At 47.1% G+C, this 72,089-nt stretch overlaps 1 protein-coding gene and 1 pseudogene across 1 annotated transcript; both read right to left on the bottom strand.

Moving 5' to 3' along the window:
* LOC115460732 overlaps positions 1-27,805 on the bottom strand; it is an 87,254-nt pseudogene extending 59,449 nt beyond the window's left edge.
* Positions 27,806-48,185: 20,380 nt separating this feature from the next.
* On the bottom strand, positions 48,186-63,847 carry LOC115460731 (oocyte zinc finger protein XlCOF6-like; the record flags this gene model as incomplete). Its single annotated transcript, XM_030190489.1, has 3 exons — positions 48,186-48,377; positions 57,286-57,314; positions 61,897-63,847. Coding segments are annotated over 3 exons (2,172 nt in total), but the record flags the coding sequence as incomplete, so codon positions are not given.
* Positions 63,848-72,089: the final 8,242 nt, after the last annotated feature.

Raw genomic sequence — 72,089 nt, 5'->3', positions numbered from 1 at the left:
TGTCCACACTGTATAAACAGCTAAGCTTGATTGCTAAGCATCGTAGTTATGAAGCAGTGGCAAGACGATGGTCTGAGGATTTACAGGTAGAGATCAGCAGTGGAGATATAGTCCAATCACTAAAGGAGATAGTACATGAAGTGGCTAGTGCCAGATATAGGGAGATACAATTTAGAATCATCATGAGAGCGTATTTTTCTCCCATACAGGCTTATTACGCAGGTAGATTGCAAGAAACACATTGCAGTAAATGTAATTTTCAGAGAGCAACACTGTATCACATGTTCTGGGGATGTCTGGTTATACAAAAATTTTGGGGTCCAGTGCTGGAATATTGTGAGGCCTTGCTGCACAGGAAGCTTCGGCTAGAGACTAAAACAGTTGTGCTTGGACTAAGGGGACAAGGGTCAATAATGCGACATAAAGAAAGTCTATTTATCTATAAGGTACTAATTGTTGGGAAGCAATGTATATTACAACATTGGACACAAGATATAGGACCATCCTTCTGGCAATGGAGGAGCTCGCTTCATTCCCTGGTGCGAATGGAAGCACGTGATACATCCAGTAGCCCTAGAAGTAGACAACGGTTTTGGGAAGTCTGGGAACCATATGTACAGGCTCTATCAAGCAGAGCTCGTAGTTTATTGGTGAACACACTCACGGGAAAGGAAGGGAAGGAAAGTTAATGGTATATATGTTTATTGATTAATGGTGATTTGAGAATTATACGGCTCAGATATAGGGGGGGAAGGGGGGTGGGGGGAAGGGGAAGGGTACCTTTAAAACTTTTGATGACACTTTAGATATGATTATGTTAAGAAACAAAATGGACAAAGACTTGGAATAAGTAAATGTTTATTGACTGTATTAAAACAGTTTAAACATAAAATGGCGAAGAACAGTTTTCAATATCTGGGCATACAGCTTCCCCGGGATCTTGCACAAATATATGGGCTAAATTATGTTCCAGTGTTTAGAGAGCTTCGGAAAGGTATGAGCAGCTGGAAAAGTGGATGGCTATCACGGTGGGGCAGAATAGCAGTGGTCTAAATGAATATAGTACCTAGGATGCTGTTCCTCTTCCAAACCCTCCCGGTGGGTATTCCCGCAGGTGAAATAAACAGAATGCAATCAGATATATCAAAGTTCACATGGGGGGGGGGGGGGAACAGGCTAGGATATCGAAAAAGATTATGTGGGGAGGGGTGGAACAGGGAGGGAGAGGATTACCGAACATTACTTGGTATTTTCAGGCAGCGCAATTAAAACAGGAAGAGGAGGAGTCGAAGATAACTCTGAGGTTGTGGGCAGATGAGACGGGGTCGATGAGGGTGTTATCAACTGAGATAGAGAGTGGAGGGAGAGGAGAAGTGGGTTTGGGTGGAAAGATAATAAGCTCAGTCTTGGTCATGTTCAGTTTCAGGTGGCGGTTGGACATCCAGGCAGCAATATCAGATAAGCAGGCCGATATTTTGACCTGGGCTTCCGCAGTGATGTCTGATGTGGAGAAATAAAGCTGGGTATCGTCAGCATAAAGATGATATTGGAAACTATGAGATGAGATCAGCGAGCCCAAGGAAGAGGTGTAGATTGAGAAAAGAAGGGGTCCAAGGAGAGATCCCTGAGGAACTCCAACAGAGAGCGGGATGGGGGTGGAGGAAGATCCATGAGAATGTACTCTGAAGGTACGGTGGAGAGAGATAAGAGGAGAACCAGGAGAGAACAGAGCCCTGGAACCCAAATGAGGACAGTGTGGCAAGAAGTAGGTTGTGATTGGCAGTGTCAAACGCGGCGGATAGGTCAAGGAGGATGGAGTAGTGACCTTTGGATTTGGCAAGGAACAGGTCATTACAGACTTTAGATAGTGCCGTTTCTGTTGAGTGTAGAGGGCGAAAGCCGGATTGAAGCGGATCGAGGATGGCATGAGAGGAGAGAAAATCAAGGCAACGGCTGTGAACGGCGCGTTCAAGTATCTTGGAGAGGAAGGGTAGGAGGGAAATGGGGCGGTAATTGGAGGGACAGGTAGGGTCTAGTGAAGGTATTTTGAGGAGTGGTGTGACTACAGCATGCTTGAAGGTGTCAGGGACAGTTGCAGTGAAGAGAGAGAGAGGTTGAGGATATGACAGATGGGGGGGGGGGGGGGACAGTAGGAGAGATGGTGTTAAGTAAGTTGGTGGGGATGGGGTCTGAAGAACAGGTGGTGCATTTCGAGGAGGAGAGAAGATGGGCAGTTTCCTCTTCGGTGATATCAGGAAAAGAGGAGAAGGAGGCCAACCGGGCGAGGAGTATGGGAGAAAAGATAACCTCCATGGCACAGGGCCGCGACTGAAGCAGAGTCTTCAGGGTAAAGCCAAGGTTCAGTTAGGGCAAGCAGATGGCGAGTACGAGAGATAAAGAGGTGATGGATGTAAGAAAGTTTGTTACAGACAGAGCGGGCATTCCACAGAGTGCAAGAGAAAGGCAGTGAAGGAGGGGGAGGAACAGAAATTAGATTGAAGATATCACGGTGTGACCTGCACAAATAGGATGACAGCTAATGTGGAGGACCAGGATTGGGATTAATGTCCCCAGCGGAGAGCAGGAGAGTACGGAGAAGAGTAGGAGAGGTACGACGACAGCGACGAAAGAGATGGATGAATGGAAGGAAGGAAATGTTGAAGGGTGAGAACTGAGAAAAAGTCACGGAGATCCCTACTAGATATGGGGAGGGAACCGCCCAAGCGAGAAAAGGGGAAGTGAAAAAATGTCGCAGTAAAAAAAAGAAAAGGGACTACGCAGGAGAAATAGAGATAAGATTTAGTATCGAGAACTCCTCTATTAAGGGAAAAGAAGCAAACTTTTTAAACTTCATAACCACATTGTGGAACACGATAAGATCTACCAGGCTGTTTCTTGCAGCATAAAAACAAAAAAAACCTGTCTCTGAGTTTTAACGAAACCGGGCAACAGATTAGATTGCCAAATAAAGCATCTTAATTCTGAAAGTCTAAAAAACAGTTTTAGAAAGCAAAAATAAAACAGCAGTCTATAAATTCAGCCAAAAATTATGCTATGCAGCGAAAATTAAACCCGGAAGTGCAGCTAAAGTGACTACGGGGAACAGAGACGGAATACAGACCGGGACTTCTCAAGTGGAGATTTCTAATATCATGAAAGTTTCAGACGGGGGTTTCCAAAGCAGGCAGGCATAGAAATAAGTGTGGTTTATCAAGTACAAAGCTGTATGACAGGAAGGAAAAGGGGGGGGGGAAGAGTGCCCATAGAGCCTGGCAGTAACAGAAAAATAAGGAAGCAAGACTTACTACGCAGTTTTAAATGTGAAACAGGAAATGCCAACGTACAGCTAGAAAGCTGGCAAAGAATTGTAAGATTTAAACAGAATCAGAGAGCAAAACAATCCCCTGCTGCCCACCTCCTGCTCAGCACAAACCCCAAGAGCCATTCTCCTGCCCTTCTCCACACCTCCAGCTCCAGAAGGGAAGGGGAGAGGGAGAGAGGAAGGAGAATGTAAAGAGATGTCAGGAAGCAGAAAGTGACAGAGGGAGAGGGAGAATGTAAAGCAGAAAGTGAGAGTCTGGTAAAGCAGGAGGAGAATGAGGAAGAACCTGAGGGGCTACAACAGGGAATAAAGAGCCCCAGGAATGGATTGAGCAGTGCCAGGCTCATTTCTTCTTGTGTGTGTGTGGCATTGCCTGGCACTGCATCCCCTGCTGCCCACCTCCTGCCAGTGAGGGGAGGAGAATGAGAAAGAAGAGCCTGAGGGGCTACAACAGGGAATAAAGAGCCCCAGGAATGGATTGAGCAGTGCCAGGCTCATTTCTTCTTGTGTGTGTGTGGCATTGCCTGGCACTGCATCCCCTGCTGCCCACCTCCTGCCAGTGAGGGGAGGAGAATCAGGAAGAAGAGCCTGAGGGGCTACAGCAGGGAATGGATTGAGCAGTGCCAGGCTCATTTCTTCTTGTGTGTGTGTGGCATTGCCTGGCACTGCATCCCCTGCTGCCCACCTCCTGCCAGTGAGGGGAGGAGAATGAGGAAGAAGAGCCTGAGGGGCTACAACAGGGAATAAAGAGCCCCAGGAATGGATTGAGCAGTGCCAGGCTCATTTCTTCTTGTGTGTGTGTGGCATTGCCTGGCACTGCATCCCCTGCTGCCCACCCCCTGCCAGTGAGGGAAGGAGAATGAGGAAGAAGAGCCTGAGGGGCTACAGCAGGGAATGGATTGAGCAGTGCAAGGCTCATTTCTTCTGTGTGTGGCATTGCCTGGCACTGCATCCCCTGCTGCCCACCTCCTGCCAGTGAGGGGAGGAGAATCAGGAAGAAAAGCCTGAGGGGCTACAGCAGGGAATGGATTGAGCAGTGCCAGGCTCATTTCTTCTGTGTGTGGCATTGCCTGGCACTGCATCCCCTGCTGCCCACCTCCTGCCAGTGAGGGGAGGAGAATCAGGAAGAAGAGCAGCAGCTGCTGTGTGAGGGGAGGAGAATGAGGAAGAAGAGTCTGAGGGGCTACAGGAGGGAATGGATTGAGCAGTGCCAGGCTCATTTCTTCTTCTGAGTGTGTGGCATTGCCTGGCACTGAATCCCCTGCTGCCCACCTCCTGCTCAGCACAAACCCCAAGAGCCATTCTCCTGCCCTTCTCCACACCTCCAGCTCCAGAAGGGAAGGGGAGAGGGAGAGAGGAAGGAGAATGTAAAGAGATGTCAGGAAGCAGAAAGTGACAGAGGGAGAGGGAGAATGTAAAGCAGAAAGTGAGAGTCTGGTAAAGCAGGAGGAGCAGCTGCTGAATGAGGGGAGGAGAATGAGGAAGAAGAGCCTGAGGGGCTACAGCAGGGAATGGATTGAGCAGTGCCAGGCTCATTTCTTCTTGTGTGTGTGTGGCATTGCCTGGCACTGCATCCCCTGCTGCCCACCTCCTGCCAGTGAGGGGAGGAGAATGAGGAAGAAGAACCTGAGGGGCTACAACAGGGAATAAAGAGCCCCAGGAATGGATTGAGCAGTGCCAGGCTCATTTCTTCTTGTGTGTGTGTGGCATTGCCTGGCACTGCATCCCCTGCTGCCCACCTCCTGCCAGTGAGGGAAGGAGAATGAGGAAGAAGAGCCTGAGGGGCTACAGCAGGGAATGGATTGAGCAGTGCCAGGCTCATTTCTTCTGTGTGTGGCATTGCCTGGCACTGCATCCCCTGCTGCCCACCTCCTGCCAGTGAGGGGAGGAGAATCAGGAAGAAAAGCCTGAGGGGCTACAGCAGGGAATGGATTGAGCAGTGCCAGGCTCATTTCTTCTTGTGTGTGTGTGGCATTGCCTGGCACTGCATCCCCTGCTGCCCACCTCCTGCCAGTCTCCTACCTGCTCCATCCTCTTGCCCTTCTCCACACCTCCACCTCCAGTCCAGCTCCCTCCTTGCAGCCACTCCAGGGACAGGTCTGGATTATGCTGCACTGCTGGTGGGTCAATGAAGTGCTGGGAAAGAAAGAGAAGAGGGAAGTGAAACTCCGCCCCTTCACTCCACCCCAGGAACATTCTGACCAATCCCTAGGTAGATGGTAGGTGAGGATCAGTTTGAAAGGGGCGGGATCTTGTTGCTTTTCTCTCCCTATTGTTTTGAGTGAACTAAAATGGCGTCATGCTCCGCCCACTGGCTTCAGCTCATATCATGGACATCATAGGTTCTCTTCATCTCCCTTCCAGAACCTCCTTAGGCACATTTCCAGACGGCCCGCCCATGAGACCACAGAGAGGAAGCACCGACTGAGACAAAAACAGGTGCTGCCACCTCTGGCCGGATGTTTCTGCAGCTTTCAGTTCTGAGTGGTGGTGGGCTTAAATGCTACAAAATCTGAACACAAAATACATAAACCCACACATAGCAATAAGGAAAGAATCCTGAATATATAAACAAGTCAATAATAAAGCACAATGAAAGGGAGGGGGGAGAGTAAGTACCAGGCAAGGAGTTCTACCATTTAGTACCTTGGTATGAAAAAGTAGCTGAATATATAGATAAACAAAATCTATGCAATAAGGTAAACCAAATTGTAAACACCAATTAAATAGCATAGGTATAATGTGCTTCAAAGGTACAACACAATGAACAGAACATGAGCCCTCCAGGGACAGGGAAAGACCCAGAGTACCTGAATGCAATATAGTAAATGACGGCAGATAAAGACCTGAACAGTCCATCCAGTCTGCCCCATAAGATAAACTCATTTTACATGGTATGTGATCAGTGGCGATTCTTGTTCGGCTGCCACCCGGCAGTGGCGTACCAAGAGGGGGAGGGCAGTCCGCCCCAGGTGCATGCCGCTGGGGGGTGCCGCGCACCGGTCAGCTTCGTTCATTTCCATGCTCCCTCTGCCCCGGAACAGGTTACTTCCTGTTCCGGGGCAGAGGGAGCATGGAAACAAACGAAGCTGAGCGGCGCGCGGCACCCCCCCCCCACCACCACCAGCGGCGTGCACCCGGGGGGGGTTCTTTCACCGGGAGGGAGTTGCGCTGCACTGGGAGGGGGGGCGCTGCACCCCGGGGGCGGGGCGCATCGGTGATCTGCCCCGGGTGTCAGCCCCCCTAGAAACGCCACGGCCACCCGGGGCAGATCGCCGCTGCGCAAACCCCCAACGGGTGCAGCGGTGTGTCCCCCCCACCCCCCGGTTGCATTCTTACCTGCTGGCAGCATCCGCGCGGCTGTCGGATCCACTGGTTCCCTGCTCCCTCTGCCCTAGAACAGGAAGCAACCTGTTCTAAGGCAGAGGGGGCAGGGAACCAGCGGAGCCGACAGCCACACGGCAGACCGCCCCGTGCTCGGTAAGCCACTGTATGTGATACGAGTTTGATTTCTCCTTGCATTTCTCAGGGCACAGACCGTAAAAGTCTGTCCTGCACTGTTCTTGTACTAAAAGTTCTGAAGCTAACATCGAAGCCCCTTAAAATTTACACTCCAGCCCACCCATCTCTATTCAGTTACAATCAGGGCATAGACCATAGTCTGCCCAGCACCGGTTTTGCTTCCCAATTACCGCCCTCACCTTGACCTACCTACTGAAAAAGGTGTGAGCAAAATCAAAATAAACCCAATAAAACATCTGAGCATCAATTACATAGATTCATTGATGAATAAACAGATAAATATTGATCTAATTTACCCCACTTGCATTTACGTGTAGCAGGAAATTGTAATGAAATATCCTCATATCTCTTAAATAATAAAACTGTGTTCCACCAGATGAAAATGGATAAACTGGAATTATCCTTCCAATGTTGAATGGTCAATTTAAGAGCAATGGAAATTAAAACATCAAATAAAGAAGCAACTTCATCAGAAAGAAAGAGAGTTTGTAAGGGCAATACATTTCCAAACTAAGGGGTCCTTTTACTAAGCTGCGGGACGAGGGGCCCAGCGGTAGCAGCGCGCTAAGCCCGATTACCACCAAGCAAGCCATTTCTGAGGGTCTTCTTTCCCCTCTCCCCCCCCCCGAAATGGTGTGCCCCCCCAGGGTAGAGCTACTGTTGGGCTGGTGGTAGTCCCTGAAGGGTGAACAGAAAGCCCGCACTGGGCTTACCCCGCTCTTAAAAAGGACCCCTAAATGCTTAAAAGATACAGGAAATGAGTTAGAAAGTTGTACGATATCTAATATTTTAGGCCAAATATCCAGCCAAAATGTATAGACATTATTGTACCTTTCTGATAGAGCAAGACCAACATAAATCATTGAGAGATAATTTACTTTTAAAGGATTTAGTAGGAGTCCAATGAGCTCTGTGTTGTAAAAAAAACAGGAGAGGGAGGATCTCGGGCTATTTAACCAGGAGAGAGACCATTCTTTATTTGACAAATGTTCACCAGTATCTTTTTCCCATGCTTTTTGAGAAGAAATACTACATTGTTTTGACAGAGTTTGAAAACATTCACAAAATGAAGAGGCCAAAGGTGCAGGAGTAGAAAACAGATTTAAAAATGGTTGTAATGGAAGGGAATTTGAAACAATTTTAATGTTGAGGTGTAGGAGAGGAAAGGGAATGGGATTTGATATACTGACTTTCTGTGGTTACTCTTTTATAATTGCGAATGCAGGTCAGAACTGTACAGGGTTCTTGACACTTTTCAAGAGCACTGTCTTTATCATAATACAGACTCTGTGAGTTTTGTGAGCAAGGAGGGTGAGTGGAACCCTCCTTTAGATGACTATTTAGATTAATTAAAAAGGTGAGATCCCTAAGGGTGAGCATATCTCGGAATCTGTCTCAGGTTATCCAGTGGGGAGACCCACCTGAAGGTAAAAGGAATCACACGATCCAAGGGTGCTAGTGGGTGAACAAACCAAAATATCCATCCAGCAAAAAGGGATAGTCAGAAACAAGGCCTGGTGGTTTCACCCAGGAGAATCCCCCACAGTGGCTGCTGAAGATGTGGCATCTTTCTTCGGAGTCCTCACAGCCTCCTCCATGGTGCTGTCAAAGTGGTGGAGCAACCTGGTCTGAGGGGTCAAAGATGTCCCTCCCAAAAGCTGGGACTCTCCCTTTGTCCAACGCCGAGCTGGGATCTTATCCTCATTTCCTGCCGGCTACGGAAGCACAAATGAATCCAACTTCTGTTGACCAAGAGGAGTAGAGGTTTCTACTAGCTCATCTCGTACATTCCTGAATCTACATTATCCCAACTGTAAAGGACTAAAATATACACTAACATATGCATCTAATTTCTCCTACATAGCCACGCAAATCTGGAATGAACTACCAAAAACCATAAAAACAACCCACGACATAATAAATTTCTGTAAATTATTGAAGACCAATTTATTCAAGAAAGCTTACCATAATAACACACCCTAATTGTCAATTAACAAGATGTACACTGGACTTTCACAGTATCTAATTCTTTTTTTGTTTTGTTACATTTGTACCCCATGCTTTCCCACTCATGGCAGGCTCAATGCGGCTTACATATTGTGTACAGGTACTTATTTGTACCTGGGGCAATGGAGGGTTAAGTGACTTGCCCAGAGTCACAAGGAGCTGCCTGTGCCTGAAGTGGGAATTGAACTCAGTTCCTCAGGATCAAAAGCCACCACCCTAACCACTAGGCCACTCCTCCACTCCTATTTTGACGTTTAATATTCATGATTGTTTCAAACTAAGTTATCCCGATTTTTATTATAAGACTAGTAAAAAAGCCCCGTTTCTGATGCAAATGAAACGGGGGCTAGCAAGGTTTTCTTCAGAGTGTGCATGTGGGAGTGTGTGTGTCCCTGCCCTCTGCCCTCCCCCTCCCCCCTCCGAGTCCAGTGTTAAGTTTCCTGCTGTTCTCTGTTTGTGTTACAGAGAGAGTGAGGGCATCTCTCTCCCCTCCCCCCTCTGAGTCCTTCACTGTTACAGAGAGAGGGATTTCGTGCTGTGCTGTTTTCCTTCACTCATGGGGAAACTGGATGTCGCTGGCGCTTCACACTTCCGGCTGGAGGCTTCATTAGAACGTTGGTGGTGCCTTTTATATATAGAGATGAACTTTCCTTCCTGAATACTTACTCCATTCTGTCTGCTCTACCTTAACTATGTATTTCTTTTCTTCCAGAACTGGTAACCACCATTACGGAAATATGTAAGCCACATTGAGCCTGCAAATAGGTGGGAAAATGTGGGATACAAATGTTGTAAATAAGTAAATAAAAGGTCACCTAACCCTTACACTTAGAAGGCATGAAAGAGAGAGGAACAAGGTAAGCACAGAGCAGATTCTCAGGTGTCTTCTCAATCAGCCATTTTGCCCCCCCCCCCCCCCCCCCCCCATTGTAATGTTTTGACCTTTGCAGCTGCTCCTTTTTCGCCCTTTTTCTCATTTTATCATAGTCTCCTTTTTGAGTTAAATGCTAACATATTGGATTTCCTGCGTGTACTTACTCCAGAGCTTATATCAAATCTGATCATGTTATGATCGCTGTTATCAAGTGGAGCCAGCACCATTACTTCCTGCATGAGATCATGCGCACCACTCAGGACCAGGTCTAGAATTGTTCCCTCCTCTTGTTGGTTCCTGAACCAGCTGCTCCATAAAGCAGTGCTTGACTTCATCAAGGAATTTTACCTCTCTAGCATTCCCTGATGATACATTTACCCAGACAGAACAACATATCATGACAATACCCATAGCAAATCAGCAATTATACAATTATCAGGTAGTGCTATTAGGAGTCCGACAAAATGAATCTAAACGAGCCCAGGTCTTCAAGACAGATTGAACACAACGGTGCTTATGGGCTAGAATAGTTTCATATTTCCTAATCACACACACGTTACTCCACCATTCATTATAATTGAGATGTACATTATTTTTCCAGTTTGAAACAAGTGTAAAGCAACAGCTAACAAAATATTAAACAATTTCTTATCGGATTCTAAGAGAGAGCGGTTAGGAGAAGAGGCCCTTAAAACCACAACATCATAAGAAATCACGGTTGACGCAGGCAACTGAAAAATAAGGCGCAACTTAGCCCAAATGAGTCGCCAGTATGCTCTTACGTTCTTACAGTAAAAAAACCATATGGGAAAGGGATCCATCTGATTCTTGACAGGACCTGCATTTGTAATCAAGACTCTTAGTAATCCTGGCCACTCTAGCAGGTGTCCAATAGGCCCTGTGAAAAAGAAAATAGGAGGATTGGGAAATTGCTGCCGATTTAGTTGGACGCATTGAATGGACCCAAAAGGTGTACCAGTCAAAATCAGACGCATCAATCAGACGAGATCCCTTTCCCAAGACAGCCGTAATGGAGCAGCAGCAGCATCAACACACGAATCCTGAAGTTTTTTTATAAAGGACAGATGCTTTCTTCTTACCAGTTACAATACTAACACAGAGGGCAACAAAATCTGAAGGAGTAGAGACCTGAAAGGTCGAGAGAAAGGCAGAGATATCCTTCCACACGGGAGAGGCCAGCAAAGAAACATCGTATAGTGCAGCCAAAGCATCCGGTGACAACAACGTACCTGCAATATAAAGGTGTGATAACAGCCATATACCTTTACCAGACCATTCACCTTTTTGGGACTGCAGGTGAACAGACTGCAAGCTAGAGTTATACAAGAGGGAGACATCCTCCAGGGAGGCAGCGCTAACTCCAAGACCAGCCCTAAACGGATATTAGAGGCAGAGGCCTTCAACAACCACAAGTGCTTGGTATATGGATACAAATCTGCAGAGGGTAAAAGATATAAGGGGCAAGGGTGCACCAAGGCAGCCTCAAAAATCAGTCACCTAGGCGTCAGATGAGAGAAATCCCTTTGGAACCACATTAAAGACTGTGATAGGCGAAAAGCCATGTGATAATTTTTTAAATCAGGGACATTAAGACCTCCCGAATGAGTCGGCATCTTAAGCTTCTTCAGTGCATTGCGAGGTGGTTTTTGTCTCCAAAGAAACTTAAGTAACAAGGAGTCAATCTTGGCGTAGAAAGAATTTGGGTAAGAGAAGGGAGTCATACTAAATATATAATTCAACTTCGGAGCCAGAACCATCTTGATAGCCCCAATCCGTCCCCACCACGTCAAATAAAGCGGAGACCATAAACCCAGGAGTGAAGGGGTTAAATTCAAAATTTGATTCTGAATAAGAGACATGGTCTGATCCACCGACCTGGAATATCAAACTCCCAAATATTTAAGTTTAGAAGGTTCCCAGGCAAATGGATATTGAGATATCTGAGATCTATACACCAGGGAATTTAACGGCATGATGGCTGATTTAGACCAATTTATTTTATAGCCAGACAGAGAGGAGAAGGAATTGATTACATCCAAAATAATTGGCAGGGAGTTTGGGGTGGTATAGAGTAAAATAGCATCAGCATAAATAGAAAGTTTGAATACCTCTCCTCCCACAGACACCCCAGAGATATTGGAATGAGCCCGGATAGCCAGAGCCAATGGCTCTAAGGCAATATTAAAAAGGAGAGGAGACAATGGACAGCCTTGTTTAGTACCATTCACTGAGATTGAAGCCATCGGATCAGTATATAAAACTTTGACCATTTTAATAAAAGATGGACCAAAATTAAACCAAGCCAAAGTGTGAAACAAGTAATCCCATTCAATTCTGTCAAAGGCTTTCTTAGCGTCAAGTGAGACCGCTATAAACGGCTCACTTGAGCCCTCAACATGTGCAAGGACATTCCAAAAGAGTCTAGAGTTATCGCTAGCCAACCTGCCTATCGTAAACCCATTTTGATCTCTATGGATGATATCCGGCACAATATGTTGAAGGCGCAAGGCCAAGATTTTGGCATAGATTTTGTTATCAATGTTAATCAAAGAAATAGGCCTATAATTCTCAACTTTAGACGGGTCCCTATCTGGCTTGGGTATAACAATGATCTTAGATTGATAGAAAGAGCCAGTTTGACCTTCATAATGTAAGAGCGAATTATAGATAATATGTAACTTGGGCACCAGAAGATCTGCAAACATCCGGTAAAATTCCACAGGGAGACCATCATTACCTGGTGATTTACCTTTAGAGAGGGAATGAATAGCCTCCAATATTTCCTGTTGGGAGAAGGGTTGTTCCAAAGCGTGCTGTTGAGACCCATCAAGTAGAGGCCTATCAAGATGGTTCCCAAAGTCCCCAAAGGATCCTGATGAAAAATGTACCTCAGAGTCATATAATTTGTGGTAGTACGATTGGAATTGCTGGGCAATATCTTCATCCGAGGTATATATGACCTGTGCGCAGTCAACTATTTGCGAGACCCTAATCCTATTTCTCTTAGTTTTAAGGTATTGCGCAAGAAGATGGCTGGCCTTATTACTCTTAGCGTAGAATGTCGACTTATGAGCATGAATTAATTCCAGCGCATCTTTAGAAAGAGTGGTATTAAAATAGTACCTCAAATTCTGCAAGCACAAAAGAGTCGTTGAATCATTATCAACGACAAACTGGTCTTCCAATAGCTTAAGTTGAGCAGTTTTAACCTCCAGGTCTCGTCTACGCTGACGAGCGTGCATGGCAGAATAACTAATTATATGCCCTCTAATTGTAGCTTTAAAAGCATCCCACCACAAGAGTGCTTTACCCTCCTCCAATGGGTTAAAATGAAAAAATTCATCCATCTTGGATTTAATAAATTGAACAAAGCGATCATCCTGCAGCAGCAGAGAATTAAATCTCCAAGGTGGTGCACTCCGACTAGGCAACACCGCAGTTAAACTAAGACACATTGGCGAGTGATCTGAGAAAACCTTACTCAGTATTTCTGAATTACAAATATGTGGCAATAAATTCGAGATTAAAAAGTAGTCAATCCTTGAGGAAGTGACGTCACGCGGCTGAATGGCCGCTTAATCCCTGAGCTCCGTGCCTCCTTACCCTCTCAAAGGTGCCATCCGAATCAGAAAACCTCTTCAAACACGCGGACGGAGCTATAAGTGATTGGCGAACGTCCTAGGCAAACCGCCATGAGCAAGAAAAGTGGAGCGCAGCAACGCGAACACGACCGACCAGCCACGAGGCAAGCGGAGCGGGGCCTTGCGCGACCTCCATCCCCCAAAGCACGCTGCCCGTCGGAGTCCGGATCAGCTTCCTCGAGGGAGGATGGTGCTGGATGTATGGAACCGGCCCCTATGCAAGCTCTCCCCGCAGATCTGGCGCGCTGCCTGGAGACCATTCGAGCCGAAATTAGAATATCCAAAGAAGAGATCCTAGAGCACGTGGATGCTCTGAGTGTGGATCTGCGAGAGCTAGGAGGCCGAGTGGAAGTCCTGGAGGAGAAGGCAGACGAACAGGGGGAAAAAAACGAGGAGGTTGATAAACAACTTGCCAAGTTAAGGGAACAGTCGGAGGAATTCCAATATAAATTAGATGATCTAGAGAATCGAGGGCGCAGACACAATCTAAGATTTAGAGGAGTCCCTGAAAATGGCGACCGAGAAGCAGTCCCGGAGGTGGTGCGTTCCATATGTGCCCAGTTGATGGGAGAAGACTTTGACTCCACTGCAATGGGCATCGACAGGGCTCATAGAGCGCTGGGGAAAGCGCGAGATAATAAACCCCGGGACATAGTAGTGCGTTTCTCCTCATATAACTGCAAGGACCAGATATGGCAGAAAGCTAGAAAGAATCCCGATGTGGAATTCGCGCAGAGCTATGAGACCGGTAATAGAGATTTTGAAGAGAGAGAAGATTCTCTACAGGTGGACATTCCCGTTTGCACTTTGTTTTGAGCTTAAAGGTGCACAGCACAGATGTCGAGGAGTGGGAGAGGCCTGGAAAGTCTTGTACGATGCTGGATTGGCTTCTACAGCTACCCTGCCAGTGGAAGTGGCATCCTCCACAAAAGCAAGGCTTCAGAGGTGGAAGAGGGTAGAGAAAGCACCCAGGAAGCTCAAGACTTGAGCAACAGAGGTGAGATCAAGGAACCTGTGCGTGGAACCAGAAGCTGAGGGACCTCGAGAGGAGGTGATGAGAAGAGAGACATTTGGGGGAGAGGTGAAAAATAAAGGATGGTACAAGTTAAATATTGATATGTTTGAGAATGCATGAGGGAGGGGGAGGGGGCGGGAGGGGGGATCGCAGGGAGTGTTTAGTTGTGTTGTGTTAAGCTCCTGTTTAAAAGTGGGTATGTTTGGCCGGTGGGGTTGCTTCCTTGTAACTCCCAATTGGTGCCATATGGGACCAGTTGGTGGATATTGGATTGTGGGTCAGGGAGGGTATGGGAGGGGGGTGGGAGGGAGTTGTGGGGGGAGAGGTAAGGGACTGAGAAGAACCAGAAAGTTCAGGAGGCAAGCGGGTTGGAAGAGGGGGGGTGTAAGGCAGGATAGGCGTCCTCCATCTGCAGTGGGGTGCACTTACAGAATAATCAATGGCGGGATTTAAATTGGTTACTTATAACATTAAGGGGCTGAACTCCCCTTACAAGAGGCATGCGCTGTTTCGTGAACTGCAGTTGATGAAACCTCAAATGGTCTTTTTGCAAGAAACACACCTAATGCAAAAACATGAAGGCCTGTTGTCCTCCAAACAGTACCCGCTGGTGGTGTGTGCCTCTGATGTAAAGGGGGCTAAAAAACGGGGGGTGGCGGTGCTATTTCATAAAGATGTGCAGGTGCAGATTGTACGTTCTAGAAAGGACAGGGAAGGAAGATTTCTCTTACTGCAAGTTGTGCTGGAGCAGGAGGAGTATACCTTGGCAAGTGTATATGCACCAAATGAGAGGCAGGAGGAATATTTCCTCCGTCTCCGAAAAGAGATGCAGGGCTTTGCCAAGGGTAAGGTAATAATGGCGGGAGACTTTAACGCCACCATGCAGCCTGGATTAGATCGTTCTACTCCTCCTGCCCCGCTGGATTGTAAAATCTCACAGGCCTTAAAAGATAGTGTGGAGGAGCTGGGCCTGTATGATGCTTGGAGACTGGCACACCCCAGGGGGAGAGATTACACATTTTATTCCCAGGTCCATCTGTCCTACTCTAGGCTTGACTACATCTTTTTGGACAAGGCGCTGTCTGGGGGGGGGGGGGAGAGTCCTCTATAGGGCACATTAGCATATCTGACCATGCCCCGACCTGGTCTACTCTCCCGTCCCTAAGAGAGGAACCGAGAGAAAAAAGATGGACGCTTAATAACATTTTGCTACAGGACCCGGACTTAGTAGCTGGGTTTCGTCCAGTTCTGAAAGAATACTTTGATATGAACTTAGACTCGGGACCCTCTCTGGGAACGGTGTGGGACGCCTTTAAGGCGGTCTCGAGAGGCTATTTTATACAGGGAGCAAGTCGGAGGGCGAGGGCACACAAAGCTCGATTAGCCCAATGTATGGACAAACTTGGGGCATTGGAGACTAAGTATAAGGCCACAGGTTCTTGGTCGGACCTGCGGAGACTGCAGGCGGTTAGACTGGAGCTTAGCTCGTTGCATGAAGACAGCTTGCAATTTGCGCATGCAAGGATGAAGCAGGTTTGTTATGAACACACTAATAAACCTGGTAGGCTACTAGCAGTCAAGTTAAGACAATTGAGATCCTCTCGTCACATTTTGAGAACCCGAGATGGCAAGGGGCAGGTGGTGCACAGCTCAGCAAAGATCAGACAGTGCTTTGCCCAATACTACGAGAACCTATACAGGGAGGACGCCACTGTGCAGACTGAGAAAATTGACGCCTATCTGGGAGCTAGGGGGCTGGCGGTTTTGACCGAACCACAGAGGGCGGAGCTTGAATGTCCGGTGCGGGTGGATGAGGTTATTGGGGCTATTAAAACTTTACCCACAGGGAAGGTGCCTGGCTTGGATGGATTCACCAACGAATTTTTTAAGGTATACGCGGTAGAGCTGGCCCCCTATCTGACAATGATTGTTAACTCAGTGAGAGAGGGTGTGCCCCTACCTAAGACTATGATGGAGGCGTGGGTGGCTGTAATTCCTAAGCCAGGTAAAGATGTTACGTTGTGTGCCTCATATCGGCCCATCTCCATATTAAATGCTGATGTGAAAATTTTAGCCAAGGTCCTGGCAAACCGATTGGGGGATGTGCTTCCTGGTCTGATCCACCCGGATCAAGTAGGGTTTGTAGCCAAAAGACAGGCAGCGGACAATATAAGGAGAACAGTGGACCTTCTTTATGCAGCCCAGATGAAGGATAGACCAATAGTACTGCTTGGATTAGATGCAGAAAAGGCATTTGATAGGGTCCACTGGGGGTACTTGGACAAGGTCCTACACAGAGTAGGGATAGGACAGTTTTACAGAACGTGGATTAGGGCCTTGTATTCTGAACCACAAGCATGTGTGCGCATCAATGGAGGGAACTCCGAATCATTTCGGCTGGGTCGAGGAACCAGGCAGGGCTGCCCACTATCCCCCCTCTTGTTTGCTCTGGCAATGGAACCATTGGCGGATGCCATTCGAGCTAGTGAAAACATTGCTGGAGTACAGGTGGGAGGGAGGGAATATAAAATTGCCTTATTTGCAGACGATGTTCTCTTGACCTTAACCAAGCCATTAATTTCCTTGCCTAATTTAATGCAGGTGATAGAGGAGTATGCGACAATATCTGGGTACAAGCTGAACGCCAACAAGTCCACAGGATTGGCTGTGGGGGTTCCTTCTAGAGTGATGGACACCTTGAAGGCGTCTTTTGTCTTTAAATGGGAGGCTAGAGCGTTAGGATACTTAGGAGTGCAGCTGCCTGGTAACCTGTCAGAGTTGTTCACCAGTAATTATCCGCCACTTAAGCGAGCTGTACAGAGGGACCTGGACGGATGGATGTCTATGGGACTGTCCTGGTTCGGGCGGATTGCTGCAGTAAAAATGAATATTTTGCCTAGACTTCTTTATCTGTTCCAGGTCCTACCCATGCAATTGTCCAGATCATTTTTATCAGGTCTACAGGAGGCGATTAATCGCTTTATCTGGAATCAGAAGAGGCCACGCTTGCCCAGGGCCCTGCTATATAAGTGTAAGCGGTTGGGAGGGCTGGGGGTACCCAACTTGTTCTGGTACTACGGTGCAGCTCAGGCCAGGGCGGCAGTAGCCTGGTTTAAAAGGGAGGATCACCACGTATGGGTTGACATTGAGCAAGCGTTGGTGGGTTCTCGGAGACTGGGACAGTTAATATGGGTTGGGGGTAGGTACAGAGGGCAAGTAGACAGATTTCCGCCCACAGTGAAGGCTACTTTCCACTATTGGGACCTTATGTTTTCAGACAAGCAACCACTGGTTTCGGGTTTGGCTCCGATAGTGGACAACCCTTTGTTTGAACCAGGGATAGGGAGTGTCACTTTTCGCAGATGGGCGGAGTCCGGATTAGACTCATTGGGGCAGCTGCATGTGGGAGAGACTATTGTGCCCTTTGAGACACTGATGAACGACTATGGGCTTGGGCAGGGGGATCGATATGCCTACCTGCAGCTGGTGCACTTTTTGAAGAGCCCTGCATATGTAGAATGTTTGAGGTGAGAAGTCCACCAGCTGGAGGAGATGTGTGTAGAGGACAAGGGCACGCAGGGTATGATAACTAGACTGTATGCCTATCAAGGGACCAGAGCTAAACCGTCCTTCCTACATAGGCAGAGATGGGAGCAGGAGCTGCAGTTTACATTGCCGGAGTCTGGTTGGGTGGCCCTGGAAAAGCAGATTTTGAGGTCATCACTGGCAGTAGCCACGCAGGAAAACGCCATAAAGGTTTTTTACCGGTGGTACCTGACACCGGTCCGATTAAATCATATGTTTGCTCAGGTATCAAAATTTTGTTGGAGGAAATGCGGGGGGTTGGGGACCGCAGGTCATATATGGTGGCTATGTCCCAAGGCACAGGCCTACTGGAGGGGGGTGAGTTCACGACTCCAGGCGTGGCTAGGTCGGTCTGTGCAGTGGCATCCTTTGGTTTTCCTTCTTGGATCTAGGCCGGCAGGGCTAACGTCTGACCAGTGGATGCTGACAAGGTGTGCTCTACATGCGGCCCGAATAAATTTAGCGCAAAGTTGGAAATCCCCGCTGGTGCCCTCAATGCGAAGATGGATTACCAATGTAAGATATATGTGTGAGATGGAAAGACTGACTGCCGTGAAACGGAAAACCGTGTATAAATGGAACAGAGTTTGGGATCCCTTTTTACAAAGGTGCTCTGGTTGAGACATGTGTTGGTTGTTAGATGGGGGGTAGTAGGGAATAGATGGGGGGGGGGGGAGGGGGGGGGGAGTGATGGTGGGAAGGGGGGGTTAAAAGCACAAAAACTGGATAAAAATTGAAGTATAATAAGTTTCTTGTTCTAGCATTGATATTATGTTGGTACCTTTTGGGTGCTACAGCTATGTACATTGATTGTTCTAGATTATATGGTTCTGTATTGTGGTACATATGCACTGTATTATTTATCGATGCCTAATAAAGACTTCTTTAAATTAAAAAAAAAAAAAAAAAGTAGTCAATCCTTGAAAAACTCTCATGCGGAGGAGAGTAAAAAGTAAAGTCTTTCTCTGTGGGATGAAAAAGACGCCGGGGGTCCACCAATCCCAGAGAGGTCTTAAGATCCCGGACCTATCCAATGATTTCAACAGCCTGGGAAGACATGTGGATTTCCTATCCAGGATAACATCCTGCACTTGATTAAAGTCACCACTCTAATATTGCTGGCTCCAAAGGAAACAATCTCAGTAATTATATTATGAAAAAACGAGGGAGAGTCAGAATTCGGTGCATACAAGGTCCCTACTAACCAATTAGAATCGTGCAGTTTTAAGCTCACTAATATCCATCTCCCCTCAGTATCGGAGCACTGTTTTATAATGGAAAGTGGAAGGGAGGTGCGAGCAAGAATTGCAACTCCATTCTTTTTATGCACCGCAGAGGAGGCAGCAACAAGAGAATAGAACTGGTCTTGGAATCCCGCCACATCAGATGCAAGAAGATGCGTCTCCTGAACTAGAATAATATCAACCTGCAGCCCTCTAAAATACATCAAAACCTTCTTACGTTTTATAGGATTATTTAAACCTTGTACATTAACAGAGACTATTTTCATCTAAAGACAATATAAGTACAGGTTAGGTTCATAGGAACCAATCATGGAAAATGGCATCACAGGCATGGAATATCGTTGGAAAACTGCGAAGGAGACTATGCAAAAAGAAGAGAGACCAGAAGAGGTACCTAGGAGAGAAATAAAACCCTGGAAACTGCAAACCCCTCCACAGAGAAAGCAGGAACTGCACTGCCACAAAACCAGAGACCTTCAGAGTAGCAGACTGCCAGAAATGACAAGAACCCTCAGAGAGTATCAGTGAGCCGGCAGACTGCAGTGTGAGAGAACAACAGGAGCAGTAACAGGAGGAGTGATACCCCCGGTAGTACAGGCATCTGGAGAAAACGACTGCCAACAAAACGTAATGCCCCCCTGGGACCAAAGCTGCAAGAGAGAAAGTCCGTTGTGATATGCAGAATTTTTAATCTATTCAATTCAAGAATCTTCCTTAACATACAGTGCTATAACTCCACCAATTTAATCCGCCCTATCACTGCAATATAATTTGAACTCTGGTATGACATTATCCCATTTGTTGTTTCTCCCCTGCTGATCCAATTCCTTGAAAAGTTTTGTTCTCTTCACAAATTCTGTTGCTTCCATCCCTTTTGGCACCGATAGATTTTCACCCACTCCTTCTACTTGTCAAAAGGATTCTGGAGGTTTTCTTTCATATTTTAATACCCTTTGTGAACTGGGATCTGTTGATGCCATTAAGTAAACCTGGAGGACTATGGAAAAAGAAGCCAGCAGATCAATATAACATCAGAAAGATTTTATTGAAGATACCGCATGTAAACAAATTGCCCGACACAGGCCGTGTTTCGCCCACCAAGGGTTGCGTCAGGGGCTACAGTAAACAAACACCATCTAGCAGGTGAGGGGGGGAGAGAGCTGGGGGAGGCCCCAGAGAAGAGCAGGTCGGAGAAGGAGAGGGAGGAGAGAAAACAGGTAATGGAGATCTGGTGTCAGAGGAGGAGGACAGTGACTCTTCAGAGGAGGAAGATTTCACGGACTATTTCAGGATCCAGAGGACCCGACCAGTGGCCTGATTAAAAGGGTGAGGAAGATAAAAAGTACAGAAAAGGAGGTGGTGGAGTTGGGGAAGCAGGTTAAGGTGGCAAAAGCCCTGTGCAAACTAGCCTCAGTGGAGCACCACAAGACCTATACAAAGGAGGTAACCCGTTTACTTAAGCTTCTTCAAAAGAAAGAACATTTGCTGGAGGTGTTACTGGAAATGTTACAGTTCCAAAATGATGTTTAAGAATAGAGGGGATCGCTCAGAGCATGTGGTCGCAACATGTGCTGTATTTATATTTTGATTCTATTCTGTTTTATTATTCCCCAATAAATACACTAAATTTGAATTAATTACATTAACCTGCATTGTACGTTTAGGAACATGTGCTTAAAGCATTTGGAGCTTGCACATGTGAGGACATGTGCTTTTCACCAATATAAAGGCCAGATAGTTAACTTTAAAAAGAAAATGTTTATTTCTAATACAGGCAAGATAACAAATTTACAATAGAGAGGCAATTTTAGACAGGATCTTTTACCAATGGAAGTATGCTACAAAATAACAGGTTTGATTGTAAATGAAGCTGGATAACTCACATTGATGGAGGCTGCTATGGAGAGTGATGCAGGAGATCCTTGCTGGAACAGGAAGTTTCTTTGTAGATTTGCTGTCTGATGGAGCTTGAAGCCGTTTCTTTCAGGTGGATGTGATGTCCAGCTTGAGAAGTCAGGATTCCAGGAGATTCTAGCTTGCTTTTAGATTTAATCACTTCAGGGCAGCGGCAACTAGGACAGGAGCATCAGGAACAGCCAGGAAGAACTCTCCTTCTAAAGAAAGAGCCCCTGCTTTTAAAGTGTCTGAACTGGGCATTTATCGTCAGGTGGTTGCCCTTGGTCCAATTAGAAAGCTCCTGGGTAGCTGAATTCTGGGCATCTGGCTTTGAGATGGAGCATGGCAACAGGTCACATTCTCAATGACATCACAAGACTTCCTGCCTGGACATCTGCTAGTCCATTGTCTGAGAGTGATTGAGCTTAGATGGGCTTAGGACATGGAAATAGCTTCTCACCTGTGTGGATTCTCTGATGTATGGTCAGTGTTCCCTTTTTACTAAAGCTTTTACCACACTCAGTACATGTAAATGGCTTTTCTCCTGTGTGGATTCTCTGGTGTATGGTCAGTGTTTCCTTCGCAATAAAGCTTTTACCACACTCAGTACATGTAAATGGCTTCTCACCTGTGTGGATTCTCTGATGTATGGTCAGTGTTTGCTTTTTACTAAAGCTTTTACCACAGTCAGTACATGTAAACGGCTTCTCACCTGTGTGGATTCTCTGATGTATGGTCAGTGTTTGCTTTTTAAGAAAGCTTTTACCACACTCAGTACATGTAAATGGCTTTTCTCCTGTGTGGATTCTCTGGTGTATGGTCAGTGTTTTCTTCATAGTAAAGCTTTTATAACACTCACTACATGTGAACGGCTTTTCTCCTGTGTGGATTCTCTGGTGTGTGGTCAGTTTTTTCTTCTCAGTAAAGCTTTTACCACACTCAGTACATGTAAACGGCTTCTCACCTGTGTGGATTCTCTGGTGTCTGATTAGTTTTCTCTTCGTACTTAAGCTTTTACCACACTCACTACATGGAAATCGCTCAATGCTGTGGATTCTCTTGTGTGATGTGAGGTGTTCTTTCTGACTGAAGCTTTTACCACAGTCAGTACATGTAAATGGCTTCTCTCCTGTATGGATTTTCTGGTGTCTGATCAGTTTTCCCTTTTTACTAAAGCTTTTACCACACTCAGTACATTTAAACGGATTCTCACCTGTGTGGATTCTATGGTGTATGGTCAGTGTTTCCTTCGCAATAAAGCTTTTACCACACTCAGTACATGTAAATGGCTTCCCACCTGTGTGGATTCTCTGGTGTCTGGTCAGTCTTTTCTTCTCAGTAAAGCTTTTACCACACTCAGTACATGTAAACGGCTTCTCACCTGTGTGGAGTCTCTGGTGTCTGGTCAGTTTTTTCTTCTCAGTAAAGCTTTTACCACACTCAGTACATGTAAACGGCTTCTCACCTGTGTGGATTCTATGGTGTATGGTCAGTGTTTTCTTCATAGTAAAGCTTTTATAACACTCACTACATGTGAACGGCTTTTCTCCTGTGTGGATTCTCTGGTGTGTGGTCAGTTTTTTCTTCTCAGTAAAGCTTTTACCACACTCAGTACATGTAAACGGCTTCTCACCTGTGTGGATTCTCTGGTGTCTGATTAGTTTTCTCTTCGTACTTAAGCTTTTACCACACTCACTACATGGAAATCGCTCAATGCTGTGGATTCTCTTGTGTGATGTGAGGTGTTCTTTCTGACTGAAGCTTTTACCACAGTCAGTACATGTAAATGGCTTCTCTCCTGTATGGATTTTCTGGTGTCTGATCAGTTTTCCCTTTTTACTAAAGCTTTTACCACACTCAGTACATTTAAACGGATTCTCACCTGTGTGGATTCTATGGTGTATGGTCAGTGTTTCCTTCGCAATAAAGCTTTTACCACACTCAGTACATGTAAATGGCTTCCCACCTGTGTGGATTCTCTGGTGTCTGGTCAGTCTTTTCTTCTCAGTAAAGCTTTTACCACACTCAGTACATGTAAACGGCTTCTCACCTGTGTGGATTCTCTGATGTATGGTCAGTTTTTTCTTCTCAGTAAAGCTTTTACCACACTCAGTACATGTAAATGGCTTCTCACCTGTGTGGATTCTCTGATGTATGGTCAGTCTTTTCTTCTCAGTAAAGCTTTTACCACACTCAGTACATGTAAATGGCTTCTCTCCTGTGTGGATTCTCTGGTGTATGGTCAGTTTACTCTTCTCAGTAAAGCTTTTACCACACTCACTACATGTAAACAGATTCTCACCTGTGTGGATTCTCTGGTGTATGGTCAGTGTTCTCTTCTCAGTAAAGCTTTTACCACACTCACTACATGTGAACGGCTTTTCTTTCATATTTTAATACCCTTTGTGAACTGGGATCTGTTGATGCCATTAAGTAAACCTGGAGGACTATGGAAAAAGAAGCCAGCAGATCAATATAACATCAGAAAGATTTTATTGAAGATACCGCATGTAAACAAATTGCCCGACACAGGCCGTGTTTCGTCCACCAAAGGTTGCGTCAGGGGCTACAATAAACAAACAGATTGAATTACTGTTTACTGTAGCCCCTGATGCAACCCTTGGTGGGCGAAACACGGCCTGTGTCGGGCAATTTGTTTACATGCGGTATCTTCAATAAAATCTTTCTGATGTTATATTGATCTGCTAGCTCCTTCCCCCAAGGATGAGGAGGGTCCCTGGGCCGTGTTCTCCAGGACAGGCCATGGGGCCCCCTGGAATCAGGGACCAGAAGGCCAGGAGAAGTGGTTCCCTCAATGGCAGGGCTTCAGAGAGGAGGGAAAGGAGCCCTGTGGATCGAAGAGCGCAGGCTTCCACGGGAGGAACCCAGACCGGTACCCCCCTCACAGTGGCACGCCATCTAGCAGGTGAGGGGGGGGAGAGAGCTGGGAGAGGCCCCAGAGAAGAGCAGGTCAGAGAAGGAGAGGGAGGAGAGAGAAGAGGTCATGGAGATCTGCCGGGAGGCCCTACCGGTGTCAGAGGAGGAGGACAGTGACTCTTCAGAGGAGGAAGATTTCACAGACTATTTCAGGATCCAGAGGACCCGACCAGTGGCCTGATTAAAAGGGTGAGGAAGATAAAAAGTACAGAAAAGGAGGTGGTGGAGTTGGGGAAGCAGGTTAAGATGGCAAAAGCCCTGTGCAAACTAGCCCCAGTGGAGCACCACAAGACCTATACAAAGGAGGTAACCCATTTACTTAAGCTTCTTCAAAAGAAAGAACATTTGCTGGAGGTGTTACTGGAAATGTTACAGTTCCAAAATGATGTTTAAGGGGATCGCGCAGAGCATGTGGTCGCAACATGTGCTGTATTTATATTTTGATTCTATTCTGTTTTATTATTCCCCAATTACCTATAAGGTAAGGAAAAGGGGAAGTAAATACACTAAATTTGAATTAATTACATTAACCTGCATTGTACGTTTAGGAACATGTGCTTAAAGCATTTGGAGCTTGCACATGTGAGGACATGTGCTTTTCACCAATATAAAGGCCAGATAGTTAACTTTAAAAAGAAAATGTTTATTTCTAATACAGGCAAGATAACAAATTTACAATAGAGAGGCAATTTTAGACAGGATCTTTTACCAATGGAAGTATGCTACAAAATAACAGGTTTGATTGTAAATGAAGCTGGATAACTCACATTGATGGAGGCTGCTATGGAGAGTGATGCAGGAGATCCTTGCTGGAACAGGAAGTTTCTTTGTAGATTTGCTGTCTGATGGAGCTTGAAGCCGTTTCTTTCAGGTGGATGTGATGTCCAGCTTGAGAAGTCAGGATTCCAGGAGATTCTAGCTTGCTTTTAGATTTAATCACTTCAGGGCAGCGGCGACTAGGACAGGAGCATCAGGAACAGCCAGGAAGAACTCTCCTTCTAAAGAAAGAGCCCCTGCTTTTAAAGTGTCTGAACTGGGCATTTATCGTCAGGTGGTTGCCCTTGGTCCAATTAGAAAGCTCCTGGGTAGCTGAATTCTGGGCATCTGGCTTTGAGATGGAGCATGGCAACAGGTCAAATGCTCAATGACATCACAAGACTTCCTGCCTGGACATCTGCTAGTCCATTGTCTGAGAGTGATTGAGCTTAGATGGGCTTAGGACATGGAAATAGCTTCTCACCTGTGTGGATTCTCTGGTGTATGGTCAGTGTTCCCTTTTTACTAAAGCTTTTACCACATTGATTACATATAAATGGCTTCTCTCCTGTATGGATTTTCTGATGTGTGGTCAGTTTTTCCTTTTTACGAAAGCTTTTATCACACTCACTACATTTATATGGCTTTTCTACTGTGTGAATTCTCTGATGTTTGGTCAGTGTTTGCTTCTCAGTAAAGCTTTTACCACACTCACTATATGTAAACGGCTTCTCTCCTGTGTGGATTCTCTGGTGTCTGGTCAGTCTTTTCTTCTCAGTAAAGCTTTTACCACACACAGTACATGTAAACGGCTTCTCACCTGTGTGGATTCTCTGGTGTATGGTCAGTGTTTGCTTTTTACTAAAGCTTTTACCACAGTCAGTACATGGAAACAGCTTCTCACCTGTGTGCATTCTCTGGTGTATGGTCAGTGTTTCCTTCGTAATAAAGCTTTTACCACACTCAGTACATATAAATGGCTTCTCTCCTGTATGGATTTTCTGATGTGTGGTCAGTTTTTCCTTTTTACGAAAGCTTTTATCACACTCACTACATTTATATGGCTTTTCTACTGTGTGAATTCTCTGATGTATGGTCAGTGTTTTCTTCTCAGTAAAGCTTTTACCACACTCACTACATGTGAACGGCTTCTCACCTGTGTGCATTCTCTGGTGTTTGGTCAGTGTTCTCTTCATAGTAAAGCTTTTACCACACTCACTACATGTAAACAGATTCACCCCTGTGTGCATTCTCTGGTGTTTGGTCAGTGTTCTCTTCTCAGTAAAGCTTTTACCACACTCACTACATGTGAACGGCTTCTCTCCTGTGTGCATTCTCTGGTGTTTGGTCAGTGTTTGCTTCTCAGTAAAGCTTTTATAACACTCAGTACATGTAAACGGCTTCTCACCTGTATGGATTCTCTGGTGTATGGTCAGTGTTTGCTTCACAGTAAAGCTTTTATAACACTCACTACATGTGAACGGCTTCTCTCCTGTGTGAAATCTCTGGTGTCTGGTCAGTCTTTTCTTCTCAGTAAAGCTTTTACCACACTCAGTACATGTAAATGGCTTCTCTCCTGTGTGGAATCTCTGGTGTATGGTCAGTTTACTCTTCTCAGTAAAGCTTTTACCACACTCACTACATGTAAACAGATTCTCACCTGTGTGGATTCTCTGGTGTATGGTCAGTGTTCTCTTCTCAGTAAAGCTTTTACCACACTCACTACATGTGAACGGCTTCTCTCCTGTGTGCATTCTCTGGTGTTTGGTCAGTGTTTGCTTCTCAGTAAAGCTTTTACCACACTCACTACATGTAAACAGATTCTCACCTGTGTGGATTCTCTGGTGTATGGTCAGTGTTTTCTTCTCAGTAAAGCTTTTACCACACTCACTACATGTAAATGGATTCTCTCCTGTGTGGATTCTCTGGTGTTTGGTCAGTGTTTTCTTCTCAGTAAAGCTTTTACCACACTCAGTACATGTAAACGGCTTCTCACCTGTGTGGATTCTATGGTGTACAGTCAATTTTCCCTTTGTATTAAAGCTTTTACCACACTCAGTACATGTAAATGGCTTCTCACCTGTGTGGATTCTCTGATGTATGGTCAGTGTTTGCTTTTTACTAAAGCTTTTACCACAGTCAGTGCATGTAAATGGCTTCCCACCTGTGTGGATTCTCTGATGTATGGTCAGTATTTGCTTTTTACTAAAGCTTTTACCACAGTCAGTACATGTAAATGGCTTCCCACCTGTGTGGAGTCTCTGGTGTCTGGTCAGTCTTTTCTTCTCAGTAAAGCTTTTACCACACTCAGTACATGTAAACGGCTCCTCATCTATGTGGATTCTCTGGTGTATGGTCAGTGTTTGCTTTTTACTAAAGCTTTTACCACAGTCAGTACATGTAAATGGCTTCCCACCTGTGTGGAGTCTCTGGTGTCTGGTCAGTCTTTTCTTCTCAGTAAAGCTTTTATCACACTCAGTACATGTAAACGGCTTCTCACCTGTGTGGATTCTCTGATGTATGGTCAGTGTTCCCTTCCTACTTAAGATTTTACCACACTCATTACATGGAAATCGCTCAATGCTGTGGATTCTCTTGTGTTTTGTGAGGTGTTCTTTTTGACTGAAGCTTTTATTACAGTCAGTACAAGTAAATGGGTTCATTCCAGTGTCAGTTTTTGGGTGGTCTCGGAGACTGTCTGTAGTGAAGCTTTTACTGCACATAGTAGAGGTAAATGGTTTCACTACTGAATTAAGCCTCTTGGGCATTGTGAGGTTTCCTTTCCAACAAGCACTTATACCACTGTCAGCAGAAGTATATAATCTCTCATTTTTCTTGATTTCCTGGTATTTTGAGAGTGTTGCCTTCCTGCAAAATCTTTCTTCAGATTTAGTAGAAGTGTCCGGTTCCCCAGCAGTTTGAGCTTTTTGGTGATCTATGACTGCTTCCTCTTGACTAAAGCTTTTCTGACATTCAGCACTTGAAACTGATCTTTGTCCTTGGTGGAAATTTTCTTCCTTGTTGGAGCTTTTCTCACATCCAGGACATGAAGATATTCTCTCATCAGTGATGTTTTTCTTATATTTTATAATGTCTGCTTTGTTCGTAAAGCTTTTCCCATATTCTGTAAATGTACACATTGTAGTTTCTTTATTAGTTTTCTTGTGTTGCATTAGCTTTTTCTTCCTATTGAAACCTTTCCCACATTCAGAACCTGTAAAATGTTTCTCTTTTAGGACTGTTTTCTGTTGTCCTTCTAGTTCTCTCTTTAGACTGACATTTCCCCCATTGTCCGTACATGTAGATGGTCTCTCTTCAGTATCAGATCTAAGAAGTGATTTTAGAACAAAATAATTGCTGAGGAATATCTGACAAATATCACAGGAACAGCTTTGATCTCTCATCTGGTTTCTCTCCTCTTCCCCTGCCTGTTTGAGATTACTGATACTGTTTTCACACAGAGCTGAGCCTCCTGGTGAAGGTTTTTGTTTATTTTGATTCTTTTCCTTTTCTCCCCAGTCAGAACTGGAAGAAGTTTTCTCTTTGTCTCTTTCTGATAACATCTTTTCCCCTTCAGGCTTCTCACTGAGCTTCCAGTTATGTGTCTCTGTATTACTGTTTTTAGGGTCCTCTTTTTCTTAAAAGTAAAAAAAAAGAGCATTGTGTATTATTTTAGGAAAAGACATAAAAACAATCTTACAATCCAAACGTATCACAGGCACAAAACAGCAATGATGAGCCAGTAATTATTACATTGTAAAATGGACAAACAATCCACCTAAAGCCGCCTAGATAAACTTTTTTTTATATATTTTTAAGGGAGGGGTTTGTGGGGTGCTATGTGTTTTTTATTCTTAGTTATTTGTGTTTATCTTTAGGGGGTTTGTTTGTCCATTTTACAATTTTACCCCTGAATGCCGAAACATCTTGGGCTGACGAACTAATAGAAAAAGTACTTTGGACTTAGATTTTCCACTACTTATAAGGCTGTTTTGATTCCTTAAAGGATTTTAAGAAATAATTACCGGCTTCTCATTGCTGGTTTGTTATTGTAAGAGAAGAACAATTTAACAAGTTTAAGGGTCATAGGGTTGCCATGTGGAAATCAGCACTACCGTCCGGCATACACAAAGTTTGCCGTGTGCCATTTTCCATGTCAGAAAACATTTTTCTACTTTGTAGCGTGGGTTCATGGTGTAGGTGCGTCTGGCGGTAATTGCGCACTGAGCGATTACCGCTGCATTAAAATGTGAACCTGCTCAGGCATTAAATGGCTGCAAAAAACAGATAGGCAACCGATCCACAAAATCCAACATGGAAACAAACACAGCAGATCAGTCAATGATATGGTTCGAAACTTTATTCTAGAGTCATTGCCCAACACAGACTGTGTTTCGCCCACCAGGGCTGCGTCAGGGGCTTTAAATTGAAACCAAGTTTCAAACCGAAGCAAAAAAACAGTGTGATGCCTTCTTCCAAGGTGAACCCAAGAAATTCACTCCGTGGACCGCGTGTATATGCTGCAGGTCCACGGAGTGCATTTATTGGGTTCACCTTGGAAGAAGGCATCACGCTGGTTTTTTGCTTCAGTTTTGAACTCATTAAATGGCTGCATGCAGATTTCTGTTTTAGCAGACGGCTATTTAGGCCTCCATTTAAAACAAAGGCAATTCCACACGCCCACACTACCAAGCGCCACATACACGTGCGGAGGAGTGGCCCAGTGGTTAGGGTGGTGGACTTTGGTCCTGGGGAACTGAGGAACTGAGTTCGATTCCCACTTAAGGCACAGGCAGCTCCTTGTGACTCTGGGCAAGTCACTTAACCCTCCATTGCCCCATGGAAGCCGCATTGAGCCTGCCATGAGTGGGAAAGCGCGGGGTACAAATGTAATACACAGACCCCTTTACATTCCCTCGAAGCAGAAAATACAACATATCCATGCTGATGATTACCAGAGATGCAGATAGAACAGATGATGTCACTCAAGCTGATATTTAAAAGCTCCTTGTTGGTCTTCCCACATCGATATAACAGCCATCAGAGTCTTGATCCTGTCTCCAATGGTGGCCAGTCTGGTCACAAATGCCTGTCAGAGCCCAAAAAGTAGATCTATTTCTCATGGTTCATTTTTCACTGACGAGCAATGGCTCTGCGAAGGGGCAGACTCAAGAAGAATGTCAGGAAGTATTTTTTCACGGAGAGAGTAGTGGATGCTTGGAATGCCCTCCCGCGGGAGGTGGTGGAGATGAAAACGGTAACGGAATTCAAACATGCGTGGGATAAACATAAAGGAATCCTGTGCAGAAGGAAGGGATCCTCAGGAGCTTAGCCTAGAATGGGTGGCAGAGCTGGTGATTGGGAGGCGGGGCTAGTGCTGGGCAGACTTATACGGTCTGTGCTGGAGCTGGTGGTTGGGAGGCGGGACTAGTGCTGGGCAGACTTATACGGTCTGTGCTGGAGCTGGTGGTTGGGAGGCGGGACTAGTGCTGGGCAGAGTTATACGGTCTGTGCCGGGAATGGTGGTTGGGCGGCGGGGATACTGGTGGGCAGACTTATAAGGTCTGTGCCAGAGCCGGTGGTGGGAGGCAGGGATAGTGCTGGGCAGACTTACACGGTCTGTGCCAGAGCTGGTGGTGGGAGGCGGGACTGGTAGTTGGGAGGCGAGGATAGTGCTGGGCAGACTTATACGGTCTGTGCCAGAGCTGGTGGTGGGAGGCGGGACTGGTAGTTGGGAGGCGAGGATAGTGCTGGGCAGACTTATACAGTCTGTGCCAGAGCTGGTGGTGGGAGGCGGGGCTGGTGGTTGGGAGGCGGTGATAGTGCTGGGCAGACTTATACGGTCTGTGCCAGAGCTGGTGGTTGGGAGGCGGGGTTGGTGGTTGGGAGGCAGGGATAGTGCTGGGCAGACTTACACGGTCTGTGCCAGAGCTGGTGGTGGGAGGCAGGGATAGTGCTGGGCAGACTTATAGGGTCTGTGCCACAGCTGGTGGTTGGGAGGCGGGGTTGGTGGTTGGGAGGCAGGGATAGTGCTGGGCAGACTTATACGGTCTGTGCCAGAGCTGGTGGTGGGAGGCAGGGATAGTGCTGGGCAGACTTATACGGTCTGTGCCAGAGCTGGTGGTGGGAGGCGGGACTTGTAGTTGGGAGGCGAGGATAGTGCTGGGCAGACTTATACGGTCTGTGCCAGAGCCGGTGGTGGGAGGCGGGGCTGGTGGTTGGGAGGCGGTGATAGTGTTGGGCAGACTTATACGGTCTGTGCCAGAGCTGGTGGTGGGAGGCAGGGATAGTGCTGGGCAGACTTATAGGGTCTGTGCCACAGCTGGTGGTTGGGAGGCGGGATTGGTGGTTGGGAGGTGGGGATAGGGCTGGCCAGACTTATACGGTCTGTGCCCTGAAGAGGACAGTACAAATAAAAAAGTAGCACATATGAATTTATCTTCTTGGGCAGACTGGATGGACCGTACAGGTCTTTTTCTACCGTCATCTACTATGTTACTATGAGGCTTATTTTCAAAGCACTTAGCATTGTTCCTGATCTGTAACAGGAGGATTGATAAGGCACAACAGTGGGTGACATCACATCACCATGCAAAACATTCAGGCAACTTCCGTGGAAGCAGAGGGACTGTGTGCCTGATCAGTCTTGTTGTGTATGAAAAACATCTGTCGACTGAGATAGCTATATAGGTTTATTTTCAGTTACCCGACTTGGCCACGTTTTGCCTCAAAAGGCTGCATCAGGGGTTTACAATACACTGTTAATCAGACATACAAAAAACTAAATTAAAATCAGCATATAAATTAATTCAATTGTCTAAAACAACATATACATAATTCTAAAAATATCTAATGAAAGAATATAAAATAAAAATGATCAAAATCTTTAATAATAATGTATGAGCAATAAAAGTTCTAAAACAATAATAACATATTAAACACCATTGACACATCAGGTAACTGAAAATAAACCTATATAGCTATCCACTCCTCAGTCTGCTTTTTTGTTTGATGTTATATTTGCAAGCAGATTGCTGCCTGTCCTGATCATGTATTTGAGAAACGATGCGGGGAGCTGTCGCAAGACCGAAAGGCAGCGCACAAAATTGAAAATGCTTGCCTAAGACGGAAAAACGAAGAATGGTAGGCCTTCCTCCCAAAGGAGTCTAAGGTTCTAGAGTCCTTGCCCGGGGGCGCCGAAGCATGCTCCCTAGAACTCTTAGCCTTCTTTAGGGCCAAATCCACAACTCCAGAGTCATGAGGCAACTGAGTGCGCATCAGCTCTGGGTCCCCATGGATCCGGTACTGGGACTCGATCTTCTTGGGAATGTGGGGATTACTTAAAGGCTTGGTCCAGTTCGCCAGCAATGTCTTTTTGAGGACATGATGCATGGGTACTGTGGACGCTTCCTTAGGTGGAGAAGGATAGTCCAGGAGCTCAAACATTTCAGCCCTGGGCTCGTCCTCCACAACCACCGGGAAGGGGATGGCCGTAGACATCTCCCGGACAAAGGCCGCAAAAGACAGACTCTCGGGAGGAGAAAGCTGCCTTTCAGGGCAGGGAGTGGGATCAGAAGGCAGGCCATCAGACTCCTCGTCAGAGAAATATCTGATGTCCTCCTCCTCCTCCCACGAGGCCTCACCATCAGTATCAGACACAAGTTCATGAACCTGTGTCTGAAGCCGTGCCAGGCTCGACTCCGTGGAAACACGGCCACGGTGTGAGCGTCGAGAGGTAGACTCCCTCGCCCGCACCGGCGAAGCTCCCTCCGCCGACGTCGTCGGGGAGCCTTCCTGGGAGGCGACCGCAGTCGGCACTGCAAGCGGCACCGATGTCGGAGACCTCACCCTGGGCAAGGGGCCAGCCGGCGCATCACTCGACGGTACCGGTGGCGCAAGCACCCCCCGGTACCGGAGGGGAAGGGCGCAACAGCTCTCCCAGGATATCTGGGAGAACGGCCCGGAGACTCTCGTGCAGGGCGGCTGTGGAAAAAGACATGGAAGCCGATGCAGGTGTCGAAGTCAGAGTCTGTTCCGGGCGTGGAGGCTGTTCTGGGCTGTCCAAGGTGGAGCCCATCGACACCTCCTGAACAGAGGGTGAGCGGTCCTCCCGGTGCCGATGCCTACTGGGTGCCGACTCCCTCGGCGACCCGGAGCTCTCGGTACCGACGCGGGAAGGAGACCGGTGTCGATGCTTCTTTGACTTTTTCAAACGAAGCATGTCACCGGAGCTTCCCGGCACCGACGAGGAGGACATAGAATCCAGCCGTCGCTTCCTCGGGGCCGAGGCCGAAGAAGGTCGGTCTCGGGGGGGGCTGTACCGCAGGAGCCCTCAGGGTAGGGGGAGACCCACCCGAAGGCTCACCGCCACCAGCAGGGGAATGGACAGCCCTCACCTGCACTCCAGTCGAAGCACCACCGTCCGACGACATCAGCACTAGTGGAGGTCCCGGTACCACCGACGCCGACGCAGCCTTCCGATGTCTCGGCCCCGACGATGCAGAGGGTCGATGCCTCAATGCAATCGATACAGTCGCGGCCGAGGGCAGAGGTCTTGAAGCACTCGATACTCCCGGTGCCGATGCCGACGAAGAGCCCAAGAACAAAACGTTCCACTGGGCCAATCTCGCTACCTGAGTCCTTTTCTGTAAAAGGGCGCAAAGACTACAGGCCTGCGGGCGGTGCCCAGCCCCCAGACACTGAAGACACGACGCGTGCCTATCAGTGAGCGAGATTACCCGGGCGCACTGGGTGCACTTCTTGAAGCCGCTGGGAGACTTCGATGACATGGGCGGAAAAATCACGCCGGCGAAATCAAAACTTGTAATTGCGGTAAGGCACCAAAAAGAGGGGGAGAAAAAAACTCGACCCGAGGCCTCAAAAGGGCCTACCCCGAAAACGAAAGAAAACTTAACGGGGCCAAAAACTGGAAATACGGGAAGGGGAAAAAGACCGAAAGGCCCTTCTCCGAAATCCCTTTTTTTTTTTTAAATCGAAAGTCAAAAGACGCATGAGGGTCAACTTAAGGGGCGCGAACGGCGCAAACACGACCGTACCGAGCGCGGACAAAAGAAGACTGACGAACACGAGCCGGTTCGGGCGGGAAGACGGCTGCTCATGCGCGGTGCGCATGGGCGCGCGAGGACTAGCAAAGGCCTTTGCTAGTGAAGTTTCCGATTGGAGGGGCTGCCGTGGACGTCACCCATCAGTGAGAACAAGCAGCCTGCTTGTCCTCGGAGAATGCTACCTCACCTTGCGTACTGTGTTCAATTCCGGTCACCGTATCTCAAAAAAGATATAGTGGAATTAGAAAAGGTTCAAACAAGAGTGACCAAAACGATAAAGGGGACGGAATTCCTTTCATATGAGGAAAGGCTAAAGAGGTTTGGGCTCTTCAGCTTAGAAAAGAGACAGATAAGGGGGGATACGATTGAGGTCCTTAAAATCCTGAATGGTGTAGAATGGGTAAAAGTGAATCAATTTTTCACTCTTTCAAACGTACAAAGACTAGGGGACACTCAATGAAGTTTCATGGAAATACTTTTAAAATAAATAGGAGGAAATATTTTTTCATTGAAAGAATAGTTAAGCTCTGGAACTCACAGCCAGGGGATGTGGTAACGGTGGTTAGCATATCTGGGTTTAAAAAAAGGTTTGGACAAGTTCCTGACGGAAAAGTCTATAGTCTATTATTAAGATGTTATGTTCTTCACTGAATAGGTAATTAAACTCTGGAATTGATTGCCAGAAAACACGGTAAAAGCAGTTAGCGTAGCCCCTCCCTAGATTGAGCATAAGATCAAACATAAGAACAGCCATACTGGGTCGGACCAATGATCCATCTAGCCCAGTATCCTTCTTCCAGCAGTGGCCAAGCCAGGTCACAAGTACCTGGCAGAAACCCAAATCTTACTTCCGCAAGGACGGGCCTTGGCAGAGAGAAGGTCCCATCCAGCAGCAGACAGGATGTGCCAGGACCCTGTACGAAGAAAGGAATGTTTGAGGTAAATGCGCTGGGGTTGGGGGAGGAGTGTCAGTGACGGAAAATGCCAGAGCGGGAGAGGGGGTAAGAGAGAGGGAGTTCCAGACCTGAGGACAGAGAGATGTGTGGAGGAAGTATTCACCCCCCCCCCCCCACTGCTCTGGGCCCTCAGGCACTGCCCAGTTGCCCGATACGTCAATCTGCCCCTGATGTTATGCTGTGAGAACATCGTATGGTTTCTGTACACTTTTTTACAATTATGTTTTTATTTTTTACAATTAATTTGTATGTTTTTACTATATAATTTATATTGTCTGTACTAATAGTTTTAATGCTTTATTTGTATGTAAAGTGTTGGGTCCTTCAATAAACTTTGCTTCCTTCAGCCTAAGACCTCGCCTCTGAGGTCCATCCATGGTTCACTAGACTTCTTCTGTTGTGTTGTTTGGTTTCTGTTGCTGATTCCCTCTTTCTTTCTTGCTTGCATTGTATATGAAATGGGTCATCTCGTCATCATTCATTATCAGTCACCCAGGCTTCTTGCACTGAGCCTCACCCACTGCCAATGTGCCTGAGAAGAGATTTTAAGAATAACGGGAAACTCTTACCTAGAGACATCAGGATCTCATAGTTGTCCTTCATCACCTCCCTCCAAAGCTCCTTCTGCTCCTCATCTAAATACTCCCACTCCTCCTGGGAGAAAGAGACAAAGACGTCCTCAAATGTCACCTGCATCTGAAACACAAACCAGAAACACAGTCAGGGACACGGGGAGGTACTCAGAATGCATTTGAAATCAGCTCCTATCTTTGTTTTTGGGGTTGTAACTGTGCAGATTTTTAAACAATTCAGATTTAGAGCATAAGCATAAGAGCATAAGAATAGCCATACTGAGACAGACCAGTGGTCCATCTAGCCCAGTATTCTATTTCCAATAGTGGCCAAGCCAGGTCACAAGTACCCAGCAGAAACCCAAATAGTAGCAACATTCCATTCTACCAATTCCAGGGTAAGCAGTGGCTTCCCCATGTCTATCTCAATGGCACACTGTGGACTCTTCCTCCAGGAACTTGTCTAAACCTTTTTTTTAAATCCAGATACACTAACTGTTGTTACCACATCCTCTGGAAATGAGTTCCAGAGCTTAACTATTCGTTGAGTGAAACAATACTTCCTCCTATTTGTTTTAAGGGATAATTAGGTTCACACTTTGATAATTTTCTTTCCTTTAGTCACAGCAGATGAATCCATTAACTGATGGGTTGTATCCGCCTACCAGCAGGTGGATATATGGAACACTGAAAGCACATGGTGTTCCTGGATGCCCAACTCCCTCTGCCTTCAGTATATGAAGTTTCCAAAGCAGAGTGAATAAGAAAGGCAAAATAACATAAACTTTCCTCAAGAGAACAAACACCCCTGAACCAGAGCAATAACCAAAGGAGGGACGTTATCAACCTCCTGCAATAAAAACAGCATGTAGTAACTCTGACAGCTTGTCTTCAAGTACTCCTGATGAGGCAAAATGTCTGTATGCAATATATGTACAAAAACTAAAGCCAGTCAGGGAGGGATCATGGATTCATCTGCTGTGACTAAAGGAAAGAAAATTATCAAGGTACGAACCTAACTTTCCCTTCCTTGTCATCAACAGCAGATGAATCCATTAACTGATGGGATGTACCAAAGCATTCCCTAAGTAAGGTGGGAACAGGCAACTCCACGAGCAAGCCCTTGCGCTCCAAAATACGCATCCTGCCGCACTGCCACATCCAGCCTGTAATGCCTACAAAAGAGAGCTGAGAAGCCCAGGTAGCCACATGACAGATCTCTTGAAGAGAAAAGACACCCGTTTCAGTCCACGAAGAGGACATTGCCCTCGTAGAGTGCGCTTTAAACGCTTCAGGCAGCAACCGCCCTGAAAACAGATAAGCAGAAAAAATGAGTTCCTTAAGCCAGCGGGCTATAGTGGCCTTAGACGCTGGAAACCCCCGTCGGGGACCTGCCAACAGAACAAATAAATGATCATAATTCCTAAACTCATCTGACATCTGCAGATACTGCCACAGAGCCCTGCGGACATCCAAAAGGCGCAATTGCCCACAGAAGTCCGGAAACTCCTCCTTACAAAAGAAAGGAAGAAAAATGTGCTGATTCAGGTGAAAAGCTGAAACCACCTTAGGCAGACACAGTATGAACAGTTACCCCGGATTTCGAGAACTGTAGAAAAGGATCCCGACAGGAAAGAGCCTGAAGCTCAGACACTCTTCTCGCCGACGTCATTGCCACTAAAAGGACTGTCTGAGAGTCACACCCTTTTCAGAAGCCCGTTTAAGAGACTCAGAGATCGCTGGAGCGCCTTCAACATGAGCCACAAGTTCCAAGCCGGACAGGGCAACCGCAAAGGAGGACGGAGACGAAGTGCCCCTCTGAGAAATCAGACAATATCCGGATGAGCAGCAAGGGACAAACCGGAGACTTTCCCCCGGAAGCAGGCCAACGCTGCCACTTGAACTCGAAGGGAATTGTAGGCCAGGCCCTTTTGTAGCCCGTCCTGCAAAAAGTCCAGCAAAAGCGAGACTGTTGCCAGAGTCGGCGAGATAGACTTTGGAGTACACCACGCCTCAAAAGTGTGCCAGATTCGAGCATAAGTCGCAGAGGTAGACCGTGTGCGAGCCTGCAAGAGCGGGGCAATAACCTTATTAAAATAGCCCTTGTCCCTCAATTGCGCCCTCTCAAGAGCCAGGCCGTAAGACCACAGCGGCAAGGATCACCGGACCCTGAACTAACAAGTTCGGAACCCAAGTCAAAGGAAGAGGTGCGTCCACCAGCATCTGCCGGAGATCTGCGTACCACCACGGACACCTTGGCCAATCCGGGGCGATGAGGATCACCAATCCTCAGTGCAGGCGAATCCGAAGTAGCACTCACCCTACCAAGGGCCAAGGAGGGAACACATACAGGAGGCCCGAGCGCCAAGGTTGAGCCAGGGCATCCAACCCCGCTGAGCGAGGATCTCTCCTTCTCCTGAAAAAGCGAGGGACTTTGGTGTTTACGCTTGACGCCATGAGGTCCAAGCCTGGAGTCCCCCATTTGGCACAAATCTGAAGAAGAACTTCTTCTGCCAGTTCTCATTCCGCCGAGTCGATTTGATGTCTGCTGAGGAAATCGGCTTGTACGTTGCTCTGACCGGCTATGTGAGCCGCGGACAGCAGCTCTCAGTGGCGCTTGGCTCAGTCGCAAATCTGAGACGCCTCCGCAGCAAGGGCCCTGCACTGAGTGCCGCCCTGACGAAAGATGTAGGTCACTTCTGTTGTGTTGTCTGACAGAACTCGGACAGGAAGACCCTTCAGCGTCCTGTGGAAGGCCAGAAGAGCCTGAAATATCACTCTCAGTTCCAAGCGATTGATGGACCATCCCGCTTCCGCGGTGGACCACAGACCCTGAGCATAGTGTCCCTGGCAATGAGCTCCCCAGCCCAAAAGGCTAGCATCCGTTATCACCAGACACCAAAAAGGAAGAGCCAGTGGCATCCCCTGCCGCAGCATGCTGTCGGAAAGCCACCAATCCATACTGCGCTGGGCCGCAGGAAGCCACTTTAGTCTGCGTTGGTATTCCTGGGAAATCGGAGACCATTGCTGGAGCAGAGCAAGCTGCAGTGGCCTCATGTGAGCTCTCACCCAGGGAACCACCTCTATGGTGGCCGTCATTGATCCCAGGAGCTGAACAAAGTCCCAAGCTCGAGGGCGAGGCATCCGCAGGAGCAGGCGTACCTGATACTGAAGATTGAGACGCCTGTTGTCGGGAAGAAAAATGAACCCCAAAGCTGTGTCGAGCCGGACTCCCAAATACTTGAGAGACTGAGAGGGGGGTCACGTGACTTTTGGGCATATTTACTACCCAGCCCAGAGTCTGAAGAACTGTAACAACTCTGGCTGTGGCAAGTCGGCTTTCATCTGTCGAATCCGCTCTGATGAGCCAGTCGTCGAGATAAGGGTGAACTCTGATACCCTCTCGCCTAAGAAAGGCAGCCACCACTACCATTACCTTGAAAAATGTCCAAGAAGCAGTTGCCAGGCCGAAAGGCAAGGTGCGAAACTGGAAATGTTGGCTCAATACCGCAAACCAGAGAAACCGCTGATGCGGCGGCCAGATGGGAATATGCAAATACGCTTCATTGAGGTCCAGTGACATGAGAAACTCTCCTGGCTGTACTGCCGCAATGACAGAGCGCAGGATTTCCATGCGGAAGTGTTGCACTCCTTAGCCCTCGTTGACTCTGCGTAAGTCGAGGATAGGTCTGAACGACCCGCCTTTTTGAGGCACCACAAAATAGACGGAGTAGCGACCGCAGCTACGTTTGGCGGGAGGAACCGGAACCACCGCTCCGAGTTTCAGCAACACCTGCAAGGTCTCGTTTACTGCTGCCCGTTTGGCGGCAGTGCCGCATCGGGACTCCAAAAACGCGTCTCCCACAGGGGCAGCGAATTCTAGTCAGTAACCTTCTCTGATCAGGTCCAGGACCCACTGATCCGAAGTAATCTTGGTCCACTCCTCGAGAAAGAGGGAGAGACGACCCCCTACTGTGGGAACCGACGAGTGGCCGGCGCCCCATCATTATGGAGGACGCCCCTGAACTCCTGGATGTTGCCCGGACGCTGCAGCGCATTTGTCTGAATGAAAGGAGTTCCTCTGCTGAAAACGGATACGTTGAATAAACTCCACAGAGCGCCCCGGGCGATACCTGCGAGCTTTGCGAAAACGTGGCCTGGAAGAGGAGGGAAAAGAAGGACTTTTGGAAGAAGGCCTCGGCCTATCCTCAGGCAACCGTTGGGACTTAGAGTCCCCTAGGTCCTTAACAATCTTCTCCAAATCCTCCCCAAATAAAAGAAGGCCCCGAAAGGGTAACCTCACCAGCCTTTGTTTAGAGGCCATGTCAGCCGCCCAATGCCGGAGCCAAAGAAGGCGGCGGGCAGCAACCGCCACCGACATCTGCTTAGCCGAAGCTCTGACCAGATCAAACAGGGTATCAGCCAAAAAAAATAGAGTAGACTCCATACGCGGCCGACCTCAGCGAGGGAACACGCTGCATCGGCGGGCTGCTCAATCGCCTGCTGCAACCAGGAAAGGCAGGCCCAGGCTGCATAGGAACTGCAAATAGCCGCCCGTAAGGAAAGGCCCGAGATTTCAAAGGACCGCTTCAGCGCAGATTCAAGCCACCAGTCCTGCATATCTTTCAAAGCGACCCCTCCCTCCACCGGGAGAGTAGTCTTTTTAGTCACAGCTGTGACTAACGCATCCAACTTTAGGCATCCCAAAGAGGGCCAACTGACTTTCACTCAGAGGGTAAATGTGACACATAGCCCTGGCCATCTTCAAGGGACCATCAGGGTCAGACCATTGAGCTGAAATAAGCTCTTGGACGGAAGCATGCACGGGAAAAGCCCGAGAAGGCTTCTTAGTACTAGCCATCCTAGGATTAACAGAAGAAGCAGCGCACTCATCAGGATCTTCAATACAAAGGGCCTGTAAGGCATCAGAAATGAGAGCTGGCAGCTCGTCACGGTGGAAAAACCGAACCGCTTTAGGGTCATCCAACTCCTGTGGCAAGCAGCCACCCTCATCTGGATCATCAGTCCGTGAGGGCCTACCAGACCCCTCAGACTCCCCGAAACTAGACCACGGGGGAGAACAGAGTGAAGAGTCTCCCTCAGACGGGGTATTCACTCGTCTACGTTTAGCATCAGCCAAAAGCTCAGGGGAAGAAATAGTCTCCAGCAGATGCTGGGTTATCAAGAACTGGAGGCAACCCAGTACGCAAGGAATTGTCAGGAGCCTCAGGCAGTGCTCTTTTTAACATAAAGGCCTTATGCATCAGCTCCTCTAGAAAACTCGAAACGAGGCGTCCCCCTGCACTCAGACTCCTCCGAAACCGCGAGGATCGAGTAACGTGGCGCCTCCAGCACAGCATCTAGGCAGCATGTGCTGCAAAGCCCCGCTGCTAATCTGCGTTTCCCACAGTGGGAGCAGCGCTTAACCCCTTCAGCAGACATCAAATACAGAAAACAAAATGGTGCCTTCGCACCAAAACTTACCCCACACAGAGCGCTGTCAGTGGGAACCTCCCCGGAGGAGCTGGGCACCACTCTCAACTCAGGAATCAAACAAGCTTCGGTCAAGCTGCACCGTACCAGGAGCTCTGGAGAAAGTCTCAGAAATCGCCACACGGTGAAAGTAAGCCTCTCTCTCTTTTTTTTTTTTTTAACTGTGAGGAAAGTTAGAGGCAGGCAGCCACAGAGGAACTCCGGGAGGAGAGGGAAAGGGGTAAGGCAGGGACAGGGAAAACCAAGTATGCCTTTAAAGTGGGCACCAGCAGCCACAACATCCCCCGCTCTACTGGCAAAGCACAGGAGCCACCCCAGGCAGAAATCCAGGAGCTGAGAAAGCGACGTCCACACCTGCTGGCAGAGGGAGTTGGGCGTCCAGGAACACCATGTGCTTTCAGTGTTCTCTATCTCCACCTGCTGATAGGCGGATACAACCCATCAGTTAATGGATTCATCTGCTGTTGATGACAAGGAAAAGTATTTCCATGTAATTTCATTGAGTGTTCCCTAGTCTATGTACCTTTTGAAAGAGTAAAAAAAAATCGATTCTACACCACTTAGGATTTTGTATACCTCAATCATATCTCCCCTCAGCTGTCTCTTTTACTACTACTACTTATCATTTCTATTGCGCTACTAAACGTACGCAGTACACTTGAACATGAAGAGACAGTCCCTGCTCGTCAGAGTTTACAATCTAATTATGACAGACAAACAGGACAAACAAGAGATAAGGGAATATTAAAGTCCCAGGCACATTCGAACGTTGGAGGTGAGAATTATTATATAGGATATCTAAATCTGCACTACCCAAGCTGCAAAGGCCTCAAATACAAATCAACCTACGCATCCAGCTTTTCCTACATAAGTACACAACTGTGGAACACATTACCAAAAGCCTTGAAAATGACGCACAACCACCTAAACTTCCGGAAATCACTAAAAACTAACCTATTCAAAAAGGCATACCCTGCCGCTCCAACCTAAATGCCTGACCTCTGTGACACAATAAAACTAAAGTACGTAATGGACATAACTCTTCCGTTGTATGATTCCCTAATTGTGGCTATACCACACGATCTTTATCCTACCACACCACCACTTTGTATTTGTTCTCATCGGAGCCAGCAAACGCCTCTCCGATACTATGTAAGCCACATTGAGCCTACAATATGTGGGAAAATGTGGGATACAAATGTAATAAATAAATATGCAAGGAGCTCAACGTATTTGAAGAGTTGTCTGGCTTTAAAGTAAATTATAAGTCGGAAATAACGGGGATAATGATATCCAATCCAGAATTCGAGGAAACGCTACACAATTTCTCCTTTAAAATGGCGAAGAACAGTTTTCAATATCTGGGCATACAGCTTCCCCGGGATCTTGCACAAATATATGGGCTAAATTATGTTCCAGTGTTTAGAGAGCTTCGGAAAGGTATGAGCAGGTGGAAAAGTGGATTGCTATCACGGTGGGGCAGAATAGCAGTGGTCAAAATGAATATAGTACCTAGGATGCTGTTCCTCTTCCAAACCCACCCGGTGGGTATTCCCACAGGTGAAATAAACAGAATGCAATCAGATATATCAAAGTTCACATGGGGGGGGGGGGAACAGGCTAGGATATCGAAAAAGATTATGTGGGGAGGGGTGGAACAGGGAGGGAGAGGAATACCGAACATTACTTGGTATTTTCAGGCAGCGCAGTTAAAACAGGTAGCCGAATGGAGTAAAGGGAAGGAACCACAAGTGGTGGTCTTAGAACAAAATTTTGAATTACAATGTAACTTAGAAGGGGGCTTGTGGGCATCCAGACCAATGTACAATCCCAAACGTAGGCCAGAGAATCCTTTTGTAGCTCACTTAGAAAGATTGTGAAATGCAAACTTAGGAGAGGTCGAGGGACATCTACATTAGCACATATCACACAGGAATCTGAATTCCCAGCGGGGAAAGGGTTAGAAGGTAAAGTTTGCCTATTTGCGGATGATACTACTACTACTACTTCTTAACATTTCTAAAGCGCTACTAGGGTTACGCAGCGCTGTACAGTTTAAGAAAGAAGGACAGTCCCTGCTCAAAGGAGCTTACAATCTAAAGGACGAAATGTCAAGTTGGGGCAGTCTAGATTTCCTGAATAGAGGTATAATGGTTAGGTGCCGAATGCGACATTGAAGAGGTGTGCCTTGAGCAAGGATTTGAAGATGGGCAGGGAGGGGGCTTGGCGTATGGGCTCAGGAAGTTTATTCCAAGCATAGGGTGAGGCGAGGCGGAAAGGGCGGAGCCTCGGGTTAGCGGTGGTGGAGAAGGGTACTGAGAGTAGGGATTTGACCTGTGAGCGGAGGTTTCGGGTAGGAATGTAAGGGGTGATGAGGGTAGAGAGGTAATGAGGGGCTGCAGATCGAGTGCATTTGTAGGTAAGTAGGAGAAGCTTGAACTGTATGCGGTACCTGATCGGAAGCTAGTGAAGTGACTTGAGGAGAGGGGTGATATGGGCATATCGGTCCTGACGGAAGATAAGACATGCAGCAGAGTTCTGAACGGACTGAAGGGGGGATAGATGGCTAAGTGGGAGGCCAGTGAGGAGTAGGTTGCAGTAGTCAAGGCGAGAGGTAATGAGAGAGTGGACGAGTGTTCGGGTGGTGTGCTCAGACAGGAAAGGGCAAATTTTGCTGATGTTATACAGAAAGAAGCGACAGGTCTTGGCTATCTGCTGGATATGTGCAGAGAAGGAGAGGGAGGAGTCGAACATAACTCTGAGGTTGTGGGCAGATGAGACTGGGTCGATGAGGGTGTTATCAACTGAGATAGAGAGTGGAGGGAGAGGAGAAGTGGGTTTGGGTGGAAAGATAATAAGCTCAGTCTTGGTCATGTTCAGTTTCAGGTGGCGGTTGGACATCCAGGCAGCAATATCAGATAAGTAGGCTGATATTTTGGCCTGGGCTTCCGCAGTGATGTCTGATGTGGAGAGATAAAGCTGGGTGTCGTCAGCATAAAGATGATATTGGAAACTATGAGATGAGATCAGCGAGCCCAAGGAAGAGGTGTAGATTGAGAAAAGAAGGGGTCCAAGGACAGATCCCTGAGGAACTCCAACAGAGAGCGGGATGGGGGTGGAGGAAGATCCATGAGAATGTACTCTGAAGGTACGGTGGAGAGAGATAAGAAGAGAACCAGGAGAGAACAGAGCCCTGGAACCCAAATGAGGACAGTGTGGCACGAAGTAGGTTGTGATTGGCAGTGTCAAAAGCGGCGGATAGGTTGAGGAGGATGAGGATGGAGTAGTGACCTTTGGATTTGGCAAGGAACAGATCATTACAGACTTTAGATAGTGCCATTTCTGTCGAGTGTAGAGGGCGAAAGCCGGATTGAAGCGGATCGAGGATGGCATGAGAGGAGAGAAAATCAAGGCAACGGCTGTGAACAGCGCGTTCAAGTATCTTGGAGAGGAAGGGTAGGAGGGAAATGGGGCGGTAATTGGAGAGACAGGTAGGGTCTAGTGAAGGTATTTTGAGGAGTGGTGTGACTACAGCATGCTTGAAGGTGTCAGGGACAGTTGCAGTACAGAGAGAGAGAGGTTGAGGATATGACAGATGGGGGGGGGGGGGTGACAGTAGGAGAGATGGTGTTAAGTAAGTTGGTGGGGATGGGGTCTGAAGAACAGGTGGTGCATTTCGAGGAGGAGAGAAGATGGGCAGTTTCCTCTTCGGTGATATCAGGAAAAGAGGAGAAGGAGGCCAACCGGGCGAGGAGTATGGGAGAAAAGATAACCTCCATGGCACAGGGCCGCGACTGAAGCAGAGTCTTCAGGGTAAAGCCAAGGTTCAGTTAGGGCAAGCAGATGGCGAGTACGAGAGATAAAGAGGTGATGGATGTAAGAAAGTTTGTTACAGACAGAGCGGGCATTCCACAGAGTGCAAGAGAAAGGCAGGGAAGGAGGGGAAAGGAACAGAAATTAGATTGAAGATATCACGGTGTGACCTGCACAAATAGGATGACAGCTAATGTGGAGGACCAGGATTGGGATTAATGTCCCCAGCGGAGAGCAGGAGAGTACGGAGAAGAGTAGGAGAGGTACGACGACAGCGACGAAGGAGATGGATGAATGGAAGGAAGGAAATGTTGAAGGGTGAGAACTGAGAAAAAGGGCTAAAGCAGGGAATGGATTGAGCAGTGCCAGGCTCATTTCTTCTTGTGTGTGTGTGGCATTGCCTGGCACTGCATCCCCTGCTGCCCACCTCCTGCCAGTCTCCTACCTGCTCCATCCTCTTGCCCTTCTCCACACCTCCTCCTCCAGTCCAGCTCCCTCCTTGCAGCCACTCCAGGGACAGGTCTGGATTATGCTGCACTGCTGGGAAAGAAAGAGAAGAGGGAAGTGAAACTCCGCCCCTTCACTCCACCCCAGGAACATTCTGACCAATCCCTAGGTAGGTGGTAGGTGAGGCTGTTTGAAAGGGGCGGGATCTTGTTGCTTTTCCTAAAATGGTGCCAAGCTCCGCCCACTGGCTTCAGCTCTTTCCAGCCTCCTTGTCTCATGTCATAGAGTCACTAACTGGCACATTGCAGACAGCCCATGAGAGCAGAGAGAGGAAGCACCGACTGAGACAAAAACAGGTGCTGCCACCTCTGGCCGGATGTTTCTGCAGCTTTCAGTTCTGAGTGGTGGTGGGCTTAAATGCTACAAAATCTGAACACAAAATACATAAACCCACACATAGCAATAAGGAAAGAATCCTGAATATATAAACAAGTCAATAATAAAGCACAATGAAAGGGAGGGGGGAGAGTAAGTACCAGGCAAGGAGTTCTACCATTTAGTACCTTGGTATGAAAAAGTAGCTGAATATATAGACATGACATTAAATAAACAAAATCTATGCAATAAGGTAAACCAAATTGTAAACACCAATGAAATAGCATAGGTATAATGTGCTTCAAAGGTACAACACAATGAACAGAACATGAGCCCTCCAGGGACAGGGAAAGACCCAGAGTACCTGAATGCAACATAGTAAATGACGGCAGATAAAGACCTGAACAGTCCATCCAGTCTGCCCCATAAGATAAACTCATTTTACATGGTATGTGATCAGTGGCGATTCTTGTTCGGCTGCCACCCGGCAGTGGCGTACCAAGGGGGGGTGCATGCCGCTGGGGGGGGGGGGGTGCCGCGTGCCGGTCAGCTTCGTTCGTTTCTGTTCCGGGGCAGAGGGAGCATGGAAACAAACGAAGCTGAGCGGCGAGCGGGCACCCCCCCACCACCACCACCACCAGTGGCGTGCACCCGGGGGTGTTCTTTCATCGGGAGGGAGTTGCGCTGCACTGGGAGGGGGGGCGCTGCACCCTGGGGGCGGGGCGCATCGGTGATCCGCCCCGGGTGTCAGCCCCGGGTGTCAGCCCCCCTAGAAACGCCACGGCCACCCGGGGCAGATCGCCGCTGCGCAAACCCCCAACGGGTGCAGCGGTGTCGTCCCCCCACCCCCCGGTTGCATTCTTACCTGCTGGCAGCATCCGCGCGGCTGTCGGATCCACTGGTTCCCTGCTCCCTCTGCCCTAGAACAGGAAGCAACCTGTTCCAAGGCAGAGGGGGCAGGGAACCAGCGGAGCCGACAGCCACACGGCGGACCGCCCCGTGCTCGGTAAGCCACTGTATGTGATGCGAGTTTGATTTCTCCTTGCATTTCTCAGGGCACAGACCGTAAAAGTCTGTCCTGCACTGTTCTTGTACTAAAAGTTCTGAAGCTAACATCGAAGCCCCTTAAAATTTACACTCCAGCCCACCCATCTCTATTCAGTTACAATCAGGGCATAGACCATAGTCTGCCCAGCACCGGTTTTGCTTCCCAATTACCGCCTTCACCTTGACCTACCTACTGAAAAAGGTGTGAGCAAAATCAAAATAAACCCAATAAAACATCTGAGCATCAATTACAAAGATACATTAATGAATAAAGAAACAGATAAAAATCGATCTAATTTACCCCACTTGCATTTACGTGTAGCAGGAAATTGTAATGAAATATCCTCATATCTCTTAAATAATAAAACTGTGTTCCACCAGATGAAAATGGATAAACTGGAATTATCCTTCCAATGTTGAATGGTCAATTTAAGAGCAATGCAAATTAAAACATCAAATAAAGAAGCAACTTCATCAGAAAGAAAGAGAGTTTGTAAGGGCAATACATTTCCAAACTGAGGGGTCCTTTTACTAAGCTGCGGGACGAGGGGCCCAGCGGTAGCAGCGCGCTAAGCCCGATTACCACCAAGCAAGCCATTTCTGAGGGTTTTCTTTCCCCTCTCCCCCCCCCAGAAATGGTGTGCCCTCAGGGTAGAGCTACTGTTGGGCTGGTGGTAGTCCCTGAAGGGTGAGCAGTAAGCCCGCACTGGGCTTACCCCGCTCTTAAAAAGGACCCCTAAATGCTTACAAGATACAGGAAATGAGAAAGTTGTACGACATCTAATATTTTAGGCCAAATATCCAGCCAAAATGTATAGACATTATTGTACCTTTCTGATAGAGCAAAACCAACATAAATCATTGAGAGATAATTTACTTTTAAAGGATTTACTACTACTACTACTACTACTATTTAGCATTTCTATAGCGCTACAAAGCATACGCAGCGCTGCACAAACATAGAAGAAAGGCAGTCCAATGAGCTCTGTGTTGTAAAAAAAAACAGGAGAGGGAGGATCTCGGGCTATTTAACCAGGACAGAGACCATTCTTTATTTGACAAATGTTCACCAGTATCTTTTTCCCATGCTTTTTGAGAAGAAATACTACATTGTTTTGACAGAGTTTGAAAACATTCACAAAATGAAGAGGCCAAAGGTGCAGGAGTAGAAAACAGATTTAAAAATGGTTGTAATGGAAGGGAATTTGAAACAATTTGAATGTTAAGGTGTAGGAGAGGAAAGGGAATGGGATTTGATATACTGCCTTTCTGTGGTTACTCTTTTATAATTGCGAATGCAGGTCAGAACTGTACAGGGTTCTTGACACTTTTCAAGAGCACTGTCTTTATCATAATACAGACTCTGAAGTTTTGTGAGCAAGGAGGGTGAGTGGAAGCCTCCTTTAGATGACTATTTAGATTAATTAAAAAGTGAGATCCCTAAGGGTGAGCATATCTCGGAATCTGTCTCAGGTTATCCAGTGGGGAGACCCAGCTGAAGGTAAAAGGAATCACACGATCCAAGGGTGCTAGTGGGTGAACAAACCAAAATATCCATCCAGCAAAAAGGGATAGTCAGAAACAAGGCCTGGTGGTTTCACCCAGGAGAATCCCCCACAGTGGCTGCTGAAGATGTGGCATCTTTCTTCGGAGTCCTCACAGCCTCCTCCATGGTGTTGTCAAAGTGGTGGAGCAACCTGGTCTGAGGGGTCAAAGATGTCCCTCCCAAAAGCTGGGACTCTCCCTTTGTCCAACGCCGAGCTGGGATCTTATCCTCATTTCCTGCCGGCTACGGAAGCACAAATGAATCCAACTTCTGTTGACCAAGAGGAGTAGAGGTTTCTACTAGCTCATCTCGTACATTCCTGAATCTACATTATCCCAACTGTAAAGGACTAAAATATACACTAACATATGCATCTAATTTCTCCTACATAGCCACGCAAATCTGGAATGAACTACCAAAAACCATAAAAACAACCCACGACATAATACATTTCTGTAAATTATTGAAGACCAATTTATTCAAGAAAGCTTACCATAATAACACACCCTAATTGTCAATTAACAAGATGTACACTGGACTTTCACAGTATCTAATTCTTTATTTGTTTTGTTACATTTGTACCCCATGCTTTCCCACTCATGGCAGGCTCAATGCGGCTTACATATTGTGTACAGGTACTTATTTGTACCTGGGGCAATGGAGGGTTAAGTGACTTGCCCAGAGTCACAAGGAGCTGCCTGTGCCTGAAGTGGGAATTTAACTCAGTTCCTCAGGATCAAAAGCCACCACCCTAACCACTAGGCCACTCCTCCACTCCTATTTTGACGTTTAATATTCTTGATTGTTTCAAGCTAAGTTATCCCGATTTTTATTATAAGACTAGTAAAAAAGCCCCGTTTCTGATGCAAATGAAACGGGGGCTAGCAAGGTTTTCTTCAGAGTGTGCATGTGGGAGTGTGTGTGTCCCTGCCCTCTGCCCTCCCCCTCCCCCCTCCGAGTCCAGTGTTAAGTTTCCTGCTGTTCTCTGTTTGTGTTACAGAGAGAGTGAGGGCATCTCTCTCCCCTCCCCCCTCTGAATCCTTCACTGTTACAGAGAGAGGGATTTCGTGCTGTGCTGTTTTCCTTCACTCATGGGGAAACCGGATGTCTCTGGCGCTTCACACTTCCGGCTGGAGGCTTCATTAGAACGTTGGTGGTGCCTTTTATATATAAAGATGAACTTTCCTTCCTGAATACTTACTCCATTCTGTCTGCTCTACCTTAACTATGTATTTCTTTTCTTCCGGAACTGGTAACCACCATTACGGAAATATGTAAGCCACATTGAGCCTGCAAATAGGTGGGGAAATGTGGGATACAAATGTTGTAAATAAGTAAATAAAAGGTCACCTAACCCTTACACTTAGAAGGCATGAAAGAGAGAGGAACAAGGTAAGCACAGAGCAGATTCTCAGGTGTCTTCTCAATCAGCCATTTTGCCCTGCTCCCCCCCCCCCCCCCCCCCCATTGTAATGTTTTGACCTTTGCAGCTGCTCCTTTTTCGCCCTTTTTCTCATTTTATCATAGTCTCCTTTTTGAAAGTTAAATGCTAACATATTGGATTTCCTGCGTGTACTTACTCCAGAGCTTATATCAAATCTGATCATGTTATGATCGCTGTTATCAAGTGGAGCCAGCACCATTACTTCCTGCATGAGATCATGCGCTCCACTCAGGACCAGGTCTAGAATTGTTCCCTCCTCTTGTTGGTTCCTGAACCAGCTGCTCCATAAAGCAGTGCTTGACTTCATCAACGAATTTTACCTCTCTAGCATTCCCTGATGATACATTTACCCAGTCAATATTGGGTTAATTTAAATCACCCTTTATTATTTGGCTCCCCAGTTTGTTAGCCTCCCTAATTTCTGATAACATGATGGATGGTCGTACACTCCTATACAATCCTTTTTCTCTTTATACATGGAATTTCTATCCATGGGTATTCTAAAATGTTTTTGTGTCCTGCAGAATTTTTAATCTATTCAATTCAAGAACCTTCCTTAACATACAGTGCTATAACTCCACCAATTTAATCCGCCCTATCACTGCAATATAATTTGAACTCTGGTATGACATTATCCCATTTGTTGTTTCTCCCCTGCTGATCCAATTCCTTGAAAATGTTTTTTCTCTTCACAAATTCTGTTGCTTCCATCCCTTTTGGCACCGATAGATTTTCACCCACTCCTTCTACTTGTCAAAAGGATTCTGGAGGTTTTCTTTCATATTTTAATACCCTTTGTGAACTGGGATCTGTTGATGCCATTAAGTAAACCTGGAGGACTATGACAGTATTTCAATAGGTGTAACAGATTTCTATGAGACCCATTCCTCCTTTACATCTAGGAATGTACAGTCTCGGCATACATGGATTCTTACAGAAGACCTTGTGGGCATAGTGGAGTTTTCTCATTCACACATCTAGTTTTTGCAGGTGTTTAAGAGGCCAATCTGAAATACCTAAACAATATGAGAGTGAGGGAAGTCTCCTACAATAATCGTTACTGATTTTTTTTCTCTCAGCCATTTCAGCTTTTTAGTTATTTCTTCCTGCACGCCTAGATATTTATATATACCTTCCTGTGTGGATCTTTTGGTGGTTTCTGAGGTTTACCTTCTAACAGAAGCTTTTATTACACTCTGTACATGTAAATGGCTTCACTCCTGTGTGGCTTTTCTGGTGTTTTGTTAGGTGTACCTTCTGACTGAAGTTTTTACTACACTCAGTGCAGGTAATTGGTTTAATTTCAGTGTGGATTCTCCAGTGTCTTATATGTGTTCCTTTCTCAGTGAAACTTGTACCACACTCAGTGCATGTAAATGGCTTGTGTGGATTCCCTGGTGCATTATCATGTATTTCTTCAACCTGAAGCATTTGCCACGCTCAGTACATGGAAAAGGTTTTACTCCCGAATGGCTACTCTGGTACGTAGTGAGTGTTTCCTTGTCATTGAAGGTCATACCACACTCAGAGTATCTAAATGGCTTCACTCCTGCGTGGATTCTCTGGTGTATTGTAAGGTTTACCTTCTGAGTGAAGCGTCAATTACAGTCAGTGCAAATAAATGGTTTCATTCCTGTGTGAATTCTCTGGTGTTTCATGAGGCTTGTTTTATGAGTGAAGCTTTTACTACACTCAGTGCAAATAAATGGTTTGATGCCTGTGTAGATTCTCCAGTGTCTTCTGAGTGCTCCTTTCACAGTAAAGCTATTATCACACTCAGTACATGTAAAAGGCTTCACTCCAGTGTGGATTCTCTGGTGTATTATCATGTTTTTCTTTGTGAAGCTTTTTCCACAGTCAGTGCATAGAAATTGTTTCACTCCCGAATGGATTCTCTGGTGCATGGTGAGTGTTTCACTGTCAATTAAGCTCTTACCACATTCAGCACATGTAAACGGCTACACTCCTGTGTGAATTCTCTGGTGTTTTGTGAGGTTTGTTGTATGACTGAAGCTTTTATTAGAGTCAGTGCAGATAAATGGTTTCATTCCTGTGTGAATTTGCCACTGTCTTCTGAGTGTTCCTTTCACAGTAAAGCTTTTACCACACTCAGTACATGTAAAAGGCTTCAATCCAGTGTGGATTTTCTGGTGCTTTTTCATGTACCTCTTCAACCTAAAGCATTGCAAAGAAAATGTAATCCGTTGGGTTGGTCGTGAGCCCTTGGGCCCTGGCCGAGGCCAGCAGGGCGCCGACCCAGGCCAAGGGGAGACCGACCCACCACCGCACACCCCAGCTACACAATACCCCCTAAGCTACCCCTCCCCCCAGTCCCTCAGGAAGAAGGGAAATAGGCATACAGGCGGGCCTCGCGGCCGAACCGGAACCCACGCAGACAGAGCCACTCATGCGAGCCTCACGGCTGAACTGGAACCCAATCACACACAGGGAGGGGTGAAAGAACCCAGAGGGCCCCAAGATGCCAGACACGCGCTGAACACCAGCAATAGGGCAGAGGGGGAAACAAAGGACCAGAGCGGGCCACGCCCACGCAGGGGACTAGCGCAGGACAGGGGAACTAACACAGCAACCCCCTCCCCACCAGGGTAGGAGCCCCAGGCAGAAGTCAGAGGAACCAAACACAAAGGAAGGCAGAAAGCCTTTGCCTCAAACCCACTGTAGACAGAGGCACACAGAACATAAAGGGTTAAGCTTGTAGAGCCAGCAGAGAGAGAGTGCCATAAATCAACAAACAATCAGAGAGAATGCTTCCCCTCCCGAGAGGGAGTGGGGCCCATCCAAACAAACACACTGGCAGAGGCAGGAATACAATACACACAGTACACAAAGGGTTAAACTCACTGAGCCAGCAGGCCAGGACACTGGGAAGAGAAATCCTTAAAACAAACAAACAAAGGAGAACGCTCTCACTCAGCCCAGAGCCCCGGAGGCTGAGCAATGCCCAGCCCCCACTAAACAAACGAGCAGCTGACCCTGATTACAGAGCTACGCACACACACACACACACAGCAGCAGCTAACCCAGAGGGAAGGAAAAGAATACTCTAAATCAACACAGATCCCTGTCAGAACCTAGAGCACGTTCTGAGAGAAACCTATCAGGCTTTCCTGTTACCACCAGATAAGTAACGCAAAAGCAGAGAAACTCTTCAGCTGCAGGCTAAAGTACTATCCCCTGACGTCAGCACAACCCCTGGCAGCCAATCAGAAGAGACGTCCCCCCTCCCCCTCAGCCAAACCGGCAGAATCATAACATCACCCCCCCTTCAAGGGCCCCCCCTACCCCGTCCACGAGGTTTAGGTTTGTGAGGGAAAAGGCGATGGAACCGTCTGACTAGGATTGGCGCATGGACATGAGTAGCGTCCTCCCAGGAATTGTCTGCCGGTCCATATCCCATCCACGCAATGAGATACTGGAGATGTCCCCGGAAGCGCCTTGCATCCAAGACATCCCGGACTTCGTATTCCCCCTGGGAGGCTGAGATGGCTGGACTAGCAGGCAACGTGGGCAAAGCCCCTTTTCTCAGAATCACAGGCTTCAGCAAGGACACATGAAAGGTGTTATGTACCCGTAATGTAGGTGGTAACTTTAGCTGATAACAGACCCGATTCACTTGCCTCACAATGGGATACGGGCCCACAAATCGAGGTGCAAAGCGGGAGGAGGGAATCTTCAGACGAAGATTACGCGTGGACAACCACACCAAGTCGCCAGGCTGGAAGTGCGGTTCCACTCTGCGAGACCGATCCGCTTGGCGTTTCATACGAGTGGAGGTCACTCGCAGCGCTTTCTGAACTGATGACCAAATTGCTTGGAGCGAGGTCACCGCATCAACCGCTGCCGGGACATCCAAGTTGGTTTTCAAGGGGGCTGGTATCCGCGGGTGTCGTCCATATACGATGTAAAAGGGCGACGCGCCCGTGGCCGAGCTCACTCGGTTGTTATGAGCGAATTCTGCCCAAGGCAGCAGCTGACTCCAGTTGTTGTGGTGCTCATTGACATACATCCGTAGGAACTGCTTCAAGCATTGGTTCACTCGTTCTGTTTGGCCATTGGATTGTGGGTGATATCCCGACGAAAAGTTCAGCTTTACTTCAAGGGCCCGATTCAGGGCTCTCCAGAACTTTGAGACAAACTGTACTCCTCGATCAGAGGTAATAGATTCTGGCAGACCATGGAGACGAAAAATAGAGCTGATGAAATACTGTGCCAGCTTCACCGCCGAAGGAAGGGTAGGCATGGGTATGAAGTGGGCCATTTTAGAAAACCGGTCCACCACTACCAAGACAACTGTGTGCCCTTCAGAGTTAGGCAGATCCGTAACAAAGTCCATGGCAATGTGGGTCCACGGTCTCTCAGGTACCGGTAAAGGCATCAGCAACCCCTGGGGTCTCCGACGGTCAGCCTTATGCTGGGCGCACTCAGGACACGCAGCCACAAACTCCTGCACATCCCGATCAAGTGAAGGCCACCAATACTGCTGGGAGATGAACCGCTTGGTTCCCAGGATCCCGGGATGTCCTGCCATTCGAGAGGCATGCCCCCATTGGAGTGTCTTTTCTCTCAGCCGGGGTGGCACAAAGGTCATACCTGCAGGTACTGCTAGCGTCATCGCGGGCACAATGACATCAGGTTTAATTACATACTGCAGGGGTTCTTCCTCCAGGTCAGCCTCCATGGACCTGGAGAGGGCATCTGCCTTGATGTTCTTCTCCGCTGGACGATAGGTCAGAATGAAATCAAAGCGGGAGAAGAATAGTGCCCACCGGGCCTGGGACAGCACTGCTCCTACGCCAACCGATGATGCATCCACTTCCACGAAAAATTTATTTGTTGGGTTGGGATGGTGCAACACTGGAGCTCCAACAAATGCCTGTTTCAGATTCTCAAAGGCCTGACACGCCTCAGGCGACCAGTTGCGAGCGTCAGCGTTCTTCTTAGTCAAGGCAGTAAGAGGGGCAGTCAGGGACGAGTAATTCCAAATAAACTGCCTATAGTAGTTGGCAAAACCTAAGAAGCGCTGTAGAGCCTTACGCCCCGTAGGTTGCTGCCAGTGCAGGATGGCTGTCAGCTTACTGGGGTCCATACGCAGCCCGTGGTTAGAAATGATGTACCCCAGGAAGAGCAGTTCGGAGCGATGGAATTCACATTTTTCCAATTTCACATAGAGATGGTTCTCCCTCAACCGCTGCAATACGGTCTTCAGGTGCTCCTGGTGCTCTTCCTCAGCCCTTGAAAAAATCAAAATATCGTCCAAGTAGACCATCACAAACTTATACAGGAGATCCCTGAAGATGTCATTCATGAAGGCTTGGAAGACGGCTGGAGCATTAGCAAGTCCAAAGGGCATTACCAGATATTCGTAATGCCCGTCGCGGGTGTTAAACGCCGTCTTCCACTCATCCCCCTCCTTGATCCGCACAAGGTTGTAGGCCCCCCTGAGATCGAGCTTGGAGAAGATCTGGGCCCCCTGGAGGCGGTCAAACATCTCAGAAATCAAGGGAAGGGGGTATTTGTCCTTCCGCGTGATGGCATTGAGTCCCCTGTAGTCAATACAGGGGCGCAAACCCCCATCCTTCTTCTCCACGAAGAAGAATCCAGCCCCCGCGGGTGATTTAGAGGGCCGGATGAAGCCTCGAGCTAGGTTCTCTCGAATATACTGGGACATGGCTTCCGTCTCTGGCCGGGATAGGGGGTATACGCGGCCACGGGGAGGTTCAGTGCCAGGTAGTAGCTCTATGGCACAGTCATAGGAGCGATGAGGAGGCAGAATCTCTGCTTGCTGTTTGGAAAAAACATCTCCAAAGGATCTGTAGGGCCCCGGTAACATAACATTGGCTCGATCCAAAGGAAGCGTCACTGGGGCTGGCGAGACCTTATCCAAACAGACCTTCTGGCAGCCCGGGCCCCACGCCGTCAATTCACCCCGGGCCCAATCAATGCAAGGGTTATGCAGGCGAAGCCAGGGTAATCCCAGGATTATGGCCTCAGTGGCCGACGGAAGGACGTAGAAGGAGATAACTTCTTTGTGTAAGACTCCTACCCGTATGGTCATAGGCACGGTTCTGGAGCGGAGAACTCCCCGAACCAGTCCCCAAGCCGCTGAGACGGTGATGGGCTGAGGTAACTCCATCGTAGGAATTTGATGAACCCGCACCAGGTCCGCGCTGATAAAGTTGCCTCCCGCCCCCGAGTCAACTAGCGCCTCAAAACAAGGGGTATCCTTAATCGCCAGTAGAACTGGCACCAAAACCTGCATCCAAGGGGAGAAGGACTTTGGCCCTGACCCGGTCTCCCTAGCCGGTATCATGGCTGCTGGTTTCCCGACTTCTTTCTCTTCGGGCACTCACGGACAAAGTGCCCTTTCACTCCACAATGCAGGCACAGCCCCTTAGAGCGTCTCCGCTGTCTCTCCCGGGCCGCCCGGTCAACCTGCATAGGTTCAGACCCATCGGGCACACCCAGCGACGGGGAAGCAGGGCTCTTGTGCGAGCTCCTCGAGTTAGCCCCTGCAACCTGCTGACCAGCACGACGTTCACAGGCCCGCTCCCTGAACCGGATGTCCACCTGGGTACAGAGACGGATGAGGTCATTCAGATCTGAGGGCAGCTCCCGGCCTGTGAGTTCGTCCTTAATGTTGGCCGAGACACCATGCCAAAATACCGCAGTCAGGCTTGGGTTATCCCAACCTAGCTCTGCGGCCAAAGTCCGAAACTGGATGGCGTACTCACCCAGAGAGAGTCGCCCCTGATGTAGGTTCAACAGCTGAGTCGCCGCCGAGGAGGGCTTCCCGGGTTCCTCAAAGATGAGCCGAAATTGTTTCAAAAACTCTGCCAAATTATCCAGGAGGGGATCCTTCTTCTCCCATAAGGGCGAGGCCCAGGCCAGAGCGGGGCCTGCCAGTAGAGAGATAATATAAGCCACCTTCGCCCGATCCGAAGGAAAATCCCGGGCCTGCAACTCGAAGACAATTTGGCATAGATTGAGGAACCCCCGGCAGGTCTTACTGTCGCCCTCGTACCTCGGGGGCGTAGCCACCCGAATCCCTCGGCCACATGCGTGGGAACTAGGCGGAGTAGCTGCTGGCGGGACCTCCGCAGCCCCCGTGACAGTCAGCGAGTCTACCCGTTGAGACAGTGCGTTCACGACTCCCGATACCTGTTGTAGCTGAGCATGCAATTGCTGGAGCAGCTGCATGGGGGATGGATCGGTCGAGCTCATGGCTTTTGCGTTCTGTAATCCGTTGGGTTGGTCGTGAGCCCTTGGGCCCTGGCCGAGGCCAGCAGGGCGCCGACCCAGGCCAAGGGGAGACCGACCCACCACCGCACACCCCAGCTACACAATACCCCCTAAGCTACCCCTCCCCCCAGTCCCTCAGGAAGAAGGGAAATAGGCATACAGGCGGGCCTCGCGGCCGAACCGGAACCCACGCAGACAGAGCCACTCATGCGAGCCTCACGGCTGAACTGGAACCCAATCACACACAGGGAGGGGTGAAAGAACCCAGAGGGCCCCAAGATGCCAGACACGCGCTGAACACCAGCAATAGGGCAGAGGGGGAAACAAAGGACCAGAGCGGGCCACGCCCACGCAGGGGACTAGCGCAGGACAGGGGAACTAACACAGCAACCCCCTCCCCACCAGGGTAGGAGCCCCAGGCAGAAGTCAGAGGAACCAAACACAAAGGAAGGCAGAAAGCCTTTGCCTCAAACCCACTGTAGACAGAGGCACACAGAACATAAAGGGTTAAGCTTGTAGAGCCAGCAGAGAGAGAGTGCCATAAATCAACAAACAATCAGAGAGAATGCTTCCCCTCCCGAGAGGGAGTGGGGCCCATCCAAACAAACACACTGGCAGAGGCAGGAATACAATACACACAGTACACAAAGGGTTAAACTCACTGAGCCAGCAGGCCAGGACACTGGGAAGAGAAATCCTTAAAACAAACAAACAAAGGAGAAGGCTCTCACTCAGCCCAGAGCCCCAGAGGCTGAGCAATGCCCAGCCCCCACTAAACAACCGAGCAGCTGACCCTGATTACAGAGCTACGTACACACACACACACAGCAGCAGCTAACCCAGAGGGAAGGAAAAGAATACTCTAAATCAACACAGATCCCTGTCAGAACCTAGAGCACTGTTCTGAGAGAAACCTATCAGGCTTTCCTGTTACCACCAGATAAGTAACGCAAAAGCAGAGAAACTCTTCAGCTGCAGGCTAAAGTACTATCCCCTGACGTCAGCACAACCCCTGGCAGCCAATCAGAAGAGACGTCCCCCCTCCCCCTCAGCCAAACCGGCAGAATCATAACAGAAAAGCTACAAAAAAGGTATGGGATTTGTGTTACAAGACATATGACTTGCTGGCCTGAACATGTATACCCTGGAGGAAAGGAGAATCAGGGGTGATATGATACAGACGTTCAAATATTTGAAAGGTATTAATTCCGCAAATGAATGTTTTCTGAAGATGGGAAGGCGGTAGAACTAGAGGACATGAAATGAGATTGAAGGGAGGCAGACTCAAGAAAAATGTCAGGAAGCCTGCCCCCCTTCAACCCTTCAATCACTCCTGTGTGGATTCTCTGGTGTCTGGTGAGGTTTCTTTTTCAGCAAGCACTTGCACCACTATCAGCAGAAGTACACAGTCTCTTATTTTTCTGAACTTTCTGGTATTATGAGAGGTCACTGATTCTTTACCAGTCTGAGGTGTTTTTTGATCTGTGAATGCTTCTCCATGGTTGATCTTTTTTCTTGCATTCAGTACTTGAAACTAGCATCTCTTCTGTGTGGGATTTTGCATTTCTTATGACGTTTTCTTCCTGATTGTAGCTTTTGTCACAACTAGGACAACTGGGTTAGATTCCCACTGAAGCTCCTTGTGGCCCTGGGCAAGTCACTTAACCCTCCATTAGTACATAAGTATATAAGTATTGCCATACTGGGAAAGACTAAAGGCCCATCAAGCCCAACATCCTGTTTGTAACAGTGGCCAATCCAGGTCACAAATACCTGGCAAGATCCCAAAGAAGTACAAAACATTCTATACTGCTTAGTGGATTTTCACCAAGTCCATTTAATAATGGTCTATGGACTTTTTCTTTAGGAAGCCGTCCAAACCTTTTTTAAACCCCGCTAAGTTAACCACCATTGCCCTAGGTACAAATAAGTACCTGTATATACTATGTAAACCGCTTTGAATGTAGTTGCAAAAACCACAGAAAGGCGATATATCAAGTCCCATTCCCTTCCCTTCCTCTTTCTTCCTATCACTCTCCCCTAGAGATCTTATGTACTTGTCCCAAGCTCTCTTAAATTCGGATACTGTTTTAGTCTTGACCACTTCTACCGGGAGGCTTTTCCATGAATTCACCCTTCCCATGAAGAAGTATTGCCTCAGGTTACTTCTGAGTCTATCCCCTTTCACCTTCATCCTATGTCCCCTTATTCCAGAGCTTCCTTTCAATTGAAAGACTCATCTCCTGTGCATTTATGCCATGTAGATATTTAAATGTCTATTATATCTCCCCTCTCCTGCCGTTCCTCCAAAGTAAACATATTGAGATATTTGTCTGTTCCTATACACTTTATGATGAAGACAACCAACCATTTTAATAGCTTCTGTCTGGACCGACTCTATCCTGTTTCTTTTTGAAGATGTGATCTCCAGAATTGTACACAATATTCTAAATGAGGTCTCTCCAGAGTCTTATACAGGGCCATCATAACCAACTTTTTCCTACAGAGCATTCCTCTCCCTATTCACCCAAGCATCCTTTTTAGGTTTGGTTTTAGCAGAAATTGCAAATGCCTTTTCAGCTGAAACTAAAGCTTCACCTTACCACCCCACCCCCACCCCCTGAGCAAGTCATCTGGTCCCTGTTTTCACAGAAGAAAATCCTGGAGAAGGACCGCGATGGACTGCAAAAAGTACAAATGAGATTGAAGTGGATAGAGCACCGTTCACGGAAGAGAGTGTGTATGAACAACTTGAAAAGCTAAAGGTGGACAAAGCCATGGGGCCGGATGGGATCCACCCTAGGATATTGAGGGCTCAGAGAGGTTCTGGCGGGTCCTCTTAAAGATTTGTTTAATAAATCCTTGGAGACGGGAGAGGTTCCGAGGGATTGGAGATCGGCGGATGTGGTCCCACTTCACAAAAGTGGTGATAGGGAAGAAGCTGGAAACTACAGGCCGGTAAGCCTCACTTCGGTTATTGGAAAAGTAATGGAAGCGATGCTGAAGGAAAGGATAGTGAATTTCCTGGAAGCCAATAAGTTGCAAGATCCAAGACAGCATGGATTTACCAAAGGGAAATCGTGCCAAACGAACCTCATTGAGTTCTTTGATTGGGTGACAGGAGAATTGAATCAAGGACGAGCTATGGAAGTAATCTACTTAGATTTCAGCAAAGCTTTTGACACGATTCCCCACAGGAGGCTCTTAAATAAACTGGAGGGGCTGAAGATAGGACCCGAAGTGGTGAACTGGATTAGGAACTGGTTGACGGACAGACGCCAGAGGGTGGTGGTGAATGGAATTCGCTCGGAGGAGCGAAAGGTAAGTAGTGGAGTGCTTCAAGGATCGGTGCTGGGGCCGATTCTGTTCAATATATTTGTGAGTGACATTGCCGAAGGGTTAGAAGGTAAAGTTTGCCTATTTGCGGATGATACTAAGATCTGTAACAGAGTGGACACCCCGGAGGGAGTGGAAAACATGAAAAAGGACATACGGAAGCTAGAAGAATGGTCTAAGGTTTGGCAATTAAAATTAAATGCCAAGAAATGCAAAGTGATTCACTTATGAAGTAGAAATCCACAGGAGATGTATGTGTTAGGCGGGGAGAGTCTGATAGGTACGGGCGGAGAGAGGGATCTTGGGGTGATAGTATCTGAGGATTTGAAGGCGACGAAACAGTGTGACAAGGTGGTGGCAGTAGCTAGAAGGTTCTTAGGCTGTATAAAGAGAGGTGTGACCAGCAGAAGAAAGGGGGTGTTGATGCCCCTGTATAAGTCGTTGGTGAGGCCCCACCTGGAGTATTGTGTTCAGTTTTGGAGGCCATATCTTGTTAAGGATGTAAAAAGAATTGAAGCGGTGCAAAGAAAAGCTACGAGAATGGTATGGGATTTGCGTTACAAGACATATGAGGAGAGACTTGCTGAACTAAACATGTATACTCTGGAGGAAAGGAGAAACAGGGGTGATATGGTACAGACGTTCAAATATTTGAAAGGTATTAATCCGCAAACGAATCTTTTCCGGAGATGGGAAGGTGGTAGAATGAGAGGACATGAAATGAGATTGAAGGGGGGCAGACTCAAGAAAAATGTCAGGAAGTATTTTTTCACGGAGAGAGTAGTGGATGCTTGGAATGCAATGTCACTCACAAATATATTGAACAGAATCGGCCCCAGCACCGATCTCTGAGGCACTCCACTACTCACCTTTCCCTCCTCCGAGCAAACTCCATTCACCACCACCCTCTGGCGTCTGCCCGTCAACCAGTTCCTAATCCAGTTCACCACTTCGGGTACGTTTAAGAACATGTGCTTAAAGCATTTGGAGCTTGCACATGTGAGGACATGTGCTTTTCCCAATATAAAGGCCAGATAGTTAACTTTAAAAAGAAAATGTTTATTTCTAATACAGGCAAGATAACAAATTTACAATAGAGAGGCAATTTTAGAGAGGATCTTTTACCAATGGAAGTATGCTACAAAATAACAGGTTTGATTGTAAATGAAGCTGGATAACTCACATTGATGGAGGCTGCTATGGAGAGTGATGCAGGAGATCCTTGCTGGAACAGGAAGTTTCTTTGTAGATTTGCTGTCTGATGGAGCTTGAAGCCGTTTCTTTCAGGTGGATGTGATGTCCAGCTTGAGAAGTCAGGATTCCAGGAGATTCTAGCTTGCTTTTAGATTTAATCACTTCAGGGCAGCGGCGACTAGGACAGGAGCATCAGGAACAGCCAGGAAGAACTCTCCTTCTAAAGAAAGAGCCCCTGCTTTTAAAGTGTCTGAACTGGGCATTTATCGTCAGGTGGTTGCCCTTGGTCCAATTAGAAAGCTCCTGGGTAGCTGAATTCTGGGCATCTGGCTTTGAGATGGAGCATGGCAACAGGTCACATTCTCAATGACATCACAAGACTTCCTGCCTGGACATCTGCTAGTCCATTGTCTGAGAGTGATTGAGCTTAGATGGACTTAGGACATGGAAATAGCTTCTCACCTGTGTGGATTCTCTGGTGTATGGTCAGTGTTCCCTTTTTACTAAAGCTTTTACCACATTGATTACATATAAATGGCTTCTCTCCTGTATGGATTTTCTGATGTGTGGTCAGTTTTTCCTTTTTATGAAAGCTTTTATCACACTCACTACATTTATATGGCTTTTCTACTGTGTGGATTCTCTGGTGTCTGGTCAGTCTTTTCTTCTCAGTAAAGCTTTTACCACACTCACTACATGTAAACGGCTTCTCACCTGTGTGGATTCTCTGATGTGTGGTCAGTGTTTGCTTTTTACTAAAGCGTTTACCACAGTCAGTACATGTAAACGGCTTCTCACCTGTGTGGATTCTCTGATGTATGGTCAGTGTTTGCTTTTTACTAAAGCTTTTACCACACTCAGTACATGTAAATGGCTTCTCACCTGTGTGGATTCTATGGTGTATGGTCAGTGTTTTCTTCTCAGTAAAGCTTTTACCACACTCACTACATGTAAACAGATTCTCACCTGTGTGGATTCTCTGGTGTGTGGTCAGTGTTTCCTTCACAATAAAGCTTTTACCACACTCAGTACATGTAAATGGCTTTTCTCCTGTGTGGATTCTCTGATGTCTGGTCAGTATACTCTTCTCAGTAAAGCTTTTACCACACTCAGTACATGTAAATGGCTTTTCTCCTGTGTGGATTCTCTGGTGTATGGTCAGTCTTTTCTTCTCAGTAAAGCTTTTACCACACTCAGTACATGTAAACGGCTTCTCACCTGTGTGGATTCTCTGATGTCTGGTCAGTTTACTCTTCTCAGTAAAGCTTTTACCACACTCACTACATGTAAATGGCTTCTCTCCTGTGTGTCTTCTCTGGTGTTTGGTCAGTGTTTGCTTCTCAGTAAAGCTTTTACTACACTCAGTACATGTAAACGGCTTCTCACCTGTGTGGATTCTCTGGTGTTTGGTCAGTGTTTGCTTCGCAATAAAGCTTTTACCACACTCAGTACATGTAAATGGCTTCTCACCTGTGTGTCTTCTCTGGTGTTTGGTCAGTGTTTGCTTCTCAGTAAAGCTTTTACTACACTCAGTACATGTAAACGGCTTCTCACCTGTGTGCATTCTCTGGTGTATGGTCAGTGTTTGCTTTTTACTAAAGCTTTTACCACAGTCAGTACATGTAAACAGCTTCTCACCTGTGTGCATTCTCTGGTGTATGGTCAGTGTTTTCTTCTCAGTAAAGCTTTTACCACACTCACTACATGTAAACAGATTCACCCCTGTGTGGACTCTCTGGTGTCTGGTCAGTCTTTTCTTCTCAGTAAAGCTTTTACCACACTCACTACATGTAAACAGATTCACCCCTGTGTGGATTCTCTGGTGTATGGTCAGTGTTTCCTTCGCAATAAAGCTTTTACCACAGTCAGTACATGTAAATGGCTTCTCACCTGTGTGGATTCTCTGATGTATGGTCAGTGTTTGCTTTTTACTAAAGCTTTTACCACAGTCAGTACATGTAAACGGCTTCTCACCTGTGTGGATTCTCTGGTGTATGGTCAGTGTTTCCTTCGTAATAAAGCTTTTACCACACTCACTACATGTAAACAGATTCTCACCTGTGTGGATTCTCTGGTGTATGGTCAGTGTTTTCTTCTCAGTAAAGCTTTTACCACACTCAATACATGTAAATGGCTTCTCACCTGTGTGGATTGTCTGATGTATGGTCAGTGTTTGCTTCGTAATAAAGCTTTTACCACACTCAGTACATGTAAATGGCTTCTCTCCTGTGTGTCTTCTCTGGTGTATGGTCAGTGTTTGCTTCGTAATAAAGCTTTTACCACACTCAGTACATGTAAACGGCTTCTCACCTGTATGAATTCTCTGGTGTATGGTCAGTGTTTCCTTCGCAATAAAGCTTTTACCACACTCAGTACATGTAAATGGCTTCTCACCTGTGTGGATTGTCTGATGTATGGTCAGTGTTTGCTTCGTAATAAAGCTTTTACCACACTCAGTACATGTAAATGGCTTCTCTCCTGTGTGTCTTCTCTGGTGTATGGTCAGTGTTTGCTTCGTAATAAAGCTTTTACCACACTCAGTACATGTAAACGGCTTCTCACCTGTATGAATTCTCTGGTGTATGGTCAGTGTTTCCTTCGCAATAAAGCTTTTACCACAGTCAGTACATGTAAATGGCTTCTCACCTGTGTGGATTCTCTGATGTATGGTCAGTGTTTGCTTTTTACTAAAGCTTTTACCACAGTCAGTACAAGTAAATGGGTTCATTCCAGTGTCAGTTTTCGGGTGGTCTCTGAGACTGTCTGTAGTGAAGCTTTTACCACACATAGTAGAGGTAAATGGTTTCACTACTGAATTAAGTCTCTTGGGCATTGTGAGGTTTCCTTTCCAACAAGCACTTATTCCACTGTCAGCAGAAGTATATAATCTCTCATTTTTCTTGATTTTCTGGTATTTTGAGAGTGTTGCCTTCCTGCAAAATATTTGTTCAGATTTAGTAGAAGTGTCCGGTTCCCCAACAGTTTGAGCTTTTTGGTGATCTATGACTGCTTCCTCTTGACTAAAGCTTTTCTGACATTCTGCACTTGAAACTGAGCTCTGTCCTTGGTGGAAATTTTCTTCCTTGTTGGAGCTTTTCTCACATCCAGGACATGAAGATATTCTCTCATCAGTGATGTTTTTCTTATATTTTATAATGTCTGCTTTGTTCGTAAAGCTTTTCCCATATTCTGTAAATGTATACATTGTAGTTTCTTTATAAGTTTTCTTGTGTTGCATTAGCTTTTTCTTCCTATTGAAACCTTTCCCACATTCAGAACCTGTAAAATGTTTCTCTTTTAGGACTGTTTTCTGTTGTCCTTCTAGTTCTCTCTTTAGACTGACATTTCCCCCATTGTCCGTACATGTAGATGGTCTCTCTTCAGTATCAGATCTAAGAAGTGATTTTAGAACAAAATGATTGCTGAGGAATATCTGACAAATATCACAGGAACAGCTTTGATCTCTCATCTGGTTTCTCTCCTCTTCCCCTGCCTGTTTGAGATTACTGATACTGTTTTCACACAGAGCTGAGCCTCCTGGTGAAGGTTTTTGTTTATTTTGATCCTTTTCCTTTTCTCCCCAGTCAGAACTGGAAGAAGTTTTCTCTTTGTCTCTTTCTGATAACATCTTTTCCCCTTCAGGCTTCTCACTGAGCTTCCAGTTATGTGTCTCTGTATTACTGTTTTTAGGGTCCTCTTTTTCTTGAAAGTAAAAAAAAAGAGCATTGTGTATTATTGTAGGAAAAGACATAAAAACAATCTTACAATCCAAACGTATAACAGGCACAAAACAGCAATGATGAGCCAGTAATTATTACATTGTAAAATGGACAAACAATCCACCTAAAGTCGCCTAGATAAACTTTTTTTATATATATTTTTAAGGGAGGGGTTTGTGGGGTGCTATGTGTTTTTTATTCTTAGTTATTTGTGTTTATCTTTAGGGGGTTTGTTTGTCCATTTTACAATTTATAATTTTACCCCTGAATGCCGAAACATGTTGGGCTGACGAACTAATAGAAAAAGTACTTTGGACTTAGATTTTCCACTACTTATAAGGCTGTTTTGATTCCTTAAAGGATTTTAAGAAATAATTACCGGCTTCTCATTGCTGGTTTGTTATTGTAAGAGAAGAACAATTTAACAAGTTTAAGGGTCATAGGGTTGCCATGTGGAAATCAGCACTACCGTCCGGCATACACAAAGTTTGCCGTGTGCCATTTTCCATGTCAGAAAACATTTTTCTACTTTGTAGCGTGGGTTCATGGTGTAGGTGCGTCTGGCGGTAATTGCGCACTGACCGATTACCGCTGCGTTAAAATGTGAACCTGCTCAGGCATTAAATGGCTGCAAAAAACAGATAGGCAACCGATCCACAAAATCCAACGTGGAAACAAACACAGCAGATCAGTCAATGATATGGTTCAAAACTTTATTCTAGAGTCATTGCCCAACACAGACTGTGTTTCGCCCACCAGGGCTGCGTCAGGGGCTTTAAATTGAAACCAAGTTTCAAACCGAAGCAAAAAAAACAGTGTGATGCCTTCTTCCAAGGTGAACCCAAGAAATTCACTCCGTGGACCGCGTGTATATGCTGCAGGTCCACGGAGTGCATTTATTGGGTTCACCTTGGAAGAAGGCATCACGCTGGTTTTTTGCTTCAGTTTTGAACTCATTAAATGGCTGCATGCAGATTTCTGTTTTAGCAGACGGCTATTTAGGCCTCCATTTAAAACAAAGGCAATTCCACACGCCCACTCTACCAAGCACCACTTACATGTGTGGAGGAGTGGCCTTGTGGTTAGGGTGGTGGACTTTGGTCCTGAGGAACTGAGTTCGATTCCCGGCACAGGCAGCTCCTTGTGACTCTGGGCAAGTCACTTAACCCTCCATTGCCCCATGGAAGCCGCATTGAGCCTGCCATGAGTGGGAAAGCGCGGGGTACAAATGTAATACACAGACCCCTTTACATTCCCTCGAAGCAGAAAATACAACATATCCATGCTGACGATTACCAGAGATGCAGATAGAACAGATGATGTCACTCAAGCTGATATTTAAAAGCTCCTTGTTGGTCTTCCCACATCGATATAACAGCCATCAGAGTCTTGATCCTGTCTCCAATGGTGGCCAGTCTGGTCACAAATGCCTGTCAGAGCCCAAAAAGTAGATCTATTTCTCATGGTTCATTTTTCACTGACGAGCAATGGCTCTGCGAAGGGGCAGACTCAAGAAGAATGTCAGGAAGTATTTTTTCACGGAGAGAGTAGTGGATGCTTGGAATGCCCTCCCGCGGGAGGTGGTGGAGATGAAAACGGTAACGGAATTCTAACATGCGTGGGATAAACATAAAAGATCCAGTGCAGAAGGAAGGGATCCTCAGGAGCTTAGCCTAGAATGGGTGGCAGAGCTGGTGATTGGGAGGCGGGGCTAGTGCTGGCCAGACTTATACGGTCTGTGCTGGAGCTGGTGGTTGGGAGGCGGGACTAGTGCTGGGCAGAGTTATACGGTATGTGCCGGGGCTGGTGGTTGGGCGGCGGGGATAGTGCTGGGCAGACTTATACGGTCTGTGCCAGAGCTGGTGGTGGGAGGCGGGACTGGTAGTTGGGAGGCGAGGATAGTGCTGTGCAGACTTATACGGTCTGTGCCAGAGCTGGTGGTGGGAGGTGGGACTGGAGGTTGGGAGGCAGGGATAATGCTGGGCAGACTTATACGGTCTGTGCCGGGGCTGGTGGTTGGGAGGCGGTGATAGTGCTGGGCAGACTTATAGGGTCTGTGCCACAGCTGGTGGTTGGGAGGCGGGGTTGGTGGTGCCAGAGCCAGAGCTGATAGGGAGTTTCAGGCGTATTTAAGGCTCAAATGGCTGGAATATCAGCAGTATAATCAGACACCAGAGGTCACACCGGAAATATATTGGGCAGCCTCTAAGGCTGTCATGAGAGGGCATATTATTGCATACACAGCAGGGAAACGGAAGCAGAGGGAGGCAGAGCTCTTGCGGTTGTCTCGAGAGTACCATCAGCTGTGCCGGCAACACATAGCACACATGACTAATACTTACAGGATAGAATTAAAAATGGTTAAGATAAAGATAATGGAGCTACTGACGCAACGAGCAGAAAGAGATATATATTTCCGGCGGCTCCGGTTGTTTCGCTGGGGGAGCAGAGCGGGCAGGCTGTTGGCCAATCTAGTTAGGCCATCTCGTAAGACACAAATTATTTCGGTTATCAAGGATGGTAAGGGAGGGGTGCACACTACGGAAGCACAGATCCGACAGCAATTTGTCAATTTTTACAGCTCATTGTATCAGGCCAGAGAATATGACAACGCCAAGAGTGAAGCCTTTTTCCAGCAATTGCAGGTGCCACGTCTTTCAGCAGAACAAGTGATACATCTGAATGCGCCTATCTTAGAGAAGGAAATTCAGTTGGGGATTAAGGACATGAAGCTGGCGAAGGCACCAGGCCCTGATGGGTTTGGACCCGAGTATTACCGTATGCTGCCTGATTTGGTGGCGTCACCATTGACAGGCTGGTTTAATGACTTGGTAGGGGGGGGAGATCACATGCATTCTAATTTGGCACATATAGTACTATTACCAAAACCGGGCAAGGATGCTGGACAGGTGGGCTCGAATCGTCCTATCTCCCTGTTGAATCAAGATGTTAAGTTATTGGCCGCTATTTTGGCGCGGCGCTTAAACCAGGTCATTCATACTTTAATTCATGAGGACCAGGTGGGCTTTGTACCAGGGAGATACGCATCCATGAACATCATGCAGGCGCTAATGGCCATCCATGAGCGGAAAGGGAAGGGAGGAATGGAAGCCATTGTAGGTCTTGACATGGAAAAGGCCTTTGACAGTATTTCCTGGCCACATTTATTTGGGGTACTGGAGAGGTTTGGCATCACAGGGGCTTATGTATCTTGGATACGGGCTCTCTACACAAATCCATCGGCCAGGTTGCTGGTCAATGGAAAACTGACTGATAGCTTTTCAATTCAAAGGGGGACCAGGCAGGGCTGCCCACTCTCGCCACTTCTGTTTTTACTAGCGATTGAACCGCTGGCTTTAAAGATTCGAACCAGTGGAGACTTCCGAGGTATCCGGGTGGGTAGCAAGGAGCTTCGCGTAAATCTATATGCGGATGATATTTTATTATATGTGGCTAATGCACCTAGAGATTTGCAGGGGGTTCTAGATATAGTATGGGATTTTGGAGGCCTGTCAGGGCTGAAGGTGAACTACGATAAATCGGAATTACTACCACTTTCGGGGATAAGGGGGGACCCTGGGATGGGGGGGCTCCCTATAAGACCGGTAGGGGGGGCAATGAAATACTTGGGGATCTTCCTGAGCACTAATACATCAGTATTTTATAAGCGTAATGTGGTGGAAGTATTGGATAAAATAAAAAGGCTGTGTGATAAATGGAAAGATCTGCCCCTCTCGTAGATGGGAAGGATAGCCCTCACTAAGATGGTCTTCTTGCCCAAGATTTTATACCCATTGCAGGTGGCTCCGATATGGGTTCTCAGGAGAGAAGAGCGTTTGTTTAGGTCCCTTATTGGCACGTTCATTTGGCGGGGTAAAGGGGCACGCATAGGGTATGCAAAATTATCCCTATCCAAAGCTCAGGGGGGTCTGGGGTTACCGGATCTACGGAGATATAATGTGGTGGCAATGATACGGCTTATTTATGAGGGAGTAGGAGGTTGTCCACGATTTCTCCCTAGAGAGGGGTTCGAGGATTGGAGCCATTCATGGAATTTTCTTACTTTACTGCATTTAGGCTCCAGTGGGACTCCCCGGCTCTCTCACAGATTGGAATTTCTGAGACCGATAAGGAGAGCATGGATATGGTGGAGGCGGCAACAACAGCGTTCTCCAGATGCCTCCCCGTATCTTAGCCTGACAGGTAACGTAGCATTTCCGGCGGGCATGGGATATTCGGTGTTCTCTAGGTGGGGAGATAGGGGATGTAGGATATTGGGCCAACTTGTGGATGAAGAGCAGTCGGTCTTCTTTACATTTGACCAGGTAAAGGAGAAATGGGCAGTCCCAAATAGCAATTTGTTACAATATTTGCAGGTTCGGCACTATTGGTCATCAATTAGGGGGCAACACGGGGATGGATGGACATGGGGCCCGCTAGATAAAATCTTATTGCAGATGCCCAGTAAGGCCAACAGCCTGTCCACTTGGTATAAGGTATTAACATTGAAAGGGTCTAAGGGTGGTATGGAGAAATTGGTGAACCGCTGGAATGAGGACCTAGGGACTACATACACGGGACCGGGTTTCGAAAAACTTTTTTCTACACTATATAATATGGTCAAAGCAGTGGATCTGCAAGAGACACAATATAAGATTTTGCACAGAGCGTACATTTCTAAAGCTAAAGGGACCATTATGGGACTCTGGGACAATGATAGATGCAGTAAATGCAATAGGGAAGGGGGAAACCTCATTCATTCCTTTTTGGAATGTCCGGCTCTGGTGGTCTGGAATGAGGCACTTCAACTCTTGAATATTGTATTACATACAGTTTTGGAGTGGGATTATGCGACCCTTTTGTTGGGGGATCAATCCCTGTTGGTGAGTCAGGGACTTCGACAACCACAACGACGATTCTTGTATGTCTCGTTACTGCTGGTCCGGAAGACTATATTGCACTGCTGGACTTCCTCGGAGTTGGTATTGGGGGAACTATGGAGAATTCGTATGCGAGAGGTGGGTAAATATGAGATTCAGGTCTACCGCGGCTCTCCCAGATTGAATAACCGACAATATGCTTATCTGTGGGCCTCCTGCTTAAATACGATGGGTTGGGGGGGGGGAGGGGAACGTAGGTTGGGAGAGTGTATGGGGGTGTATGTTGTGGTATGACATATAAGGTTTGAGAGGTGGTCTGAGTGTGAATGGTGGACAGGGGTAATACAAAATGCAATGCAGGGTGTTGGGGATGGTTCTTTGCATTGGATGTTACAATGTATAAAGTTCGCGTGTGTTAATATATGGAATTGCAGAGATCTTTGTATAAATCAGACGTGACTGTTTATTTCCAATTGGACACTGGCACTGTGTATTGCAATAAAAACAATATTAAAAAAAAAAAAAAAAAAAAGAACAAACAACCGATCCGAAGTCCTGAACTCCTGAGTTCTCTTTAGATAACAACGTAATACCTGCCGAACATCAAGCTTTGCGAGACGACGTTGCTCTGGATCTCCTGCCGGATCCCCTAGAACTGGCAAAGAAATCGCCTGATTCACATGAAAACTGGAAACCAACTTAGGCAAAAATGAAGGCACTGGTCGTAAAGAAACCTTTTCCTTGGAAAAAGACAAGAAAGGGACCCTACAGACAAAGCATGAAGCTCCGACACCCTCCGTGCTGACGTAATGGCCACCAAAAACACAGCCTTCAAGGAAAGATCTTTAACAGAAGCCGAAACCAAAGGCTCAAAAGGAGGCCGAACCAAAGCATCCAAAACAAGATTCAGATCCCATGGAGGAACCAATCAACAGTGAGGAGGGCAAAGCAACTTGACCCCTTACAGGAAACGAATCACATCAGGCGAAGAGGCTAAGGACTTGCCCTGAATCCTTCCCCAGAAACAAGACAAGGCCACCACCTGCACCTTCAAAGCAGACAAGGCCAAACCCCTGTCCAACCCATCCTGCAAAAAATCCAAGACTTCCGCAATTGAAGCACGACGAGGAACAAAATCCCGATCTTGACACCAGTGCTCAAAAAGTTTCCAGACACGAACATACGCCCGAGAAGTGGACAGCTTGTGAGAACTCAACATTGTAGCGATAACTCTAGAAGAAAACCCTTTCTTTCTCAGCATTTGTCTCTCTAGAGCCAAGCCATAAGAGAGAAAGGAGACGGATCTGGCATTACAATTGGACCTTGACACAAAAGAACCTCCTCTGTCAAAGAAATCGGATCCACTTCAGCTGGAAGCACCAGATCTCCGTACCACGAAAATTTGGAGCAACCAACATCACCAGACCCGAGTGACACTCGATGAGCTGAACCACTCAACCGACTAGGGGCCACGGCAGAAAAACATACAGTAACTCCTGCGACTGAAAAACCGATGGACTTGTGCATTGCCTGCTGTCACCATGAGATCCATCACTGGAAGACCCCATTCCAACACAATACGACTGAACACTGACCAATGGAGAGCCCACTCTCCAGGATCCAGAGTATGCCTGCTCAGAAAATCTACGTCCACATTGTCCACCCCAGCTACATGTCCTGCCGAAAGAGCCTGAAGATGAAGTTCTGCCCAGAGAAACAAAAGCACCGCCTCTTCTGGGACCGCTCGGCTCTCTGTGCCCCCTTGATGGTTGACATAAGCCACGGCCATGGAATTGTCGCAAAGAACTCTGACCACCTTGCCGAGAAGGAGAACCTGGAAGAACTGAAGAGCCAAGCGAATGGCCCGAGTCTCCAACCGGTTGATGGACTACTGAGCTTCCTCCCAAGACCACCGACTTTGGGCTACTTGACCGAGACAATGAGTTCCCCAGCCTGTCAGACTGGCATCTGTAGTGAGTACTATCCATGCTGGGGATTATAAAGGCATTCTCTTTTTCAAGTTGCCTATGTGGAGCCACCAGCGCAAGCTGCAACAAGGAATTCTGGACAATGGCAAACGCATCTCCAACTCCTGCGTTTGAGGAGCCCAACGGCTCAAAAG

This window comes from Microcaecilia unicolor, chromosome 1 (genome assembly GCF_901765095.1).
Source record: "Microcaecilia unicolor chromosome 1, aMicUni1.1, whole genome shotgun sequence".
NCBI classification, from domain to species: Eukaryota; Metazoa; Chordata; class Amphibia; order Gymnophiona; family Siphonopidae; genus Microcaecilia; species Microcaecilia unicolor.
Note: the sequence above shows the minus strand (reverse complement) of the source record. Positions and strands in the feature narration are given on the sequence as shown.